Source organism: Schistocerca piceifrons, chromosome 5 (genome assembly GCF_021461385.2).
Source record: "Schistocerca piceifrons isolate TAMUIC-IGC-003096 chromosome 5, iqSchPice1.1, whole genome shotgun sequence".
NCBI classification, from domain to species: domain Eukaryota; kingdom Metazoa; phylum Arthropoda; class Insecta; order Orthoptera; family Acrididae; genus Schistocerca; species Schistocerca piceifrons.
Window position 1 is genome coordinate 521,331,692 of NC_060142.1, and position 72,089 is coordinate 521,403,780.

Genomic DNA, 72,089 nt, shown 5'->3' on the forward strand with positions numbered 1-72,089 from the left:
TATAATTACGCGCTAGCAATAAACAATAGCTACACTAATTACACAAACTGCAAGAAAAAGATCAGAAGATTCCAGTGAGATATCCTCGGCTAAGGGTCGACATATGAAACGTCCCCTTAGAAAAATTAATGAAAGACTGTGCTTAAACTGACACACAATATTTTTAGCGCAACGCAATCTGACTTTTAATAATCCCTACAAAAGAATGGCCCTGACTAACAATAACCTATACCTCTCATGAATCACTTACCTCACAAAAATCTTCGTTACTCAAACTACTGCAATACAGCGAGCGCCAATACCGCCAGCTAAATAAAAGATTCTAACTACTGAAGGCACTAACTACTGATAGGCATAGTTAGCAAATGAAAGATTTTGATAGAGAACAAACAATGTATTTACCTTAATAGTGTTCAAAAGTCATAGTATATATCAGTTCATGACATCCAGTCTTACAAATTTACCATCTCTGAGGGACACACGTCCAGATCATCCACTCTCAAAACTCCGCTATCTCTCTCCCCACATCCATCACTGCTGGTGGCTTACCTCCAACCATGGTTGTGATATGCAGACAGCGCGATTCTCGTACCAACCTCATAAAATTCTCGTTTTTTAGTAAAAATTCTCGTACGTTTTGAAAATATATATATATATATATATATATATATATATATATATATATATATATATATATATATATATATAGCTTTACAAAACCTTATTTACAAATGAACAAAACTATGAACAAGAATTTGTAATTATGAAACAAATTCGATGTCTACATCTTCTTCTTCTTGTTCCATTTTATAAAGAGTGTCCGACATCATTTTCTCGTACATTTCGTGTGTTGGCTCAAAAGTTACACATGTTCCGTTGTTTTCTGGTCGTTCTTTAATGCATTCAGAGGCAAGAAGTGCTCCATTCAGTGTACTGGTTTGGAGTCTGTTCCTAATTTTGGTTTTCCTGAAGTTGAACATGAAACTTCAATAACCTGACAAGTATGAAATAATATTATTAACTAGTTATTAGCTTCATTGCTTTACATACCTTAGAAAAAACTCTTTCGCAGTCTGCATTTGAATGAGGTAAACTCAGAATTGAGAGAGCGAAAACGCTCAATTCCTTAAATTCTTCAGATTCGTTGTTTAATGTATTCCACATTTTATCTGGTCATTGTTCCTTTTGTAGTGAGTCTGGGAGACAAGCCAAAACCAGAGGGAGACGCCTCCACTGGTCATCTTAAGTTTGTGCTAAATCGAGATCTGAGGGAGGAATTATACGTGGCAACAGTTCCATTAAAGGCATGAGTGAAGGTGTTGTATCTTGGAAACTTTGTGACAGGGCATTTGCAGGTTTGAGTGCCGCTAGTTTGGACATCACTTTATCTTCCATATCATACCGTAATTTGGCCTGGCAGGAAGCTGTCTGTAATATTTGAGAATTAATAGCTCTCATTAGATATGCCACACATAAACACACAAATGTATAGAAAACAATAAAACACAAATTATATATGATTTCAGGCAAACGAGGTGTACTCACCACAAGAAAGTTCCTGCATCGATGATAAAAATCCTTGATAAGATGTGGGTGATTCTTTATCTCTGGTGTGCCAACGTTCTTCAGAATTTTCACACCCAAATACAGTTGTGAATCTTCCAGATGATGAGCTGCATTTTTTGGGTCAACATCACTGAGATTTTTTCCCAAGACATATGTGCGTTTCATGAAATACAGAAATATTTCTGTATAGAGAGCTCTAATCTTGTCATGTAGGTCAACAATTACTACTGCTCTAGACTGGAAATACTCGTTGAAAGTAGTAAATTTTGGTAGAATACACTCTAAGAACATATAATACATTTTTGCAAAGGAGTCATGTAAACAGTTAAAAACTAGTTCAGCACTTAGAACTCGCTCAGAAAGCCATTTTTGGTTAAAAAACAGTATTAGAGCATCCTAGTTTTCCAGCACTGTCCTAACAACCGCGATCATTGATAGCCAACGTGTCTGTGAAGGATGTAGTAATTTGTGTGGTTCCAAGTTTAAAAATACCTGGAATAAAACATAATGTTTAGCCTATTTCCACACGATCGGACGTAAAATAAAGTCTATGAGATACAAAATGTTACAATACCTGAAATTCCTTGAACTCTGCCTGCCTCTTCGCACTGAGTTTGAAAAAACCATAAATATTCCACGCGAGGTCCTCACAAGCTCTTGGAAGGTTCTTGCACGCCTCGCTTGCGCATATATGCACCGAATGACAATCACACTTCATTACAAAAATTCCCGGGGAGCTATCTCGGAATCTGCTTGCTGCAGAATTACGAACTCCCATCATAGTATTCCAACCATCTGCTCCAAAGCCAATAATATTGGCAAATGGAATGTTATGCTGTTGAAACGTTTTTACTACACCATTGTAGAGATTTTCTGCAGTAGAAGCATTCTCAACATTTAACTCTCCATCTTCATAAACTTTATATAGCTCCCAAAACTTACTTTCAATACAACCTGTAAAAGGAGAAGTGATACAAAGTGGTAACTTAACAGGAAAATTTATTTTAGAATTAATTTGGTTATTATTTCAAAACTAGCTCTTGTTATTACTCACTTGAATCTTTGTCATAAAAGCGGATCGCCACGCAGGAATTTTTCACAGTTCCGATATCGGTGAACTCGTCCGTCATTATGCTAAACTTGGTGTGTTGTAGTTTTTTCGCCAACACTTCTTTATGTGACGTCCCAATAACATTTGAAACAATGGCACGTGCTTTGTGCCGTTTAAGAGTCATTGCCCTTGCAATATCCGAGTCTGGAAAAATGGTCAGCAACTAAAAATGCCACATTATGTTCTGCTAAGAATGCTGATAATTTGATTACAGCTTTAGCAACCTTCCTCTTAAGTGGTTGTGCGTTTGTGACAAATTGAGCAAGTGAAGGCTGTCGCACGGTAGCAGACTGCACCATGTTTAGGTGCTTCTTACTTCTGGAATGGTTTTTAATATTCTGGATTTCGGAAACCATGCTGGTATTGCAATATCTGCATCGCGCCCTGAGCGGATCACTATCGCGCATCAGCCAATTACGTAAACCTGGCATATGTAACTAGTCATCACGAAATTTTTGTTGTCGATGGACAGGCCGTTCTGTCTTCGAGATTTCGCCTTTTTAGACGTTTTTTCTCCGGCGTGCACAAAAGTTTCGTGCTTGTGTTTTCATATTCACTGTCACTTCCCATTTCTCCACTCACAGTAACACACAGTAACCCGAAACACTTACAAAAAGAAACTACACAGTAAATGAATTCAGCTAAACGTACTCGTAATGACTATACGCGAAATACGCATTGTTAAGAGTACCGTTTGTTGAAGATGAAACAATACCGTCTGATGAAATGTCTTTCGTTTGTACTTAACAATTCCACAGTATTGTAGGGTAATTAGGTCTACTGTTAATTGCTTTCCAATAATATTCGATTACAGTTCCATTTAGTGCTTTGAGATTCGTTGGCCGCTCTATTTCTGAAACTTAACAATTCGAACTGAGTGAAATATGTCATGCAAAGCAAAGTGATTCGTTATTGTTAGTTTATTTAATTTATTTTCCAGGGCCAGGCTTTGAACTAAGCCTCATTCTCGACTTTAATCGTTTTGTCATGTCGGTAGTTTGGCGCTCTCTCTCCTGCCTGAAATTCGTTGATTGACAGAGACTGCATGGATTCGTAACAGTTTCTAATCATTTTAAAAATATAACAGATGAATTGATTATTTTCCAAATAAATGTATATAATGTATATTTGGTAAAAAATTTGGACCCGCCTCCATAGCCACACGACTTGGTGTGGTGTCACGAGCCACGAGCCCGCAGCTACTAAGGTTAGAGTTCCCCCGTGGGCATGTATGTTTCTGTGATGTCTGTAGACTAAGTTAGGGTAGGATAGGGTAGAGTAAGTCGTCTGTAACGACTCCAGTTATCGATCGGATTAAACGCTAAAAAAAAGTTTTAGGCAAAATTCTCGTATGTTAGTGTACGATATTCACTTTTACCTCGTACATCGTACAAATGACGAAATTCTCGTATGCGTACGAGAATTCTCGTACATATCACAAACCTGCCTCCAACTGCGCAACGCTACGCGCTGTTAACAGCCAACTGCCCAACACTACAATGGCAAATTCCAATACAAACCAGCCACAGACTGCACACAGCACAGTCAGTGATTTTCATATAGAGCGCTACGTGGCGTTACCAGCATAAAAACCTATACAGCCTACTTACAATGGTAGACGTGCTCAAGAATATGCCAAGAAGGACAAGGATGTGAGTGGAAATATGTTTACAGCATGATGGGGAACATACTGTTTTATTGGACACTTCATACGTACGGAAGTATAAAACAAATCAGATCAGTTAGAGACTAGGGCGTACGGGGACTTCTGCCTACAATGTACATGATTAGGAGCTGATTCTTGTATCGTTCAAGGAGAGAGGCAGCTGGGGCCCCATTTCATCCCACCAAGAATCTCAATTACTATCCTGAACGGTGTCTGCTTGACACGTCAATGGTCGACGACATACACTATTAGGTCAAAAGAATCCAGACACCCCTGTGTAATGCGGAATTAACCACTAGACATCACGACAGGCAGATCGACTAATGTAAAAGATGGCGGGCAGGGTTGTGTTGTCAATAGAGACGCAGTAACAGCACAATGGGTCGGTCAGTAGAACTCATTCTCTTCAAACGTGGAATAGTCATTGGATGTCACCTGAGTAACAAATCTATCACTGACGTTTCAGGCCTTCTAAAGATGCCCAAGTTGACTACTAGTGATGCTTTTGAAATACATCATATTCGCCTTTGACTGTAGAAATTACTTATTTTCACTACTGCAATTTCGATCTCAAGACCATTATTAAGTGGCATACTGCAGAAGCGGGAGTCCCAAAGTGGTACCAGCAGTGCAGAAAGTACAATGACTGAGCGTAGAGGGTTGAAAATAATGGGTTATAGTGATCGAGCAGCTTCTCGTAAGCCACGCATTTCTTTAGGCAATCGTGAGCTACGCAAAAAGAGAGACAGCACTGGACAGCGGATGACTGGAAATGTATAATTTCTAGTGATGAATCACGCTATACTCTGTGGCAATCCGATGAAAGCGTTTGGCTTAGCGGATGTCTTCAGAACGCTACTTTCCATCATGTGTAGTGCCAACAGTGAAATATAAAGGAGGTGGTGTTACGGTATGGCGGTGGTTTTCGTGGTAAGTGTCTAGTCCCCTTATTGCGCTTACGAAATGCTAAGAGCGGAAGGATACTGCAGTGGTAGTGAGGTGGTTGGTAAATGGTAAGGTACTGGGACAACAAAATAAAGTATACTTGAACAGCAATTTATTATTAAAATAGTTTATCTCTTTACAATTAGAAAATACCCATTTTACGAGTGGCAGCATTGATGATGACTCGTGAATAAAGTAGTTAAAATTATGGCTCCACATATCAATAAAAAACAATGCTTTAAATGCATGGGAGCAAGATGATAATTTAGAAAAGAACAACAAAGATCGCCCGACGGTGGCGGGTCAAAATAAAATTAGGAAATTAAGTAGTAATCAGTTGCAACAAAATTATTAATTGCCGTATGGCGTCGCGCTCTAAAAGACAATTACAGGTTAAGAACATCAACTGATCAAGTAAATAAATATACCTAACAAGTGGACAAACGGTTTAAGGTCCAATGATAAATGCCTACCACGACGAAGACAAAATACTTTAAGGTTTTTAAGTTCGTAATAAAAATTTCATTAAGGAATACGATACCTCTACCAAAAAGACCAGTTTACTGCAACACTGGCCAAGAATGAAATTTTCACTCTGCAGCGGAGTGTACGGAGGTAGGAGACGAACTACTGGCGGAAGTGAAGCTGTGAGGAAACATCGTGAGTCGAACTTCGGTAGCTCAGTCGGTAGTGTACTTGCCCGCGAAAGGCAAAGGTCCCGAGTTCGAGTTTCGGTCGGCACACACCTTTAATCTGCAAGAAAGTTTCATACCCGCGCACACTCTGCTGCAGAGTGAAACTTTCATTCTTGGCAAGTCTCGCCGTGAAGTCATCTCTATGGTAGAGGTATTGTATTCCTTACTAAAATTTGAATTGCGAACTTAAGAACTTTAAAGTATTTTGGCTTCGTCGTGGTGGGCATTTATCATTGGACCTTAAACCGTTTGTGGGCCTTAAACCGTTTGTGCATTTGCTAAGTATATTTATTTACTTGATCAGTTGACGTTCTTGACCTGTAATTGTCTTTTAAATAGCATCGCCATATAGGAATTAAGAATTTTATTGCAGTTGATTACTACTTAACTTATTTTCATAATTTCATTTTGACTCACCACCGTGGGCGATCTTTACTGTTCTTTTTTAAGTTATCATCTTGCTTCCGTGTATTTCAAGTATTGCTTTTATTGATGTGTCGAGCCATGACTTTAACTGCTTTATTCACTAGCCATCAGTGCTGCCGCTCATAAATTGAGTATTTTCTCATTGTTAAACAGTTTTTAATAAAAAAGTGCTGTTGAAGTATACATTTATTGTGGCCCCAGTACATTACCATTTACCAACCAGTTCCGTGCCACTTCAGTACAGCGCAATAAGGGGAACACACACGAACCACGGAAACACCACAGCACCGTAAAACTACGTCCTTTGTATTTCACTGTGGGCTCTACATATGATCGAAAATATCATTCTGAAGGCATCCACCAAGCCAAACAATTACACCGGATTCCCACAGAGTACAGCGTGATTCATCACTACAAATCACTTGTTTCCGGTCACCCGTTGTCTTATGGCGTCGCCCTTGTTGCTACCTAGTACGTTGCTTAGTACCAATTATAGAAATGTGTCGCTCATGAGAACCTGTTCGACCACTGTACGCCATTATTTGTAGCTCCGTAAGCGCGGTTATTATGTCAGTTGGATTGCCGGTAGCACGTTCCGTTTATTACACGAGACTTTTTACAAGCACCCCCCCACAGTGCCAACTGTACCTGCCCGTCAGTATACGGTGCATGCCTGGTCTTACTTTATCTGTGGTTGTTCCTTAGCGTTTCCACTTCATAATCACAACTTTTTTTAACATTAAACTTGACTAACTTGAAACTTAACCAATCTGACTGTATATTAATGTATTTTCCTTGTGTACTATTTAGAATTCGACTTTTAGGCCATTATCAAGTAAAATGCTAAAAGTTCTTAGACCATTAACACCTGATAATTGCCGACGTATTAATGGCCTAAAAACTTTTAGCAATTTACTAGATAAAGACACAAAAGCCGAAATCTTAAAAAAGATTCTGCATATCAGTGGCTCAGCATGATTGAAAACTTCTTGCAATCACATCATTTCACATGTAAACGGTGACAAGAACAGTCTTTTATTGGAAATTGTGTTAAGATTGTTAACACTGTTAAAGGGCTCAGATGCGACGACGACGCATGTGCAAGTTGGAGGATTTTGAAAGTCTGGTATGCGCTGAAACACAGGCTTCTGTAGTATGCCATTTGATAGTGGCCTTGAGGTCGAGATTGTAGTAGTGAAAATAAATAATTTCTACAGTCAATGGCGAATATGATGTGTTTTAAAAACATCACTACTAGTGAACTTGGACATCTTTAGAAGGGCTGAAACGGCCCTGATGGATTTCTTAGTCAGGTGACATCCAGTGACTGATGCACATTCGAAGAGACTGAGTTCTGCTGACCAACCCATTGTGCTCTTATTGCGTCTCTACTGACAACACAATACCTCCCGCCACCTTTTACATTAGTCAGTGGTCAGTTCTGCATTACCTAGTGGTGTCCGTATACATTAAGGAAGGTAACTGACATAATTTGTGGGCTGAAATGGGTTCCGAGCTTCAATTCTCCTCATTGAATGACACAAGAATCAGCTGCCCAATCATGTACAGGGTGGGCAGAAGTCCATGTACCCCCTAGCATCGAATGGTGACTAGTCTGATTTGTTTTGTACTTAATTATGCATTAAGCGTCCAATATATCAGCATAATCCCCATCATGCTGTAAACATATTTCCACACACATCCATATTCTCCTTGGGATATTTTGGAGCATGAGTGAAGTTGCTGGGCAACGAATCCAAAATTGGTAATGGGTAATCTATTAGCATATCAGCATCTGCTAGAAAAATGGTCTACGCATTTTTTGGGGAGGGTGGGGTGGGGGGGGGGGGGAAGGGGGGGGGGTGAGTGGGACTGATTGCTTCGAGACCACCTGATCACGACAAAATGTGGAAAATTCAATTGTGATTTATAAACAATAAAGATTTTTAGTACAGCCTATGCGTAATAACAGCTTTCAGTAACATTACCAAGGCTGTGGACTCAGCCCCTTTAAAAAAAAGTTTAAATGAACGTGCGCCATTCACAGTCCCTTGAAAATAATATGGACCAAGCAAATGTTGTGATGTCATCGCTACCCATATCATTACGTGAAGCTGGGTCCTTTCTACCTCGACGTCGTAATGAGGACTTTCTTTGGTCGAAACGACTGTCTTTAAAGAACGGGAATTGCGATAAATGGCACATTCGTCTGCGAACATAACCTTGACACGGTGCACTGCATTTGGAAATTGAGTTAACAAGGCACGGCGTGCTAAAACGCGCTCGTTCGGGTTTGTATCTGATAACTCGTTTACGAATGTTGGTCGAAAAGATCTGACGTTAAGGTACATCTGGCATTGTTGTCCTCGGTATACCGAGTTCCGAAGCAAGTTTACGTCTCGATTCATAGGAGATCGTTCAGCTGAGGCAGAGACTCGCACACATGTTTCTTCACGTGTCTTCCTCCTTCCACTCCTCGATCTGTCTCTAATACAGCCAAAAAGCAAAAGGCACGTCTTCTTCAAACTAGAAGCGTTGCCTTTCGCGGTGGAGCCTTATTGGATGTTCCCTGGATCGCTCCAATAATCTGTCTCATTGTCTGCCATGCGTGTTGTCATTCGTGCACCCAAACAATTGTCACTAAGAGCTTCTCAACAGTGTAACTATGACCGCTCAGATCTGCCATGGCTACAAATTAAAACTCGGCTCCGACTGTGACTGCGAAAATATGTAGACATGAATTCTAACCATTGATTTCAACAGCTGATAAGAAGTAACACAAATACCAACCTGCATAATAACATTTGTTACTAAATAGAGGTTACAGGGGACTTCACCCTGTACATCCCTTTGTTTACCTATAGCATGTCACAGGCTGCCAGAACTTTCAGTAAGACAATGCACCATCCTATGTCTCCCATATTGTGTAAAAATGGTTTGTGAAAATACTCCGCTGACTGACGGGTTTTCGTATGCTGCCTCCCTCTCATATCAACTGACCTCAATAGTGTTGAGCACGTCTGAAACGTCATAGAGTCAGAGGTCGGCGTCTTGGGCCCAAATCCAAACAATTATTGTGAATTGTGGATGGTAGTTAAGTTATCATTAATCAGGATGACTCTTCAACGTTTCCAATCTCTCCTTGTGTGCAAGCAGCGAGGAGTTGCTGCCATCACCTCGCCGAAAGGAGATGCTACGTGCAGCTACTAGGTAGGCGTCTTTTATTAAATTGCACACGACTATAAAATATAAAGAACAGCTATACAGTTCTTGTTACGAGAAAAAATTATAGACTGGTGTCGTAAAAGTAACTGCAAACTGATCAAAGTTCATTTCCAGTCTCCAACCAAAACTTAGAGGACTTTTTATTTTTTTAGCAGATATCGCCCATATATGTTCATTCTGAAAGGAAATAACAGTGACTGTCAATGAAAAATTGGTCTGATACATGAAAGGCACTTTCTATGATCACGTTCGTGAAATTTGTCTGTGAGAATTTCCCTCTCTGCTCTGTCTGTGAAGGAGCTGTCAAGATGCAGTAATTACGCTGATAACTTGTTTCCCATTAATTTGCTCGTGGGTGAAGCAAGCGAAGCGCCTTGACGCGGGAGTCGACAAAAGAACAAAGTAACACGTCTTATCTTCCTAAAAGGTTTGCTCCTTTTTGTTCCTTTTCTAATGAAATTTTCTTTAGCTGCATTATGGTAATTGCAGATACTCTTAAAGTAATTAAAAATATTGACGTCTGATGTGGGCTGACACTTGCGGCAGAACTGTTTTTGTTGTTTTAAAATATATTTATTTACTTTGAAGTTGTACCAAAAACAAAGCGGAAAATACTTATGAAGTGTTGTTTCAGATATTCCCTCCTGTTGAATTCATTAATTGCCATCTCTCCGCGCATTGGGAGAACATTTTGCAAAAATGTTGTTAGAGTGTTTCTTTTCTCTGCTTCTGTGCTGAGACAGATTTATCAGACTCTTCCTGATAATGCCGAAGAATATTAATTGATTTACTAAAGAAGTTAATCGTTAATGCCAATTACTGCCAACCTTAGTTGACGTAACTAACATTCGCTAATGCAGCAGCACTTGAACCTTAACTGTCCGCATCCAGTGCTTGATTAAAGTAAGTTTCATCACCACTGTTAACCGACTTGACAGAAAACATGTTTGAGTTCAGTTTCTAATGACCAAACTTGGCACCTATGTTTCGGGTTAAATTCCGAGCAATAGAACATTGTTTTTCACCATACTTCTCTGAAACTTTAAAGAGATTGAAACTGTGTCGGTAGATCACTTGCAAGTGGAACGCGAGATCTCAGGTTAGAGTCCCGATCCGGCACATAGTTTTAACCTACCAGGAAGTTTCAAATCATCGCATATGCCGCTGCAGAGTGAAAGTTCTTTCTGTAAACATTTTCCCTTTGTTTCCTGAATATCAGTGATGCAGAGCACATTTTCCACTTCGCAGACTTCCAAGTACGTACCTCAGTACTATGTAACGGTTTTTTTAAATTATGGATACACCGCAACACATCACAACGAGAATGCCACGCCAGAAGAACAAAGTGAGTGACCGTTACACATTTCGTGCAAACATCAGTCCAGCTTCCAAAGTGACATCGCCTCTTACTAAATTTTCTCTTAATCCACAGGATGACCACAGCATTTACGAAAAGACTATGTAATATCAGTATGACCTCATTGTAAAGTTATTTTTGTAATGCCGTTTAGCTTGAAGATGAGGTTTAACCCTCGAAACATGTCGCTAAATAAATAAGTAATACAATAGTTGACAAAGTTTGTGACTTGTAGCGGTAATTAGAAAAAAACCTTTACATATTTCTTGAGAGAGTCACGGTCGAAAAATAGTGTAAATGGCTTCAAATACCTCAGTACTGCTTCACAAGGTATATGGTTTTGATAGCAAAGTGCTTTAAGCTGCCCTGGAAACCGTGCGTGCTAAAGCGCCGCTTTTCTGATGTGGAAGTGCACCGGCCTCGGATCGAAACCGCCCGGTGGATTAACGACGGGGTCCGTGTGCCGGCCAGCCTGTACATGGGTTACGCACATCCGAAAACACCCACGCCGTCGCCGTCGCCAACATCGTCCTCCCAGGCCTCCAACGCCCCATAACATCAAGACCAGTGCCGTTGATCAAACTGTGCCAAGTGCAAAGTGATAGTGTTTCAGTCTCTAAGCAATTTGAAACTTCTCATAAATGATCCAACGGTGTTTTTGCGTGCAACATATGTACAACAACGAGACCTACCAAAATACGTAGCAAACAGAGTACGCAAAACGCATTTCCCAATAAAAGCTCTAAATGTACCCTACCTCTCTCTCTCGCTCGCTCCTCCTTCCAAAAAGTTAAATTATAAATGTATCACAATTTAGAGGTATATCCACTGAATGTGTTTCCTGTGCCAAATGTAATATGTCTTCAGCTCACGTCTCACGAGTATGTCTTATTGCCTTACATAATGTAACGTTTCCTCCTTAATTATTGATATATATGTCCTTTCATATCTTTTTTTTTAACTGAAGTGTTTTTTTGTCCTTACCACTGCTGTGATACTCTTTCCATCTCTCTCTCTCTTTCTCGCTCCTCCTTCCAAGGAAGAAAGTTACGAACTACTCACAATATAATACATGTCACTGACATAGTGACATCCATCAAAGAGTCTATGTTTGTGGTCCTAAATGTAGCATGGTTCAAATGGCTCCAAGCACTATGGGACTTAACATCTGAGGTCATCAGTCCCCTAGACTTGGAACTACTTATGCCGGCAGCGGTGGCCGAGCGGTTCTAGGCGCTTCAGTCCGGAACCACACGGCTGCTACGGTCGCAGGTTCGAATCTTGCCTCGGACATGGATGTGTGTGATCTCCTTAGGTTAGTTAGGTTTAAGTAGTTGTAAGCCTAGGGGGCTGATGACCTCAGATGTTAAGTCCCATAGTGCTTAGAGCCATTTGAACCATCTGAACTACTTAAACCTAACTAACCTTAGGACATCACATACATCTATGCCCGAGGCAGAATTCGAACCTGCGACCGTAGCAGCAGCGCGGTCCTGGACTGAAGCGCCTAGAACCGCAGGGCCACAGCGGCAGGCAAAATGTAACATGTTTTCAGGTCATGTCTTACGTAATTTAACGTTCTCTCCTTAACAATTCATATAGTGTCCTTTCATTTCCGTTTCTTTTTAAATTGTTTCAATTTTTAATCACTATTGTGATACTCTGTCACAAAATTAGCTAAAATAATACACCAACTAAAGTCACTATAATAAAAAAAATCAGCAAACTTGATGATACTGCAATACACTGAAAGCTTGAAGCCTTTAATGTAACTGATTCAAGATTCCAGTCAACGGCCTTGCCGGAGTGGTAACACCGGTTCCCGTCAGATCACCGAAGCTAAGCCCTGCCGGATGGGTGACCATCCGGTCTGCCGAGCGCTTTTGACAAACAGGGTGCTCTCAGCTCTCGTGAGGCAAACTGAGAAGCTACTTCACTGAGAAGTAGCGGCGCCGGTCTCGGAAACTGACATACGGCCGGGAGAGGTGTGCTGACCACATGCTCCTCCCACATCCTCATCCAGTGACGCCTGTGGGATGAGGATGACACGGCGGCCGGTCGGTCCCGTTGGGCCTTCATGGCCTGTTCGTGTGGAGTTTAGTTTAAATTAAGATTCCACTAGCAATAAACAAAAACAACAGCAAATAACGTAAAAACTCTATGCAAGATAATTGGAAAATTAAGAAGGTAGGTGTGCTTTGTTGATGTCTTGTAACAAAAAAACGCTTACAGCATCACATACAAAAAAAAGGACAGGACTGTCATTTGCAGTTGGAAAAGAAACATCATATATACGAGGGTTGTTTTTTAAGTAAGGGCCGTTCGTGCGTATAGTCCCGTAGTTCGCGCGGACGCCGCAACAAGCCACCGCGCCACTTGCCGGCATCCTTCCCGTTCACACTGACGCAAGTTGCAGCTCTGTAGATTAGATTAGATTAGATTTACTTTCATTCCAATTGATCCGTAGTGAGGAGGTCCTCCTGGATGTGGAACATGTCAGAAAAACAACAATACATGACAAATATTTACAACTAAAACAAATAAGCTAATGTACCATTCCACAGGTCCCAAGTGGAATGATCGTCATTTTTAATGAACACTAAGAGTCATTTTACAAATACTAATGCACTGAATTTAAAATAAAAAACGTTTTTTATTTATTTATAAGGTAATAAACATGTAATACAACTACTGTAATACTTATTTACAATGAACACATTACTGCACTGAAATGGTGCAGAAGTTAGATTATACTTACACACACACACACACACACACACACACACACACACACAAATTTTCAGTGAACACATTACTGCACTGAAATTGTGCAGAAGTTATGTTGTACTTATATACAAATCAGTTGGTTTTACTAAGAAATTCATCAATGGAGTAGAAGGAGTTGGCCACCAATAAATCCTTTAGGCTTCTCTTAAACTGAATTTCATTGGTTGTTAAGCTTTTTATGGCTGCTGGCAAGTTATTGAAAATGTGTGTTCCTGAATAATGCACACCTTTTTGTACAAGACTAAGTGACTTTAAATTCTTGTGAAGATTATTCTTATTTCTAGTATTGATTCCATGAATTGAGCTGTTGGTTTGAAAAAGTGATATATTTTTTATGACAAATTTCATTAAGGAATAAATATACTGGGAAGCTGTAGTTAGTATCCCTAGTTCCCTAAACAGGCTTCTGCAGGATGTTCTTGAGTTCACACCACATATAATTCTTACTGCACGTTTTTGTGCCCGGAAAACTTTAGCTTGGCTTGATGAATTACCCCAAAAAATAATCCCATATGACTGTAGCTGACGTGTACGCATCGCTGTGCTACTTTATAATGTTTACGATTATTGAATCGCCCGCCGCGTGTGAGATACGGTCAGTGATACGTTTTTTGACCGCGAGAAGCCTATCAGCTGCTGAAATTCATCGTCAGTTAACAGAAGTTTATGGTTTGAATGGCTTGAGTGCAATGAGTGAAGGTAAAGTGTGTCAATGGGTTAGAGAGTTTAAAAATGGCCGTCAAAACGTCCATGACGAAGAACGCTCAGGCCGGCCCTCTGTGATCACTGATGATTTGGTGGCTGCAGTCGAAACAAAGATTCGTGACGAGAGAAGATTCACTATTTCCACTCTTTCTTTGGAATTTCCACAAGTCTCAAGATCGGTTTTGTACAAAATTGTGTCTGAAAACCTAAACTTTAAGAAACTGTGTCCTCGGTGGGTACCCAGACTCCTCACAGAGGACCACAAAGGGAAGAGATTTGCCACTTCATTGGACTTTTTGATTCGTTACGAGGAAGAAGGGGATGACATGTTGAGTCAAATTGTCACTGGAAATGAAACATGGGTATCCCATATCACTCCCGAAAGCAAGCGACAATCGATGGAATGACGACACACAACCTCACTCGTCAAGGACAAAGCCAAACAGACGCTGTCAAAGCGCAAGATTATGGCAACTGTGTTCTGGGACCGGCGCGGTGTTTTGCTAGTGGACTTAATGCCACGAGGAACGACAATCAACTCAGATGCCTACTGTGCAACTCTAAAGAAGCTCCGCAGAGCAATGCAAAACAAAAGGCGCGGCATGCTGACAAAAGGAGTTTTGCTCCTGCACGATAACGCTAGGCCCCACACCTCTTAAAAGACTCTGGATTTGATTGATTCTTTTGGCTGGGAAGTTTTGGACCATGCACCATACAGCCCCGACCTTGCTCCTAGCGATTTTCACCTTTTCCGGTACCTGAAACACCATCTTGGCGGGCAGCGCTTCAATGACGACGATGAAGTGAAAGCGGCCGTGAACTCTTGGCTGTCGGAGCAGGCGGCCGAATTCTTTGAAGAGGGAATTGAAAACTTAGTTGTACGGTATGACAAGTGCCTAAATAAACACGGCAACTATGTAGAAAAATAGGTAAAAGTGTGTAGAATCAGAAAATAAAAGTTCTTTTACAAAAGCATTTGTATCTTTTTTTTAAAAATAAAAATAAAGAAAAGATAATATGTGGACATGTGTCCGGAAACACTTAATTTCCATGTTAGAGCTCATTTTAGTGGTTTCATTCCAATGTGATCAAATTGTAAATTTTCTCAATCAATATGTGTGGGCTGACGAGAATCCGCACGCAATTGTGCAATCACGTCATCAACACAGATTTTCTGTGAACGTTTGGGCAGGCATTGTTGGTGATGTCTTGATTGGGCCCCATGTTCTTCCACCTACGCTCAATGGAGCACGTTATCATGATTTCATACGGAATGCTCTACCTGTGCTGCTAGAACATGTGTCTTTACAAGTACGACACAACATGTGGTTCATGCACGATGGAGCTCCTGCACATTTCAGTCGAAGTGCTCGTAGGCTTCTCAACAACAGATTCGGTGACCGATGGATTGGTAGAGGCGGACCAATTCCATGGCCTCCACGCTCTCCTAACCTCAACCCTCTTGACTTTCATTTATGGGGGCATTTGAAAACTCTTGTCTACGCAACCCCGGTACCAAATGTAGAGACTCTTCGTGCTCGTATTGTGGACGGCTGTGATACAATACGCCATTCTCCAGGGCTGCATCAGCGCATCAGGGATTCCATGCGACGGAGGGTGGATGCATGTATCCTCGCTAACGGAGGACATTTTGAACATTTCCTGCAACAAAGTGTTTGAAGTCACGCTGGTACGTTCTGTTGCTGTGTGTTTCCATTCCATGATTAATGTGATTTGAAGAGAAGTAATAAAATGAGCTCTAACATTGAAAGTAAGCGTTTCCGGACGCATGTTCTTTATTTGTGTGTGAGGAATGTTTCCTGAAAGTTTGGCCGTATCTTTTTGTAACACCATATAGAGGGAGAATACTGGGCACTTAGAAAACTTTCGCTCTCTTTCACATGAATAACACTACACGCAGACTGTTGGGGTACACATATTCCGTCCCAAGGGTAACAAGGTCGCGACGGGTAGGGCATTCAGCCAGCCTTTAAAACTAACCATGCACACGAAAAACAATATGTTGAAGTCCACTCATCCCTCTGCGTTTCTAACATTGTGTGACCTGATGAATGCTTGCAATAGACACAAATCCATGTGCGTCCATTACTATTATTATTCTCGTTTACATAGTTAGCAAGCAGTACAGTATATAAAATTTGAGCAAAACTTCTACTTCGTTCTCTGAAGCCTGATGCAAGTCATATTCTGTACAGCAGCTTGGATAGGTCGACGCTGAAGCGTATGTTTAACTGTCTGATGTTTTCTACAGTCGCACCTGAAATTTTCTTCTTTGTCATAGGCCCATCTTGCTATATCAACTCTCGACCTACCCACTCTTGATCTCTGTCTATTCGAGGACTTCCATATGAGTCGTCCCTTGTCATAACTACTTGGTAGACTTTAAGATACTTTTTTCCAACTAAGGGGAGGAGGTCTTTAGCTTTCCATAGTTGTAATCTGGCTACCTCATCTGTAGTTGTGAGTTGTCTGATGTTTTGTTAAAGATCTTCCTGGATTTCAGTCCTGCTCCATCTGCGTAATTTCCTTGTTCATTTCTCTTCGGATATACTGTGGAGCTATTTCTGCCAGGTGGTAAAGCCATACTGTTCGACCGGATTTTAAACAGCCTGTTGTAAGTCTGCATGCGTCGTTGGAGAAACATCCATCTGTTTGGTATATGACTTTAACTATACCAAACGGGACAGGTGTACTCTGCAGCGAAGTCACGCAGTCCTATGGCAGTAGTTTGTTCGAACTGCTTCGGCTTTATTACTCAGCTGTGAACTAGCCATTTTTCTAAGGAGATTGTTCTTGGTAGAAACTTTCAACTTGGTGTTTATGCAACGCTTCCTATATGTAAGAGGTCTGTCATCTTAAGGTGTTTTGGTGTAGCACATTGTTCCACTTCAACCAAAAAAACCTGGCCACCTTTAATTTACCAGTGGATTCTCGGTTTGTCAAATGAAAATCTCATATGTGTGTCTTACACGGATCTGGTTTAGGTTTATGTTCACTGTAGTATCTTGACAGTATTTCAACAGTCTTAATGAGAGTGTTTTGCGTTCTTTCAAAGGATGTGCTCTATGTGGCAAGAGCGACATTATCAACATACAAGAAACTCCTGGTACTGAGGGCCATAGTTATGCGTGGGGTAGTCGCCTTTTCGGTATGTCTGAGGAAAGAACGTAGCGAATGGGGTTTCCAATTAGAAGTTACGAAATACTGGCCTGTCCTACCCTCGCAGCATGCAGGTGGGGTCCCACGTGCCATTAAATATTCAAGTATCATTGAGTAGCATGTCGTAAATTACGACTGTGTACCCATTTCTATTCCTTCGATTACAACGCCAGCTGTGGCGAAACGAAGAAAATGCTTCAGACAGATTTTGGAGTAGAATCGTAATCTGCAATAAAAAACTGGGTTCCCATTGAAGATTTAGAAGTTTGCCCAGCCACCAACGCACGGGGTAGAGTGGGGGGGGGGGGGGGGCGAGTGTGGTATCATTGGATGTCCCCCCTCCGAGACAAACCATTTGGAATTATAACATTTTTTTCCAGCCGATGTGTAGTTTTAGAGATACTTCAATGGCTTCGGTTAAAATGAACACGCTTTCTTGAGGAAGCCTGCTCTTGTGTAACCTCCACTAAGTAAGTTGCACTATATAATCATTTGGAAGTCACTTCTAAGTCTCTACTTTGCAATAAAAGTAAAATAATCCCTCCAACAGTCACTTCCAATTCGATACTTTGCAATAAAAGTAAAATAATCCGATCGACAGCGGCCAATGTGACAGAATGTTATCATTCATACAATCTGCGAAACTATGAACCGTATTGCAAATAAAATATTGGTTGTGATTGATGTTTCATTTTGGTGTGAAGTGGTTGTAAGTTGACGAGGAGGGTCATTGATTTCATGATTTCATGAAGTAGCTGAGAAATGAATTTGTTTTGTTTCACAGGTTGGCTGTGTGATCCAAAGAATGTTGCTTGTGAGTTGCGCGCGTGGTGAATCGGTAGGCCAAAGGCGCTCAGAAGTGCCGTTGAAGATCACAGAGCAAGATGTGACCTGTAAGTCGCAAACCAACCAAAATGTTGTGCGAAACAGGATCAGTGAACCAGAAAGAAACACTCAAAACACGTTGTAAAGTAGATATTGGAAAAATTGTACTTAATACTCGGAAAAATAAGAAAAGTTTAGTAAAAATCCTGATATACTTCAGACTATATAATATTCACAATTGCGTTAATAAAGTAAAATCATGGGGTTGGTGACGGAAGAGACGTTATTCGATTGATAGAGAATGAAGTTGGTGGAGTGGCAGCGAGGGCGCCTAACCTGCTGGCGTATTCTACGCACTTGTCACAATGCGGTCACAGTGGCATCAATATCAGTGCATTTCGCCGCTGACGGACTTCGGCCGAAGACGGCGGACCATTTCAAATCAGTACGCCACCACGTGCTCGGTCACAGTGTAGCTGATCTCATCGTCCGAACGCACAGACTTCGGACGACAATCGGTGAAATTCAAATCAGTTTAATATCTTCCGTCATATCGGCCAGTTTGTTGTCCTCTGTCATATCGGTCACCACAACACGAAATGTGGTCTGTAAGAAACGTATAAGTTTGGCCAGAGAAGGAGTTTGTGGCACCCTGAGGATGAAAAATTTCATAATCGGCGTATAGTTCGTAAACTGTGGACTAAAATCGCAGGTTTATTGTAAACCACAAGCAGGGAACATCCTACTCCGAACTTTTAGGCGTAAATTATAACCTGAAAACGCAATTTGTTCGGCTGAGAAGGGTGGCGCATCTTATGCTTAAAGTTACTGCAGTGGATCATTTTTTTGTTGTGGTACGTGGAGATTAGCTGTCTACAAATTCTTATTACATTACTGCCTACTGGCGTTTCTATGCCAGTAATGTGGTGATTTTGTAATATGAAGTGATTTGCAGATGCCATGTATTTGTTTCTACTTTCCAGTGGCTTAGGTGTTCAGAGTACCTCACTCTAAACTTTATGTTTGTCTTTTACACTAATGCAGAATGACAATCATTGAAGATTAAGTTTGTCTACAGAATTTCAAATAAATTCAGCAAAACAGAGTGTTTGTAATCTTGCTTTCCAAGGCCAGCACGAATCATCTCGAGTATGTAACAGAACGTTTCTCCCTTGATGTCATATTTTCGTAAAACGTGTCTGATAATTCCAGTAACTGAGGACACAGTGTAAAGTAATCGCCACGTTCTTTTCGAGAAATATGTAGCTCGTTTACATGCATTCGCCATCTTTTCAATAGCAAAGACTCATTGCATGACTCGTCCGCCAGCACAGAGGCGTCGTGGTATTCATCCCACTCTAGGGGGTTAAAATCCAACCTGCTTCATCCAGTAAATAGATTCTAACCTAACGTAACCTCCTTGACTCTGACAAATACTGCCGAAGGGGATCGGACGCACTATGACTAAGCTGTCGGCCGATGTTATCGGACAATCTCTGGTGTTGGCGTTGACGACAGTTTCCGGTGCCATTATGAACGCAGCCATAGCTGAAGATGCCGCGCGGGATTAGCCGAGCGGTCTCAGGCGCTGCAGTCATGGACTGGCGGTTGGTCCCAGCGTTCAAGTCCTCCCTCGGGCATGGGTGTGTGTTTGTCCTTAGTGTAATTTAGGTTAAGTAGTGTGTAAGCTTAGGGACTGATGACCTTAACAGTTAAGTCCCATAAGATTTCACACACATTTGAACATAGCTGAAGATGGTCGGGCGAAGAGGTACTGAGATAACCTCCGCTTAAGTATTCGTTAATGGACGACGGATGGGACAAGTGGTGGGTAATCTGTTATAAATAAGCATACTGGAAGAAAATACCGTCATCAGCAGGATACAACACGCTGATACCATGTAACCGCCTCTGTCTACCTTGACAGTAGTCTCAGTTTGGCTAGAACTAGAGTCCGCAGGTCTCTTCAGTTACGCCATATCTAGTTGCACCCGCTCACCGATGATCAGATTCCGTAGATTTACTAGCCTATGGGAACACTAACTGTTACGTTTCGTCTGCTTCTCCAAATAGTATCAAACATTTTCCCACACTGTCTAACAAATGGTCACCACTTGCTAATGGCCGACGAGTACTCGGCCGAAAGCTAGTGGACATTTAAGCACTTTACGTGGCTGAAAGCTTGGGAAAATTGTATGATGTTCATTTCTTTAAAATATTAGTGACTCATGTACACTGATCATTCAGAATATTATGACCACCTACCTAATAGCCGGTATGTCCATCTTTGTCACGGATAACAGTGGCGATGCATTGTGGCGTGGACGCAATGAAGCCTTGGTAGGTTGCTGGAGGGAATTGGCATCACGTCTACACACACACATCACCTAGTTCCAGTAAATCAGGGGGAGGGGGACATTAAGTCACATCCCAGACGTGTTCGATCGGTTTCAGATCTGACGGGTTGGAAGGCCAGCAAATCAATAGGAATTCGCCACCGTCTTCCTCAAACCACTCCATCACACTGCTGAGCTTGTGACGGGGTGCATTATTTCGCTGAAAAATGCCCCTGATGTCGGCAAACATGATCGTCACGAAGGGGTGTATGTGGTCTGCAACCACAGAACGATACTCCTTGGCCGTCATGGCGCCTTGCACGAGCTTGACTGAACCCATGGATTCCCACTTGAATGTTCCCCCGAGCATAATGGTGGTCAGCTTGTCTCCATCCGGCAGTACTGGTGTCACTTCCATTGTGCCAAAGTCCGGTGCCGATGGTCACGTGCCCATTTCAGCCGTAGTTGCCGATGTCGGGGTGTTGATATTGGCACATGCATGGGTCGTCCTCTGAGGAGACCGTGATCGGTGCACTGTGTGTTCAGATACATTTGTACTCCCCCGGCATTAAAGTTTGATGTTCATGGCGCCACCGTTCACCGCTTGTCCTGTTTTAGCAGTCTACCCAGCTTACAAAGTCCATTGTCTGTCATGAGGGGTGGCCACCCAACTCCACGACGTCTGTATTCACCTTGGTTTGGCCACATCCTGAAAATACTCATCACAACATTCCTCGAACACCCGAAAAGTCGTGCAGTTTCGGAAATGCTCGTACCGAACCTCTGGGCCATCACAATCTACCCTCGGCCAAACTCGGATAGATCGCGCGCCTTCCCCATTCTACACACGGACAGCACCCTCTTTGACACTATAGGCACAGGGCAAGTGTCTGACTAGCAGTCATTCCGCACCAGGTGACGCTGCTATCGTCTGGACGCGATTATATCGATAGTAGGTCAGTGGTCATAATGTTCTGGCTGATCACCGTATATGACCTGACAGGTTTTCATATGAAGGCATCATTACACTGCCCGGGAAAAGTGATGTGAGATGTAGTTCATCATTGTAGGAATATATGATAACAAATTTAGATCAAATTAAATATACAGGTCACAGTGAAGGCTACCCAAAGAGTGACATTAATACTTCGTGTACCCCCTTTGGCGGCAACGCAGGCGTGTATTTTCGCTTGAAAACGATGATAAAGGTGACGAATTACAGCCTGCGATAGACGTTCCCAAGCATCTTGCGCATTTTGTTACATTTCGCGAATGGTTCTGCATGGGGGCTTAATTAACTAAATTTGGTATTGCTTTTAATTTTAGTAACTGTCTGTCCGATTACGCAAGTCTCGTAATCGGTTGGCCCTGACCAGTATTATTACGCTATCTGACTGCAAGGAACAATGTAAGAAAATTTTCGTAAACACAATTAATTAATTAAGACCCCAGCAACTATAAAAATCTACGAAACCAATGAGCACAAGAGTAACTGTTCTGTATGTGGGAGTGTGACTCAACGTCCACATCTGGCACGGTTCTTTTCCCACAAGACAAGAATTTTGATACCAATTATACTGACGTGACAAAGGAAATTTAGAAAAACTATAATTATGCAAAAAAATCACAATTACACTCTAATCCAAGAACACAAGCCAGATGCTTTGTTGACTGAACCTGTAGTGACACATTATTTCAGATACACAACTAATAAAGGAACATTATAAATTTTACCTTCATATATTGACGAAATGCACTCATTACAATAACATCTGCTATCTCTCCCATCAAATCACTGCATAAGACAAGGAACAACACTCTTTACTACAACATCTTACTCCAACTTCACGACAACCACGAGCTCTTAACACACACTGTCTTCAACGAACTCTCAACAGGCACTGACTGCTATGAACTCTTAACACGCACTGTCTTCTACAATCTCATAACAAGCACTGACTGCTACGAACTCTCTACTAGCACTGTCCTCTCCGATCTCTTAACAAGCACTGCCTGCTATGAGTTCTTAACACACACTCCTCTCCGATCTCCTAACACGCACTGACTGCGACGAGCTCTAACACGCACTGTGGAGGCGGCTTAATAGTACTCTTTGGCGCACTCTCTGGCGCAGTGGCACAGTGTAGCCACCTTTCATATGCCCCTCCTCCACAGGCCAGAATTTGATGGTATTTTTGCCAGCATTGGTGGTGAAAATACCACCAAATTCGTCCAGAAAAATACAAACAAAAATAAAAGATAATATTAATACCTAAACATCACATAACTAATTAAAAATTTTGGCTTTGCACTGACCTTTTACTAACCTAACATATGAAATACAGAAGGCAATACAAATTATTTTCATACATGTGACTTTACATAATAGTTTACACAATATACAAAAAATCAGTTTATACAAATGTTCACATAAAATGCTTTCAATGATTAGTTTATACAAAAAAGAACACCAACAGGTAACATCTTTTCAGTAGAAGCAGTCCATCAGTTGCACCCAGTAAAGTTTAGCAGGTACACCCAGCAACAAGTCACATTAGTTCAGTAGAAGCAGTTCATCAGTTGCACCCAGCAATGTTGAGTAGGTGCAGACAGCAACAAGTGACTTCATTTCAGTAGAAACAGTTCATCAGTTGCACCCAGCAATGTTGAGAGCAGGTGCAGACACCAACAAGTGATACCATTTCAGTAAAAACAGTCCATCTGTGGCACCCAGCAATGTTGAGCAGGTGCAGACAGCAACAAGTGACATTATTTCAGTAGAAGCAGTCCATCAATGGCACCCAGCAATGTTGAGTAGGTGCAGACAGCAACAAGTGACATTATTTCAGTAGAAGCAGTTCCATCTGTGGCACCCAGTAAAGTTCAAGAGGCACACACAGCAACAAGTCACATTAGTTCAGTAGAAGCAGTTCATCAGTGGCACCCAGCAATGTTGAGTTGATGCAGACAGCAACAAGTGACATTATTTCAGCAGAAGCAGTCCATCAGTTGCACTCAGCAAAGTTAAGCAGGTGCTGACACCAACAAGTGACTTCATTTCAGTAGAAGCAGTCCATCAGTTGCACCCAGCAAGGTTGAGCAGGTGCAGACAGCAACAAGTGACTTCATTTCAGTAAAAACAGTTCATCAGTTGCACCCAGCAATGTTGAGTAGGTGCAGACAGCAACAAGTGACTTCATTTCAGTAAAAACAGTTCATCAGTTGCACCCAGCAATGTTGAGTAGGTGCAGACAGCAACAAGTGACTTCATTTCAGTAAAAACAGTTCATCAGTTGCACCCAGCAATGTTGAGAGCAGGTGCAGACACCAACAAGTGACACCATTTCAGTAGAAGCAGTCCATCAGTTGCACCCAGCAATGTTGAGCAGGTGCAGACACCAAAAAAGTGACACCATTTCAGTAGAAACAGTTCGATAAAATTCACTAGCACTGATCACACTGTTCATCAGCAGAAATTAAACACGACCAAATGTCACACATCATGTTGAAAAGTACAGGTAACAGTTCAGAATATTTATCTTCACTAATCAGACAGTTCAGGCATGAACAATAGTTTGAATGCACATACAAATGCTTTTACAGTAACATACAAATCATAACAAACACACAAATGATGTCAGATAATTGTCCTATTAACTATTACAATACACAAATACCAGTAAACCTATAATATTTATGGGTGTCAGTGCAAGCCACTACAAACAAATAAAATAATATTTAGGAGATAGGTGGGTAGGATTAGGAAAGGAAAACACACAAAACACACAAAACACACTCACTCATCTTTCATCCACATTAAGTACTACTGTGTAATTGAATAGTGTTAACTGTGTAAATGTAATTCTGTCAAAATCTGATGTTCATCATGTGTATCAACTAGTACTGGCAGCAATGTATAACAGTCAATAATAGTTAGTCAACGTCATAGTCATCATGTCAAGACCAATGTTTGCCAAGCCAGATCAAAATGTACTGTTGTTGAACAACTGTCAGTGAGCCAAGATATGCAATTACTTCCTCTCTCCAAAAAAAAGTATATACTGCTTAGTTATTTAACAAAGTGTGTGTATAGACTATCTTCCTTCTATTTTAGTGTTCTAGTCTGCTCTCTTCATCCTCCTTGTTCCATAAGACCAACAAAAAAAAATATGCTCCTCACTTACTTTACCTCTTATACACCAAAACTCCAATAATCATACCTCAATAATACCTCTTCAATACGTCTTATCATTAATATCATTTACCTTACCTCTTGTCCACAAAAACTCCAATAATCATACCTCAATAATACGTCGATAAATATAAACCTCAGCACCAATATCATCTCACTTCCATCACAACTCTTTCCTCTAGTCAGTCTCCTCGAACAAGTACAGATAAAATCCTAATGCAACTTCAAGTCAGCATCCCATACAATCCGAAGACACATTGTCAACACACAACCTCTGTGTAATCCATCTGACCCAAATTTTCTACTCATTATAAATTATAAGATACATTTTGGTTCCTTGTCCATCATTAAATAAAAGAAATGCATACCTGACCTCTGACAGACTTAGTTCGAATAACTCTCAGTAATTAAGTACGATTACGGAGTGTGAATGATCATAATATTTCACAGTGTGTACACCACTTCAAGAATCATAGCAGAAGCAAACATGTGGAGTATTTTTTGTGTCAAGTGTCACTTCCTATTTCAATTGCTTACGAAAAATGCAGTCTAATAATTGTTAATGGTCTAAACCTAGTTTCGGTCTGTCATGTCGTTAGCCTCCTTCCTATTTGCATAAATTTATACAGCTTCCATAAAACCTCAGCTCATGTGACTTCAATGACTTTCTTGTACTAATGTCGTTCGTCGAATTATAGCAGTGAATTTTCTTATCTTAAAATATAAGGCACTGAGCGTAAGCAAAACAAGCAATAGCGAGTAAATATACCAGTGGAGAACAGAATGTCAACAAGTGGATGCAGCACAATTTCTACAACGAGGCTCTGCCAAGTGAATAATCTATAATTAATACTACAGTGTAACCTAAACTCTATGTTCGTACACTGTACATCAGCATTGCTATACACCAAATTAAAGAGTAGTTATGGCAACAAAACAGAAACGTGTAAATATGCAATCCACGCGCATAGCAGCAAACATATGTCTTACGTAATAAACAGGTCATTAGTATCATATCAGCATAAGCAATTAAATGTTCATATGTAATCTTAATAAGTAAACATGAAGGCGCAAGCAGATAAATCACAAAGTATAACTTACATACATAATCACAGTCAGCACAATTAATCAGATAACAATTATAATTTAAATAAATAAGCACAGCAGGAACATAATAGAAAAATATGACATCAGTGAAAAAGCATAGCAGCCAAGCGATGCATAATATATACAAGTCACAACCCAGTTCATTAATCAATAATTGTCAAAATCAGTAAATGTATACAAGCACGTCGCTTCACAAGTAAATCCATAGACCATGAAATTAGCACAAAGTATGAATCACGTAATCGCGAGCAGCAAATTACGTCTAAAGTACGTACCTAAGTGGAAATTTGTTACCTGAAAATAAATTCAATTAGTAGTTACCTTTTTTTTTTTAGTTAATCACTTTCTTCTTCGAAATTACATTCTTCCTGAAATTTTCTCGATAGCAGGTCGTCTTAACGTCCGACACGCACAAAATTTACCTGAAGTTCTTAAATATTTTATAGAACCGTATCCTGAAAAATACTGAATGTTAATAACAGAATTCATCAAGTCACTATAGCTTTACACAGAATTTAGTCGGAGAAATTAGACTGTGTGTTTGTTTACGGCTGTCAGTGCATTCGCACTGAGCGCTCGATCAGCTGTAGGCGCGTGACGTAGGAAGTCATTGTTCGCGGTCAACGACTGCCTTGTGCGGCGCGCAGACTTGACTGTTGCTTTGAGTATGTGCCGCCGCCAAAACACAGCGCGGTATCCTTGTACTCTCTGCGTGTTTACATGTAGCTGTTGGTTCCTCAAAAGTATGTCATTCCACAAAAATTTTTACGTTAGATATGTGATGTATTCCCTTAGAGCGTCGAGATTTAAGAGTTTCTACTTCGATAGTGTTATCATGAATAATTTTGCGAACCCTATATGGACCGTTATAAAGCAGAAAAAATTTGCGACACAAGCCTTTTCCTTTATGAGACAAACGGTGGGACTTAATTAATACCTTTTGACCAACTGAAAAAGTTTTTAAACGACCAGGACGTTTCGCTGATTTCTCTCTTCTCGCAGCCGCAGATGCAATATTTTGTAGAGCCAGGTTAACAACTTCAGAATGCCGCAGTTTCCGTGAAGGCGGAAAAGGAACGATTTCAGAAATGCGATTTGTCGGTGCTTTATTTTTTAATATCAATAGAGGCGGTAAAGAAGTTGAATCATTAGGGAGTTCATTCAGAATATTTTGAAAAATATGAAGATACTGATCCCAAGTTCTGTGATTCTGATGACAATAAAGACGACACAATTTATTGATTTCCTTCATCCATCTCTCTGAAGCGTTAGATTGAGGGTGAAAAAGTGAAATGAAGATTGGTTTAATTTTACGACGGTGTAGAGTACGAAGCCAAATTTTAGAACGAAACTGTGATCCATTATCTGATATAACCTTATCAACGTGACCGACTTCTTTAAGAAAATGTGATAAAAGCGTTAGATACTGAACGAGCTGTTGCTTTGCGTAAAGGTGTAAAACACACATATTTTGACGTCAACTCCACTGCTATGAAAATGTACGCAAAACCATTAGTAGAACGAACTACTGGACCGAACAAATCAACTGCAGCCATCTCCTTTAATTTCGCTGGAATGACAGGAAACAACGGTGCTCTGTGAGAAATCGTTGGAGGCTTAGCCATTTGACATAATTTACATTTGGCAAGAACAGATCGAATACGTTTTTCCATATTACTGAAATAACAATTTTCTCGTAATTTATGAAAGCATTTTCTGGGACCAAAGTGTGCATAACTGAGATGCGTATACCAAATCAATTTATTGACCCACTCATCAGGAATACAAACTAACCAAACGGAGTTGTCGACCGCTTTCCGTTTAAAAAGAACTTTCCAGATAGATCGCAAAAACGAGGTGTGGCCAAATCGTCCAAACTAACAAAGCGTCTAAGAAAATTACAGACACCAAGGAACTACGAACATCACGTTTTGCGGTAGGTACAGCATAATTACGAATAGCGTCTAATTTCTCTGGATCAGGCAGAATACCTTCTGTAGCAATAATGTGACCGAGAAATTTCACCTGAGAACGACCAAATTCAGATTTTTCCAAGTTTACTGTAATGCCAACTCTTGCAAAGATACGTAACAATGAATCCAAAATTTTGTCATGCTCACTCCAAGAACGTTTAGCAATAAGAATGTCGTCAACACATGAAGTAATATTGTCACGAAGATAAACAGGTAACATTTCGTTTAAACTACAATGAATGCTGCAATAGGTACAGTAAGTCCAATCGGTAATTTCCAAAGTCACTTTTGGGTAAAACAGTCATATCCGGTTATTGTTTAATTACTCACTAGATAGATTGATAGTCGAAGAGTTGGTTTGACAGATGCAAAGAATAGTAAAAGAGTAGGCAGCGGTACAGAAAACTAAAAGAGAAATAGCACCACTACAGCTCGGGGCCCTATGCTCGCTACGGCACATATTCACTTAGAATAGCGAATCCCCTGAGGACATTAATAGCTGCACATTATTTCTAGTTTGTGACCTTGTGGCACATCTGGCGGAAGTGCGTACGTAAATTGATCTAGCCATGAACATGGATGTATGTCATCCTTAGAATTACGAAAGATCTTAAATTTCCGGACAGTCAAAAAGTGTTTATAGTTAAAACTCTCGCCTCGTGGCGACAAAGACCTACCGTGTCTGTCCCAGTCACAATGACGACTATTGTTAAATTCGCGCGCCTGGCGCTCTCCTGCTACATCCCGCAAATGAAACAAATTACTTTCTTCACACCCTTCTGCTAAACTAACACTTGTCAATTTATCTGAGATCTCCTCAACTCTTTCCGATGAGTCACTTAATTGTTCTTTCACTTTATTTACGTCTTCTGTAAATGTCGCGACTCGGGTTTCGGTATTGTCACATTTAGTAGTTAAGTGTTCACACTGTTGCGTTAAGTTATTTATTCTGTCATTTGGTACGGATTCCTCGGTTCCTTCAATTACTTCTGCCTTATCGTTTGCACGTTGTAAATTTAACTCTGAAAATTTCTGTACTATCACGCGATCTTTTTCTTCCCGTTCTCTGTCCTGTTCCTCTTGTCTGATTTCTGTTGAAATTAAGCTATTATTGTGAGCATTCAAAATTGGTTGCACTTCTTCTCTAATTTCTTTGTTTGATTCATCTTTCATGTTGAAACATGTCCCTATTCGTGAGCCTAACTGAGTTTCAATTGTTCCCCTATCAGTTTCTAATTCAGATCGTAACTGTGATCCCACTGCTTTCATCTCGGTTTTAGTTGTTCCTATTTCTGTTTCAACTGTTCCTATTTTTGAGCATAACCGTGTTGTCATTGCTCTTAATTCAGATCCCAAAGTTTCCATTCGTGTTTCCATTCTTAATATAGCACTCATCAACTGCCCCATGGTAACTGTTTCAAAATTATTTTCGCCCCTAACATTTCCCGCAAAACCAGTTTCCTTCGTCATAGCTGTAAAGCTATCTGTGTTCGATACTATTTCAGAATCTTCTATCGTTAATCTCGGATTCTGTGAATTTTCTGATTGAGAAAAATTTTGAAATGGTTCCGGACTATTTTCCCGACTTATTACATTGTTTTCAACTCCATTATTCATCGCACAGTTTTCCTGTGTTGGCGAGTTCGCCATGTCAACAATTTCGTTATTCTGACTATTCATCATTTTCGCCTTTTTCATAGATCGCGTAATCATTTGCAAAACATACAAAGAATTCGTCACTGTACGAAAATTACACACGGTGACTCTTTATCTCAACAATACCATTCAAATGCAATGACTCCCTCAAACACGATCAATCGAACAATTGAAATAATTGCACTAAATTGTCAAACCCGTTGACAAGACAACAAATTTAATTCTGAGCAAAAATACCATTAGAAGAATGACAATTACCAAATCTACACATGCAAAATAGACTACAATTACTAACTACAAATTACTACAACAATACTACAGTCTACAATTTTCACAATCAGAAGAATCCAAGGGACGATCCGAAGCAGCGGTCGCCACGTGCATGGGGGCTTAATTAAATAAATAAGATTGAAAATACTTTTAATTTTGTTTTTAGTAGCTGTCCGATTACGCAAGTCTCGTAATCGGTTGGCCCTGACCAGTATTATTACGCTATCTGACTGCAAGGAACAATGTAAGAAAATTTTCGTAAACACAATTAATTAATTAAGACCCCAGCAACTATAAAAATCTACGAAACCAATGAGCACAAGAGTAACTGTTCTGTATGTGGGAGTGTGACTCAACGTCCACATCTGGCACGGTTCTTTTCCCACAAGACAAGAATTTTGATACCAATTATACTGACGTGACAAAGGAAATTTAGAAAAACTATAATTATGCAAAAAAATCACAATTACACTCTAATCCAAGAACACAAGCCAGATGCTTTGTTGACTGAACCTGTAGTGACACATTATTTCAGATACACAACTAATAAAGGAACATTATAAATTTTACCTTCATATATTGACGAAATGCACTCATTACAATAACATCTGCTATCTCTCCCATCAAATCACTGCATAAGACAAGGAACAACACTCTTTACTACAACATCTTACTCCAACTTCACGACAACCACGAGCTCTTAACACACACTGTCTTCAACGAACTCTCAACAGGCACTGACTGCTATGAACTCTTAACACGCACTGTCTTCTACAATCTCATAACAAGCACTGACTGCTACGAACTCTCTACTAGCACTGTCCTCTCCGATCTCTTAACAAGCACTGCCTGCTATGAGTTCTTAACACACACTCCTCTCCGATCTCCTAACACGCACTGACTGCGACGAGCTCTAACACGCACTGTGGAGGCGGCTTAATAGTACTCTTTGGCGCACTCTCTGGCGCAGTGGCACAGTGTAGCCACCTTTCAGTTCTTTCAGACCATGATGAACAAGCAAGTTCACGCTTCTCATGTCCAATAAGTGTTCTATTCGCGAGAGGACTGGTGATTTGCAGGCTAGGGCAGTTGTTGCACACCATGAAGACCACGCTGCATTGCAGCACCCATATGTGGACGCGTATTATTCATCTGAAAAAGCACATTACCTTTCGGTCGAAGAAACGATAGTAGTACAGGGATAACAGCATCTGCATTGTAGTGGGCACTACGCACTTTACCTTGCAGAAACCACCCCCCCCCCTTCCCCACACACGCATACGCACACACACATACACACACACACCCATACATACACATGTCCATACACACACATACACACACACACATACACATGTGCATACACACACACACACATACACACGCACATACACACACATATACACATGTGCATACACACACACACACATGCACCTACACACACATGACACATGCATACACACACATGGACATGCGCGTACACACACACACACACACACACACACACACACACACACACACACACACACATACACGCGCTCACACACACGTGCGCGCACATACACGCGCGCACACACACATGTGCGCATACATACACGTATGCACACATACGAGCGCGCGCACACACATATGTGCACGCACGCACACACACACGCACTCGCGCACACATACACGTACGCGCTCGCACACATACACGCACGCGCGCGCACGCATGCACGCACGCGTGCGCACGCACATACGCACGCACACACGCGCACACACACATACACACACACCATACAGTCTGGGATGGGCAGCCCACTAGGTCCACGCCAAGTACATGTTGTCCGTCACTCACAGACAATCGGTATCTACTCCCAACACTGGAGACAATAAAGCCCCGTTCCACTCTCCAGTCAACTCTTCCACTTCACGACGGTATCCATGCTTGGGGGGTGTCAAGGTTACCCTGGCCAGAGGCGCTTATGATCCTAATCCTGCTGCAAGCAAATGGTTCCCGGTGGTCCCTGATGACACAGCAGGTGCAACACGTGACCAGATTACGTAGCTGGATGATGTTTGGTCGGCCGCCGCTGCTCACACAATGCGTCGGTCTTGACGTGTGTGTCTTATGTGGACCTCCAGAACCTGGTCTAGAGGTGTGGAAATGTTCCACAGACCACTGTTGAAAGCAATGACACATCACCGATAGACCACACCCAACACGTGCGGCAATCCGTCGATATGTCCAATTCCGCCGTAACACATGCCTCCCATGCGACTGCGTTTCAATGGCTAAAGCGACGGCGTTTCAATGGCTAAAGTTGTTAGACAGGAGTACACACTCGTCGGTGCGACATGGTTGTACACTAGAATGAAAGCTGCATACACTGTTCACCGCTAAACTCGGCACAGCTACTGCATACAGAGTCAAAGGAGAGGGTGTACAGACAGACCTCACGAGCGGCATCTGATCGCCGATAACCGTGACAAATGAATTACTAACGCTGCAACCCCACAGTATGCACGCATTAAACCCTAGTGCCACTGCAAACAGGCCTTGAGGGTGTTGCACTTTCTTTCGGCAGTGTACGAAGTCTGTTCAAAAAATTGCGAAACTTGGTCCGCAAAATTTTTCTACGCTTATCTTTTACTTACTGTGCATGATCTCCTTCGAAATACTCCCCTCTGCAGTTGATAGACCATTCCAAAATCCGCTTCCACTTCCGGAAGCAATCTTGCTACGTCTCTTGCTAGAGTGCGCGAAGCGCCGTCTGAATTTTCCTTCATCTCTTCTATTGTTACAAATCTTCGTCCTTTAAACTGGGTTTTCGACTTAGGAAATAAAAATAGTCCACAGGAGCCAGGTCTGGAGAGTACGGAGGGCAGCACAGTGATTTTTGTGCAGTACTCATGCAATTTCAGGGATGAATATGGGGGTGTGATATCGTGATGCAAGAGCCATGAATTGTCTCGCCACATTTCAGACCGTTTCCTCTCACATTTTCTCGTATGCGTCGCAACACGTCCCGATAGTACCACTGTCGCATGAATTCATGATGAATTAATCCTTCGAAGTGAAAGAAAACTATCAGCATGGCTTTGACATTTGACCTGCTTGTTGGCCTTTTTTTGGTCCTGGAGAAACGTTCCCGACCCATTCTGTAGATTGAAACTTGGTCTCAGTATCATAACCGTAGATCCACGTGTCATCACCAGTTAGGATTCTCTTAAGGAACACCTCTTTCTCATTTGCGCGATCCAAAAACCCTTTAAAGATTGCGATGCGAAGGTCTTTCTGATCTTGACTCATGAGCCGTGGGACGAGCTTGGTGGCAACGCGATGCATTCCGATACGGTGTGTCAGGATTTCATGACTTGATCCAACTGAAATGTTGCATTCTTCTGCAATCTCTTGGACAATCAGTCTTCTACTGGCGCGCACAATTTCGTTGACGTTCCTGACATGGGCATCATCGGTAGACGTCGAAAGGGGTTGGGGAACGAGGATCATCTTTAACTTCCCTCCTGCCATTTTTAAACCGCGTGAACCATTCGTAACACCGAGTACGGCTAAGCACTCATCACCGTAGGCTTCCTGCATCACGCAGTGACCATGAGTTTCAGGCAAAATTTAATGAAGTCGCGTTGGTCCTCTAATTCTGCCATCTCGAAATGCTCAGACGGTGCGAAACTACGTTCTACTCAATACGGCACTGCACAATAATTAATAGACTTACAATAATGAAACTTTTGGCAATTTCACATTAAACACAGGCGTATGCAGGAATCACAACAGCAGACATGTGTATGGATGCCAACGGCATTTCTCTCCAACTCAGCTTTGGCGCTAAATTACGAAAGTTCCGGAATTTTTTGAACAGATCTCATATTTGTGTAATCAATAAAACGAGGTGAAATGAAATGAATGGATTGATGGGGATCAAATCAATGAAAATGCAATGTTTTGAAATTATATCAGTGCAAGCCATTCACATACAATGAACCTGCAACGACAGTGATGAAGCTGCAACGACAGTGACAGTGAAGGATTGAAAGTCTGAGTTACGCCTGACGCGTGTTCAGATAGGCTAGCGATTAAGGCGAGTACTCATGATATCCATTAAGCCTGGGTTTCGATGATGCGCTGTCAGAAATTTTCATCGGTCACTACAATTTCTATTACACTTCATGTTCAGCAGATGTGAACGGTTTGCACTGATATCATTTCATGTCATTGGATTTTCACTAATTTCATCTCTATACATCAGTTCATGTCATATCACAAAAAATGGTTCAAATGGCTCTGAGCACTATGGGACTTAACATCTTAGGTCATCAGTCCCCTAGAACTTAGAACTACTTAAACCTAACTAACCTAAGGACATCACACACATCCATGCGCGAGGCAGGATTCGAACCTGCGACCGTAGCAGTCACGCGGTTCCGGACTGAAGCGCCTAGAACCGCACGACCACCGCGGCCGGCATCATATCACAAATGAGCTGTAGATACAGAGGGAGTCAGATCATCTGTAGCCTGGTTGCATAAACACCCGCTAAAAGGTATGTCTTTTATGCAGAATGGCGCTCTAGCCCATGTTGCTACATGTGTGAAAAATCTGCTGCCCACATCGTGGGTGAGGATCGCGTGCTGAAGCGCTACGTCGCTCATGTTTGGCTTCCCAGGCGCACAGACATAAATCTGTGTGGTTTTTGGCTGTGGGACTACCTGAAGTCGAAAATCTACCGCGGTCGTCCTACCTCTTTAGGGATGCTAAAAGACAACATCCGACGGTAGCTACTGATATGCTGTACAGTGCTGTTCACAATATCGTCCCTCAGCTAGACGTATTATTGATGAACGGCGGCCGACATGATGAGCACTCGTTATGAAGAACATCGTCTTTGCTAAAAATCAATGGTTATGCTATATGAAGAGCTACCTCTTGGTCATTTTGGTTTCAATAAAATTCTACGTCATTTCAAGCATGTATATCGTTTTTACCTAACTACCTATATCCACCCGTGAAGTATTGACTTTGTAAACGTTAACGAACGTTTGGGTCACCCTGTTTGTCCCTTGTGGTAGGATAAGTGATGGTTCTTCCAGTGTCGCTATTCCCAAAGAGCGGTGGGAAAACGCCTGGTAGTGACGTTCGGAAATCAGTGGTGAAAACATAAGTGGCAATGAAAGTTTGAGTCAGTCCCAAACATGTGCTTACATAGTCCATTTGTACGTAGTTCGTTCAATAAGTAAGGCTACACAGTTTTTTCCGGGCAAATTTCGGTTGAAAAATCGCAAAACGTGTTTTGTGACATCATGGAATATTGTTGCTTCAGCCCCTGTAGTATCATGAACTTCCGATAGGTGGCGGCGATATTCTACACTTCAAAATGGCATCTGTAACGGACATGCGTTCCAAGCAGACAGCTGTCATACAATTTCTTTTGGCGAAAAACCAGAGCATCGCAGATATTCATAGGCGCTTGCAGAACATCTAGGGAGGCCTAGCTGCGAACAAAAGCAAGATGAGTCGTTGGGAGAGGCGTCTGTCATCATCGCAACAAGGTCGCGCAAATCTGTCCGATCTGCCGCATGCCGACCGGCTGCACACAGCTTATGACTCCTGCAGTGTTGGAGCGTACGAACACTTTCTTTCGGGGCGTTCGACGGATCACAATCAAAGAATATTGTCCACGAGTTGGCGTACTCAAATGTATATGCCCGCTGGGTTCCTCGCCGCCTAACGGAAGAGCAACGAAGGGCCATCTGCGCGGAATTGCTTGAGCGTTACGGCGCTGATCGTGACAATTGCGAGCTAATATGCCAAAGATGTTTGGGCTCACATGCAGTTCCCGTTCATCGAAATGTCTTGGCCCAAACTCGTCTAGGGGTTGAACTGCACGTGTCGCATTGCACGCCCTAAATTAGACGCTTGTGGCCCTTTGGTTAAATAGTCTGGCTGATGGCAAGTTTGCGAAATACAAAGTTAATATAACATATAATAACAGTAATAATAATATCGGGAACTAAATTAACGACCCATAAATGATGTTGGCCACACAGTTGCGATTTGGTTAGAATAATGTATATTCAGAAAGCAAACTAATACCGAAAGTGGTCGTATTTAGAGTTACTGTTACTCTCGAGCGCTTACCCGTTTCACACAGATCATTCACAATCTCACCGCGAAACACAAGTTCGATACTCCACCCCGTCATTTACACGAAACGTTAGAGTTCACACCAGGCCTGCGGCTGCTCACCTCTCAGAGACTAAGTCCCGCGATACTACACATTGTGAAATTTTCTAAGTCGTTTCACGTCCTAGCTGCCTGCCTAAAGACCGACAGTCCGCTTTCGCGTCTGCACCAGCACTGTCCCCTTGCCCGTCCCTGGCAGCGGTTCCCGCACACTGAACATACTCGCTCAACTACACTCCTGGAAATTGAAATAAGAACACCGTGAATTCATTGTCCCAGGAAGGGGAAACTTTATTGACACATTCCTGGGGTCAGATACATCACATGATCACACTGACAGAACCACAGGCACAAAGACACAGGCAACAGAGCATGCACAATGTCGGCACTAGTACAGTGTATATCCACCTTTCGCAGCAATGCAGGCTGCTATTCTCCCATGGAGACGATCGTAGAGATGCTGGATGTAGTCCTGTGGAACGGCTTGCCATGCCATTTCCACCTGGCGCCTCAGTTGGACCAGCGTTCGTGCTGGACGTGCAGACTGCGTGAGACGACGCTTCATCCAGTCCCAAACATGCTCAATAGGGGACAGATCCGGAGATCTTGCTGGCCAGGGTAGTTGACTTACACCTTCTAGATCACGTTGGGTGGCACGGGATACATGCGGACGTGCATTGCCCTGTTGGAACAGCAAGTTCCCTTGCCGGTCTAGGAGTGGTAGAACGATGGGTTCGATGACGGTTTGGATGTACCGTGCACTATTCAGTGTCCCCTCGACGATCACCAGTGGTGTACGGCCAGTGTAGGAGATCGCTCCCCACACCATGATGCCGGGTGTTGGCCCTGTGTGCCTCGGTCGTATGCAGTCCTGATTGTGGCAGTCATCTGCACGGCGCCAAACACGCATACGACCATCACTGGCACCAAGGCAGAAGCGACTCTCATCGCTGAAGACGACACGTCTCCATTCGTCCCTCCATTCACGCCTGTCGCGACACCACTGGAGGCGGGCTGCACGATGTTGGGGCTTGAGCGGAAGACGGCCTAACGGTGTGCGGGACCGTAGCCCAGCTTCATGGAGACGGTTGCGAATGGTCCTCGCCGATACCCCAGGAGCAACAGTGTCCCTAATTTGCTGGGAAGAGGCGGTGCGGTCCCCTACGGCACTGCGTAGGATCCTACGGTCTTGGCGTGCATCCGTGCGTCGCTGCGGTCCGGTCCCAGGTCGACGGGCACGTGCACCTTCCGCCGACCACTGGCGACAACATCGATGTACTGTGGAGACCTCACGCCCCACGTGTTGAGCAATTCGGCGGTACGTCCACCCGGCCTCCCGCATGCCCACTATACGCCCTCGCTCAAAGTCCGTCAACTGCACATACGGTTCACGTCCACGCTGCCGCGGCATGCTACCAGTCTTAAAGACTGCGATGGAGCTCCATATGCCACGGCAAACTGGCTGACACTGACGGCGGCGGTGCACAAATGCTGCGCAGCTAGCGCCATTCGACGGCCAACACCACGGTTCCTGGTGTGTCCGCTGTGCCGTGCGTGTGATCATTGCTTGTACAGCCCTCTCGCAGTGTCCGGAGCAAGTATGGTGGGTCTGACACACCGGTGTCAATGTGTTCTTTTTTCCATTTCCAGGAGTGTAACTAGTGCAGTTCCGTTTCCTGAAGCCGTCCATCTGATTGGCTACAGCTTATTCTCCGTTATTTTACATTTTAACATATTTAAATAAGCAAAGCTTGACCACTTTCACGTTCTGTATAAAGTAACGATAATATCCATTCTTAAATTCTTTTACATAAAACCAATACAATTTCCTTCTTAACTTTGAATGTCACGGGCAGTAACCTTGCACCAATGTGTATTCTGATAAATAAATGAAGAACAAAAGTAAGTATTATGCACTAAACTTTACAACAAATATTCTATTGCCTAATGATTCAATAAGGTGTCATGCTGTCATTGTTCCATGTGTTTTGTATGGAGGATATGATGATCTGATGCTTAACTGAAAATACTGACAATTTAAATTTTCTATATGTTTTAGACAAATGAAGTTACAGATTTAATATTTATAGCATTTGTCATTTTAATGATGCGTTTCTATATCAAATGCCGGTCGTTAAGGTCGACCAAAGCGTTCACATTTTAGCATTCAGGTCTTTGTTACAAAACTTGTTAATTTCACTTTAACAATAAATCCTAAACTATTACAGATATGATCAATATTCAATGTTATTGGGATCACAATGAAAATTTACGGAGGATTGCAGATTAAAATTACTGTGGCTTCATTGCCTGAATTACTACAGGATTAAATAGTTTCCATAAATGTTTCCCTTTATGGCCGATCTTAGGTCTGCGATATTTAACACTGCTACTTCCCCCTGGCCACAATCGCCTTCTACTGGGTTTCCCTGTAACGTCGGTCCTCTCTGTCTCACTCGCACACTACAGCGCTTAGGCCTCAATAGACAATAGACGCCTGTGAGTTTCACCATCTCGTGGTGAATCTGCGCCCTTTGTGGCACACTGTCTTGGACGACGGGGTTCATTTCACAATTTCTGCAGGCTGACTCTTTCGGCCAAATGTTTAAAATAGAGCGCAATGCTCGTTAACTCACACAATTTTTTGTTGAAAATCATCACAGGCGGCGAAACATGGGTTCATCACTTCGAACCGGAGAATAAAACGGCAAGCCAAGGAGTGGCGCTACATCACCTCCCCTACGAAGAAAAAAATTCAAAACCGTACCTTCAACCAGTAATGTCATGACGATATTCTTCTTGGACTCAGAAGGGGTTATTCTGTTTGATGTCCTCTCTCATGGTGCAACGAGTAACTCTGAAGCGTACTGTGCTACCCTCAGGAAATCAAAGAAGCGACTTCAGCGTGTTCGTCGCCACAAAAATACAAACGAACTTCTCCATTTTCATGACAATGCAAGGCCTCAGACAAATCTGCACATCCGAAAGGAGCTCAAAAAACTTCATTGGACTGTTCTTCTTCTCCAACCAACAGTCCGGATGCCGCACATTTCGACTTCTGTTTGTCCCAATGGGGGATGCGCTCTGCTGGAAACAGTATTAGGTTGATGATGGGGAGGTTATTGATGCAGCAAGACTATGGCTCCTACGTTGACCAGTAGAGTGGTACCATGCAGGCATACACTATGTGATTAAAAGTACCCAGACACCTGGCTGAAAATGACTTACAGGTTCGTGGCCCCCTCCGTTGGTAATACTGGAATTCAGTATGGTGTTGATGACAGCTTCCATTCTCGAAGGTGTACGTTCAATCAGGTGCTGGAACGTTCCTTGGGGAATGGCAGAACATTCTTCACGGAGTGCTGCATTGAAGAGAGATATCGATGTCGGTCGTGGAGGCCTGGAACGAAGTCGGCGTCCCAAAACATCCCAAAGGTGTTCTATAGATTCGGGTCAGGACTCTGTGCAGGCCAGTCCATTACAGGGATGTTATTATCGTCTAACCACTCCGCCACAGGCCTTGCATTATTCATAGGTGCTCGACCGTGTTGAAAGATGCAATCGCCATCCCCGAATTGCTCTTCAACAGTGGGAAGCAGGAAGGTGCTTAGAACATCAATGTAGGCCTGTGCTGTGATAGTGCTATGCAAAACAAAAAGGAGTGCTCGCCCCCTCCCCCGCCCCCCCCCCCCCTCATGAAAAACACGACCACCCATAACACCACCGCCTCCGAATTTTACTGTTGGCACTGCACACGCTGGCAGATGAGGTTAATTGGGCATTCGCCGTATCCACATCCTGCTATCGGATCGCCACATTGTGTACCGTGATTCGTCACTCCACACAACGTTTTTCCACTGTTCAATCGTCCAATGTTTATGCTCCTTACACAAGCGAGGCGTCGTTTGGCATTTACCGACATGATGTGTGGCTTATGAGCAACCGCTCGACCATGAAATCCAAGTTATATCACCTCTCGCCTAACTGTCATAGTACTTGCAGTGGATCCTGATGCAGTCTGGAATTTCCGTGTGATGGTCTGGATAGATGTCTGCCTATTACACATTACGACCCTCTTCGAACTGTCGGCGGTCCTTGTCAGTCAGCAGATGAGGTCGGCCTGTACGCTTTTGCGCTGTACGTGTCCCTTCACGTTTCCACTTCACTATCACATTGGAAACAGTGGACGCAGGGATGTTTAGGAGTGTGGAAATCTGGCATACGGACGTATGATACAAGCGACTCCCATCATCTGACCACGTTCGAACTCCGTGAGTTCTGCGGATCGCCCGATTCTGCTCTCCCACTATGTCTAATGACTACTGAGGTTGCTGATATGGAGTACCTGGAAGTAGGTGGCAGCACAATGCATCTAATATGAAAAACGTATGTTTTAGGGGTGTCCGGATACTTCTGATCATATAGTGTACATGACCTCCCAGCAATGGGTCGTAAGTCCATCGCATTGAACGGAGGTTATATAGAAAAATTAGGGTTTTGTAGCCAAAAGAGTGAGGAATAATATGGTATATTGGAATGTTGAATAAAACCAACTTCCTTTCAGAAAAAAATGTGTTTCATGTACGTTTTAAAGCGCTGCATACAAAGCAGTCACTAAATTGCTTACTTAATGAAAGGTCCTAACGGCTGTACTGAAGATTAAAGTGGAAGTGCTTCACAGTACAGAAGATGTATAAAATAGGTTTATTCCAGTTACTGTGATGTGATTGTGTAAATTTGTGATTTGTTGAATAAATTGTAATGTAATAAATGGTTGAAGTGAGTGCTTGCGACTATAAGGATAACCTGGTTTGACAATTTTCAGTTTTCGTGATAGGTTTATAAAAGTTATTCGTTTTGCAACCTGCTTTTTCAGTTCAATTCCGTGCACATTTAGTTTTTTATTTGGTTTCTTATTTGAATTAATTTGTGGATGACTGAAAATTGGACACCTACATTGTGTTCTGTGTATACCTCGATATAGCTAGGTAGAACGAACCTGTTAGAAGTAACATACCAAAACTCTAAAGTTCGACACAGTCGGAAATTTTATTGCTTGTACGTAGCGCTCGGTACATGCCTCACTTTTACCAACCACACACAAATGTCGAACTGGTCAAAGATATTAGTGCGCACTTAAATTTTTAATTAGTTGTGGAAAATGTATAATAACCAAAGATAATTAGTTAACAATAGCTATGAATAGATTTATGTTTTCGTGAGCAAGCCGGCCGAAGTGGCCGTGCGGTTAAAGGCGCTGCAGTCTGGAACCGCAAGACCGCTACGGTCGCAGGTTCGAATCCTGCCTCGGGCATGGATGTTTGTGATGTCTTTAGGTTAGTTAGGTTTAACTAGTTCTAAGTTCTAGGGGACTAATGACCTCAGCAGTTGAGTCCCATAGTGCTCAGAGCCATTTGAACCATTTTCGTGAGCAAAATATGATAAAATGAGCAAAGTACTGAAAAATCAGGCATATCCTCCGCAAGAAAACCAGGGAAAATGATAAAAACGTATCTAGAGTGAAATACCATGAGTGTTGGGAACGCTACAGGGACACTGTATTTCGTCTTGGGTAAGGTTTTGGTGGTCACGGTTGTAACGCTGCTATTTCCTTATTAACGTAAAAATTGCTCTTGCATTTATGAATCTGAATTATGTACTCTCTATAATACAATAAAAAATAAAATTTAGATATATGGAAATAATGAAATTAATTAATGGCAGGCAAGAAAATAATAAAGAGGTGATCTGAAATTGTAATTTTGATTACTGTCTCTTATGAAATTTTCCGGCGTGTCGGACAAGCACAATAAGCTGAGCTATGCCTGTAAATGGGTATAAAAGCTTTTCGTATTAGTTCCACATAAACGAAATAGTCTTTCTCTTGTTGTAGATTTATGCTTGCCAATTAATAATACTACGTCCGATCGCCGTATTCACGTACAAAATCTTGACCATGTCCTTAATATTGTTGTAATCGGATCTTCGTGATAACTCCGAAGTACACAGGTTTTCTATGTATTACAGTACAACTTTGAATAATGACGCATACAACTTTTCACTGGTAAAATAATACTATATTGTTCGTTAGATGCACATAAAATATATAGACCTTTTACTGATTATCATAACCAAAATAGATACCGCCGATTACGCTCTAAAATAACGTGCGTCTACCTTAGTAAATTAACAGAGAGCGAGTCCCTCCTCTTAGCGAGGAACAGGAAAAACATGTTGTCTTTTTAACATTTGAAAATCAAAAATACATGACGGTAGGCGCAGGCTCTACGCTGTGCTACAGCTTCACGTTTTCCCTTTGCCTTTGAAGAAAACGAAATTATATAAGCAAGAAATGCAAAAGGTACATCATAAATGTCCCCTACTGTGTACTGTCGGAAATAAGCATCTTTATTTAGGGAAACAGCCTACAGTAACCTTATTTACATTGGGGCTCATAGTTTGGTTATTTGGTGCAAGTCCATGGAGTTTTAATACCCTTACGCTACAAGAAGTATATTTACAAAGCTTCATTTATTTGTCTATTGCAAATTCGCACACATAAATACATTCACATACATTTATATTATATAATTGCACGTCCATGTTGTGCTACCGTCTTAGTTTTATGTATCCTTATATTTGTTAATTTGTATGGTGTGAACAGGGGAAAAATTTAAATTTCTTAAATAGTCCTTTCACCCTATTTTAAAAATTGTTTTTCTCATTTGCTTTCGGTTCATTGGCAATTCTAAGAAGGTGTCCTTTCGTCACACGCTATCTCATTGTTCGCTGTTCTTATCGGCAGCAGCAGCTCATTGTTTAACGCACCCGTCACTGTGACTCAAGCGCCACGTGAGCAGCAAGGAACACTGCCCGTGAATCCTCTGTAATGTCGCTGCAGGCGTATGATATCGGTGTTGTGCATGCCCTCCAGTCCGAAGATGATACTACGGATTCAGCTCCAACGCTCAACCCGAAGAACACCAATACCTCATCTAGCACCTGGACGAAGTTTTCTGCTATTGAAACTGAAGGCAGGGGCCGCATTGCAGGATTCGGCATCATCTTCACATCTACATCTACACCTACATTGATACTCCGCAAGCCACCCAACGGTGTGTGGCGGAGGGCACCTTACGTGCCACTGTCATTACCTCCCTTTCCTGTTCCAGTCGCGTATGGTTCGCGGGAAGAACGACTGTCTGAAAGCCTCCGTGCGCGCTCTAATCTCTCTAATTTTACATTCGTGATCTCCTCGGGAAGTATAAGTAGGGGGAAGCAATATATTCGATACCTCATCCAGAAACGCATCCTCTCGAAACCTGGCGAGCAAGCTACACCGCGATGCAGAGCGCCTCTCTTGCAGAGTCTGCCACTTGAGTTTATTAAACATCTCCGTAACGCTATCACGGTTACCAAATAACCCAGTGACGAAACGCGCCGCTCTTCTTTGGATCTTCTCTATCTCCTCCGTCAACCCGACCTGGTACGGATCCCACACTGATGAGCAATACTCAAGTATAGGTCGAACGAGTGTTTTGTAAGCCACCTCCTTTGTTGATGGACTACATTTTCTAAGCACTCTCCCAATGAATCTCAACCTGGTACCCGCCTTACCAACAATTAGTTTTATATGATCATTCCACTTCAAATCGTTCCGTACGCATACTCCCAGATATTTTACAGAAGTAACTGCTACCAGTGTTTGTTCCGCTATCATATAATCATACAATAAAGGATCCTTCTTTCTATGTATTCGCAATACATTACATTTGTCTATGTTAAGGGTCAGTTGCCACTCCCTGCACCAAGTGCCTATCCGCTGCAGATCTTCCTGTATTTCGCTACAATTTTCTAATGCAGCAACTTCTCTGTATACTACAGCATCATCCGCGAAAAGCCGCATGGAACTTCCGACACTATCTACTAAGTCATTTATATATATTGTGAACAGCAATGGTCCCATAACACTCCCCTGTGGCACGCCAGAGGTTACTTTAACGTCTGTAGACGTCTCTCCATTGATAACAACATGCTGTGTTCTGTTTGCCAAAAACTCCTCAATCCAGCCACACAGCTGGTCTGATATTCCGTAGGCTCTTACTTTGCTTATCAGGCGACAGTGCGGAACTGTATCGAACGCCTTCCGGAAGTCAAGAAAAATAGCATCTACCTGGGAGCCTGTATCTAATATTTTCTGAGTCTCATGAACAAATAAGGCGAGTTGGGTCTCACACGATCGCTGTTTCCGGAATCCATGTTGATTCCTACATAGTAGATTCTGGGTTTCCAGGAATGACATGATACGCGAGCAAAAAACATGTTCTAAAATTCTACAAGAGATCGACGTAAGAGATATAGGTCTATAGTTTTGCGCATCTGCTCGACGACCCTTCTTGAAGACTGGGACTATCTGTGCTCTTTTCCAATCATTTGGAACCCTCCGTTCCTCTAGAGACTTGCGGTACACGGCTGTTAGAAGGGGGGCAAGTTCTTTCGCGTACTCTGTGTAGAATCGAATTGGTATCCCGTCAGGTCCAGTGGACTTTCCTCTATTGAGTGATTCCAGTTGCTTTTCTATTCCTTGGACACTTATTTCGATGTCAGCCATTTTTTCGTTTGTGCGAGGATTTAGAGAAGGAACTGCAGTGCGGTCTTCCTCTGTGAAACAGCTTTGGAAAAAGGTGTTTAGTATTTCAGCTTTACGCGTGTCATCCTCTGTTTCAATGCCATCATCATCCCGTAGTGTCTGGATATGCTGTTTCGAGCCACTTACTGATTTAACGTAAGACCAGAACTTCCTAGGATTTTCTGTCAAGTCGGTACATAGAATTTTACTTTCGAATTCAATGAACGCTTCACGCATAGCCCTCCTTACGCTAACTTTGACATCGTTTAGCTTCTGTTTGTCTGAGAGGTTTTGGCTGCGTTTAAACTTGGAGTGGAGCTCTCTTTGCTTTCGCAGTAGTTTCCTAACTTTGTTGTTGTACCACGGTGGGTTTTTCCCGTCCCTCACAGTTTTACCGGGCACGTACCTGTCTAAAACGCGTTTTACGATTGCCTTGAACTTTTTCCATAAACACTCAACATTGTCAGTGTCGGAACAGAAATTTTCGTTTTGATCTGTTAGGTAGTCTGAAATCTGCCTTCTATTACTCTTGCTAAACAGATAAACCTTCCTCCCTTTTTTTATATTCCTATTAACTTCCATATTCAGGGATGCTGCAACGGCCTTATGATCACTGATTCCCTGTTCTGTTGTGCATTGTAGTTCGGCGGTCCTCACACATCAGTTAGTGGTTATACGGATTTCCTCTGATTTCTCCGTCGCTCACGCATCACACTCACTGTATCTACTTCGCTAGGCAGTAGCGTTTACTCTTATAACGGCCCAGCCGCTATTTTCGCATCTATCAGGCTTTACTGCTTTTGTATCACTTCACATGTGCGAGTATTTTACTCGTCCGTCGCTGATAGGTACTCCATTTCGTATTGCTTCTGTTTTGTCCAATTGGCTGCGCGCCGTGGATGCCAATTCGCTTAAATTCCAAAATGATTTCCGTCGCGGTGCGCGGTGTGTCTTTGCGCATCTCAGCTGTAGCCGGCTGTCCTTAAAAGTGACACTGACTCTGACTTTGCATTTTGCCTACTCTACTCCTATGATCAGCTGTTGGTCACTTCGCATGTAGTTGTTACTGTACGCTCAGCTTTAAGCGTACGTGCGCGCCTCAATACATTTCACCGCTCGTTGCTCTCTCTTAAATATCGCGCGCTCTGAATTCCTTCCTTTTCCATCACTCTTATTCAAGTTTTTCCGCATGATGTAGTACAGCTACGTCATCTAATGGTTTTCACTCGTTCGGTGTTATGTATAGTTCTTTTGGTTCTTGTTGTATATTCCATGTTTCCTTAAGAAATATCAAAACGATTCCTTTGCTTCTATAGATATATAAGACTTAAGAAAGCACAACCAAAATAAAAGGAACATTTCTATTCACTAGGTTTCATGTCATTCTTTGCATGTTAGATAATAGAAGAAAACTGAACATTCCTTATTGGCTAAACAGATTAGTAGAAGAGGGAGGGGATACCGGAAATATAAGTATTGTACCCTCTAGCCGGAGAGGAACCGAGCGCCATTCGGTTTATTCGTCAAAGGGTGACAAATCTCCTACCTTGTGAACACCTTCATACCAAGTATACAGTTCGCTGTAACTTTGTCTACTACCAACAAGAAAGTTCACTGCAAAATTACACTACATATACTAATGGGTAATTTTATAACTTTATATTTACTTCCTATTGCCGTTACGATCTTACAGTTCTTTACGGGTAGCGTAGGAACATTTACTTCTTGCACTATCTCTTTAAACAAGCTGGTTGACATCAGGCTTGTTGACGCGCCAGTATCCAAGAAAACTGGTATATCTGTGTTTCCCACCATTACTTTTATTGTTGCTTGAATAATTTCGCTTACCTTGCGCGTTGTTTCTTTCTCTTCAGTGAACAAAGCTTCTTTCATTTCCTCTTCCTTACCATACCTTAAAAATAAATTACGGAAATGCTGTACATGTAAAATTGTTTCAGTGCTTACTTCCTCTTACCTGTTTCTGTTCATGTTAGTGTTTATGTCGCTAATATTATTACTGTGGCACACTGTCAGTTCATTACCTTGTTCCTCTTGAAAATCTGTTTTTAAATTATGACTTAGTCACGCCCAATTATTGTTTTTCCTAGGGGCGGTACAGGTATTGTTTCATTTTTTGCCGTCGTTTCTACTATGTTCACCTATGTTCACGTGCTCGCCAGTTCGTGTCCCGGTTGTTTCGGTTTGACTGTGTGGGCTGCCGGTTCTGTCTTTGATCCCTGTGTTCTACATTCCGATCCTAGTAATCTGCATTTCCTTGACGCCGAGTATCAAAGTTTTCTCTCGAATTTATCCGACCTCGGCCTTTGCAGTACCGATTGGGCTGATAATTATTTTCGTACCTTAGGTCGCCCTGGAACTGATAGGTAAACCGATTGTACTGGCGCGGCGGTGCATAAGGATACCATTCATTCATACGCACACGACCATTCTAGTTTCCAAAGCCATAGCCGTTACCGTAGGTGTTCCTCCCATTTGGGTTGTGTTCATTACCGTTACGATAACTAGACATGGCTGGCCCATCCTCATGAAATAGATCTACTGAGTCGAGCACTAAGAGAAAATACTCGAGATTATATTGGGGAATGGTTACTAACTTTTCCCTAACATTTGCAGGCAATTTGTTCTTTAAGATTTTCAACGCATCGACATGAGATATCGGATTATTCTAGTAGCGGGTCTTGTTTAGATATGCTTCAAAACAGTTTCTTAGCCCCCGAATTTAGGATGGTATTATAATGGGTCGAATACCTACCGTCTTAATCTCTCCTGGATAGCTGTTGACCAGTATTTACCTAAAAATGCATTCTCAGATTGATCATATGTCTCGCAGAGTTCCGACATCTCTGTAACCCACAAAAGGGCGTCGTCTTTTGTGTGACCTACCACATATTTGATCTTTTGAACTTCTGTCCATGTCCTAGGCAGTACATTTCTAGAGGTTAGGACAAAGACTACCGGGTGCGTTCGCTTTGTTTCATTTGAAAATACAGGAAACTGCCGATGTTTTATTAATATTGCGTCCATTAACAACGCTGACCAGCAGGACGGAACGGCATTTACATGCGGTGATAACATATCTGTCTCATAAAAGTTTTGTCCGTTGCTGGCGTCGCGCGTCGGCTTGCGCTCTGTTGGGCGTTGTTGTCTGCGCCACTGACTTCTGTCACCGGCGGACGGCTGTTTATAGCTCCGCTTACCGCCCCCGACGATGATATTACCTTACTTTGTTTGCTAGCTATTTCGTCCATTAATCTTTGTTCTGTCTGTTTGATATCATGTTCTAAGCATTTTAAAATTTCTTTTTCCTTGTCCCCCCTTATTTCCTTTATCGCTTCCACATAAATACGCTGTTCGCGTAATTTTTCCGCTGACGTTGAGTTTTCATCTTTTGTATTATACTCTACTGTTTCGTTAAGTTCCACAATATCTGAGTTAGTAGTTTAATGTTCTAACTTCAGTAATCCTATCGCCACAGTGATTTTCTCTACATTTTCTGGTAAGTCGTCAAAGAACGAATGCAGCTTCGCTACTTCTGATTGTACATTATCTACATTAACCTGTGTATTCTTTTACGTTACCTGTAAATTATCCTGAGTTTCTCTGATTCCGGATAGCTCCTGCCCAAACGTGCATGTGAGTATTTCAAATTTTTCTTCCACTGTGCCTTTTGATTTCTCACTCATATCGTGAACTGAAGTTTGAACTTATTCGTTAATTCTCTTATCCGCCTCAGTGGAGATTTGCGAAATCTGCTGTGTGAACTCCGTATCCAGATTATTGAGTTCTGTGCACAAACTTTTTACTTCGCCTGATATGTGTGTCATATTTGCATTTACCCTCCCGATCTCGGACTTTACTGTGGTCCTTTCTGCTTTCATATTAGTCTTGTCTGATTGTATTGTTTCTAAACTCGACATTTTTTGTTCAAATGGCTCTGAGCACCGTAATGGTCACCTGCTTCCAGATTGAAGCGACTAGAACCGCTCGGCCACACCAGCTGGCTCGACATTTTTGAATTTACTGTGTTCATATTGGTCTCTGAACTCGACATTTTTGAATTCATGTCTGTTTTCATTGCGTTCATGCCTGTACTGTTTCTATTAAGGCTCGAAATAAGGCTTGCATATCTTCCCTAGTCACTTCTGGCATACGCCTGTCTGCATCTGCATCTGTACCACGTGAACTACTCCCATTTAAAATATTCCTCTGCCTTGAGGTGTCACTAATTTCGTCTACTGTAATCAGTGTATTGCTTGTAATGAAATGTTCCGTATTCATGGACGTCGAATGCAACAATGGCATGTCGCGCCCAGCATCCAGTAATCACCCCTTGACGGATCCAAACAACTCTTGTTACTTTTTACAAACGCAAGTCTACTACACTGGTATTTTGATTTTGAAATGACATTTCATTATCGGTTTGTCCATCCGTTATGAAAATCTTTACATCTCTGCAGTTACCAAAATTAACATCTTCTCCGTTTGGATTTTTCTTCCGTGCTATTTCTCACGAAACATGTTTTCAGTAGAGGTTACGCAACTCCCGGAACCGAGGTGATGCAAAACTTTTTTTGATATGTGGCTATACAGCCTGAAAGGCTTGTAAGGATGTTGCAGTGGAGGTTGTGCTGAGAAGTAATTTATAAGAAAAAAAATTCGATGCATTGTGCCTTTTCCGAGTTATTCAGCACTGAAGTTGGCCAACCACGTCGTTAGGCGCGCACATTTGAGCACTTGTAAGCGCTAAAATGCAATAATGCACAGACATCTTTGGGTTCGTGAGTTACCACTTGTTCAAATGCTAGTAACCAGTTAAAATGTGTCTTTTTAGGAAGCGATAAATTTAAGCTAGGCGAGCAAAACGTATGCTTGTTCTGTTTAAGGAAACCACACGGAGAACAGGTTTAGCGACACTGTCTCTGGCAGGCTGCTTTAATTTGCGCTCGCAGCTACCTGAGTTGCTAACTTCAATGCTTAATAACTCCGAACTATTTCTCAGTAGAACTGTGAAACCCCCCTTGTGAGAGCTGGTATGGTTCATTGAATCGGACCTAGTCCGAATCCAGACACAATCTTAAGATGCAGTGCTGATGAAATGTGCACGACGGATTTAACACGCAAAGATGGACAGAATTGGAACTTAAGTTGTGGAATCGTAATTTTGCTTTTAAATTTATTGCAAATTATGAAGGAATTACTCACAAACTGAATAAGAGTCAAATGTAAATTTTAATTAGCTGTGACGGTATTGCAGCGCCTGTATCGTTCAGAAGTACGCCGGGCAAGGGACTTTCAATTACAACGTTTCCCGTGCACGGCAATATGCAGGTTATAGACACGTGGTTGACGGCGTATGGGAGTTTGGGTCTTGTCTTGAGTAACGCTCGGATGCTTAGTGATAAGGCGACCTCTAGCGCAAAGCGGGAAATCCGGTTTCGAGTTCCAGTCTGGCACAAATTTTCGTTGTTGTCATTTCCATCATACAGCTATTGGTTATCCATATTCGCAACTGTGAACACATTTCATCTTTAACTAGTTGGTTTATTAACATAAAACGAAAGTTATACAATATTAATCAGTCACTTATACATAGGTTTGAAATATTACTTTACAATACCGAAAATAAAGTTTCTGCAGAAGGTACTCGGTGGCAGAATCGCAGGAGGGGAATAGGATTAGCTGCTTGTTTGTTCTAATACAATACCAACTGGTTGCCTTGCAACTGTTTACAGTTCCCGATCGTCTGTTAGATGAAGCTATAAAATAATGCTAGTGATCTGAGTGTCTGCTGATGAAATGCCATTGCGTTTCCTAGACACTAACGAGAGTCTAATATCCGAACTTCCCTAACACCTGATGCTGCATTTCGGCTCATCATAATACACTGAAGAGCCACTGGTACACCTGCCTAATATAGTGTAGGGTCCCGCGAGCGCCCAGAAGTGCCGTACACAACATGGCATAGACTCGACTACAGTCTGAAGTAGTGTTGGAGGGAACTGACACCATGAATCCTGCAGGGAGGTCCATAAATCCGTAAGAGTACGAGGACGAGGAGATCTCTTCTGAACAGCACATTGCAAGGTATCCCAGATATGCTCAATAATGTTCGTGCCTGGGGAGTTTGGTGACCCGTGAAAGTGTTTACACTCAGAAGAGTGTTCCTGGAGCCACTCTCTAGCAGTTCTGGACGTGTGGGGTGTCGCATTGTCCTGCTGGAATTGCCCAAGTTTGTCGGAATGCACAATGGACATGAATGGATGAAGGTAATCAGACAGGACGCTTACGTAGATGTCACCTGTCAGAGACGTATCTAGACGTATCAAGGGTCCCATATCACTCTAACTGCGCACGCCCCACCCCATTACAGAGCCTCCACCAGCTTGAGCAGTCCTCTGCTGACATGCAGGGTCGATGGATTCATAAGGTTGTCTCCATACCCCTACACGTCCACCCGCTCGATACAGTTTGAAACGAGACTCGTCCGACTAGTCAACATGTTTCCAGTCATCAACAGCCCAATGTCGGTGGTGATGATCCCAGACGAGGCGTAAAGCTTTGTCTCGTGCAGTCATCAAGGGTACACAAGTGAGCCTTCGGCTCTGCAGCCCCACATCGATGCTGAATAGTTCGCATGCTGACGCTTGTTGATGGCCCAGCTTTGAAATCTGCGGCAATTTGCGAAAGGGTTGCTCTTCCGTCACGATGAACGATTCTCTCCAGTCGTCGTTAGTCCCATTCTTGCAGGATCTTTTTCCGGCCGCGGCGATGTCGGAGATTTGATGCTTTACCGGACTCCTGATATTCACGGTACACCCTGAAAAGGTCATACGGGAAAATCCCCACTTCATCTCTGACTCTGAGATTCTTGATAACCTGCCACTTTAGTAGTAGTAACCGATGTAACCACTGCGCCAGACACTTGTTGTCTTTTATAGGCGTTGCCGACTGCAGCGCCGTATTCTGCCTGTTTACCTACTGTATCTCTGTATTTGAATACGCATATCTATACCAGTTTCTTTGGTGCTTCAGTGTATTTGTCGCCATGTGAACTGAGCGGTGTCGAGGTGACGGGCTGTGAACCAGCACAGCAATTGCTACGATCAGTTAATGAGGTCTCCCATGGCAAATGGACCCAGCGCTACATATGCCGAAATGATGTAGGATGTGCCTTATTGTGCTCCTCGTGAAGATCTTTCCTCTCCGGCACCTTGTAATCGAATGTTCTTTCTCCCTCGCTATAATAGTACCTTGGTCTTAGTTCCCCCCCCCCCCCCCCCCCCCAAGAGTTGCGAGAGCCAATCATCTACTAAACAAATCTCCTACGTTCATTTGAAGTGATATAGTAGTTGACTAATCGCTGCTTCCTGTTAAACAGCTGGCCTCACTACACAGTCTGCAAGAAAGCAGAAGACTGGGCGAGGGGCTAGTTCCTCACACACCCAGCACTTACCGCGTTCTTACTATGTTTTAGCATTTTGTGGAAGAATACCCACAGACGGCAAATCTTATAACAAGGGCGAATTCTACACACTACGGGCGCCTAACTTCAGACGAACCGCCGTTTCATAGCCCCGCGTTACGATGCATAGCATCTGGTCGGCCGTGGTTACTGCCCTGCTTTCTGGACCGGTTCCCACAGGGACCCTGTAGTGGGTCACTTCCGCCTGAGCAATACTGTTAGCCTGTCCTAAGCTCCCACGAAAGTCATGGCTCGCTTCCAGGTTCAGAACGAAAACTTACCAGCACCAAGTTATTTGGAGTGTTCATTAGAAAATAAAAATCGATTTGATCAACGATTTTAATGCAAATAAATCTATGTAATAGTTTATCTCATATCCGTGCCTATGTATCTACAATTTTCTAACCTCATTATGCACTGAATAACTATAAAAGGTCAATAATTATGAATAGAGACAGGCCAGATGGCTTACTGCTTTCCACAACCTGACTTACAAGCTTCTCAAATTGTTTCTGACCACTTAGAACAGGATTTGACATTACGATGGAATTAAAATCTGCGCATCGCAACGAAACATGTGATTTAGATGAGCCAGTTTCGATAGGCAAAATGCATGACTCTCTATGGATCATATAAGGCAGAGACTGCACCACAAGAGAAAAATTATATGTAATTTCAAAGATGGGATAAACACAAGGGTTTGCATTCAAAATTTCTAGATATAATATTGATTACATGTTCTATAATACACAAAATAATAGTTTCTTTTGTTTCTTTTGGAATTCGTACATTAATTATTCAAAAGTATTACATCTGGTGATAATCAAAGACTCGATCATGGGCAATGCTAGGTCAATTTTCTGATATCCAACAACTTTCACCAGTGTCAGAGCTCTGCATTTGAGATAATCAGTAAGATCTCTTTTTTAAATTGTATACTCAAGTGCAGCTCTTCCTTACAACTAGTGCATAGTCTGGAAGAAGATCGTGCCATGTCCAACATTTCGATCATAATATACAACTTTTGTGTTGAAAGCAACATCAGATCGACGAGTGACTTTACACGGAGGTGACAAAGTCACGGGATATCTCCTAATGTCTTATCGGAACTTCTTTTGCCAGGCGTAGCGCAGTAACTCGAAGTGGCACTCACTCACGTCCTTGGAAGCCCCTGCATAAATACTGAGCCATGCTTCTTCTATAGCAGACCATAACTGCGAAAGTGTTGCCGCAACAGATCTCGTGCACGAACTGACCACTCGATTACGTCCCGTAAATGCCCGATAGGGATCATGTCGGGCGATCTGAGTGGTCAAATAATTCGCTCGAACTGTCCAGAATGTTCATCAAACTAATTACGAACAATTGTGGTCCAGTGTCGCAGCTAATTGCAATCCATAAAAATTCCGTTGCTGTTTGGGAATATGAAGTCCATAAATGACTGCAAATGGTCTCGATGTAGCCGAACATAATCAGGACCCATGTAAAAAAAGCCTGCACTATTATGGACTCACCACCAACTTGCACAGTGCCTTGTTGATATTTAGAGTCCATGGCTTCCTGGGCTCTGCACCACACTTGAACCCTCTACATGTACATGGATACTCTGCAAATCACATTAAAGTGCCTGGCAGAGGGTTCATCGAGCCACCTTCACAATTCCCTGTTGTTGGGTTGTTTTTGGGGAAGAAGACCAGTCAGCGAGGTCATTGGCATTTGCCTGGAACGATTTAGGGAAATCACGGAAAACCTAAATCAGGATGGCCGGACACGGGATTGAACCGTCGTCCTCCCGAATGCGAGTCCAGTGTCTAACCACTGCGCCACCTCGCTCGGTGCACAATTCCCTATTATTCCAATCTCGTATAGCGCGCGGAAAGAATAAACACCTATATCTTTCCGTACGAGATCTGATTTCCCTTTTTTTTGTCGTGGTGATCGTTGCTCCCTATGTAGGTCGGTGTCAACAAAATATTTTCACAAAAAAAAAAATGGTTCAAATGGCTCTGAGCACTATGGGACTCAACTGCTGAGGTCATTAGTCCCCTAGAACTTAGAACTAGTTAAACCTAACTAACCTAAAGACATCACAAACATCCATGCCCGAGGCAGGATTCGAACCTGCGACCGTAGCGGTCTTGCGGTTCCAGACTGCAGCGCCTTTAACCGCACGGCCACTTCGGCCGGCATATTTTCACATTCGGAGAAGAAAGTTGGTGATTGGAATTTCGTGAGAAGATTCCGTCGCAACGAAAGACGTCTTTCTTTTAATGATTTCCAGCCCAAATCCTGTATCATTTCTGTGACATACTCTCCCATATTCCACGATAATACAAAACGTGCTGCCTTTCTCTGAACTTTTTCGATGAACTCCGTCAGTCCTATCTGGTAAGGATCCCACACCGCGCATCAGTATTCTAAAAGAGGACGGACAAGCGTAGTTTAGGCAGTCTCCTTAGTAGGTCTGTTACATTTTCTAAGTGTTCTACCAATAAAACGCAGTCTTTGGTTAACCTTCCCCACAACCTTTTCTATGTGTTCCTTCCAATTTAAGTTGTTCGTAATTGCAATACCTAGGTATTTAGTTGAATTTACGGCTTTTAGATTAGACTGATTTATCGCGTAACCGAAGTTTAACGAGTTCTTTTTAGCAGTCATGTGGATGTCCTCACACTTTTCGTTATTTAGGGTCAACTGCCACTTTTCGCACCACTCAGATATCTTTTCTAAATCGTTTTGAAGTTTGTTTTGATCTTCTGATGACTTTATTAGTCGATAAACATCATCTGCAAACAACCGAAGACGACTGCTCAGATTGTCTTCAAAATCGTTTATACAGATAAGGAACAGCAAAGGGCCTATAACACTACCTTGGGACACGCCATAAATCACTTCTGTTTTACTCGAAGACTTTCCGTCAATTACTACGAACTGTGACCTCTCTCACAGGAAATCACAAATCTAGTCACATAACTGAGACGATATTCCATAAGCACGCAATTTCACTACGAGTCGCTTTTGTGGTACAGTGTCAAAAGCCTTCCTGAAATCCAGAAATACGGAATCGATCTGAAATCCCCTGAAAATAGCACTCAGCACTTCATGTGAATAAAGAGCTAGTTGTGTTTCACAGGAACGATATTTTCTAAACCGATGTTGACTGTGTGTCAATAGACCGTTTTCTTCGAGGTAATTCATAATGTTCGAACACAATATATGTTCTAAAATACTGCTTCATATCGACGTTAACGATGGCTGGATTACTCCTACCATCAGCTCTTACCATCTAGAATTCATCTGACCATGCCACAGTTTTCCAGTCATTTAGGATCCAACCGATATGCTCACGAGCACAGACGAGGCACTGCAAGCAATGTCGCGCTGTTAACAAAGGCACTCGCGTCGGTCGTCTGCTGCTATAGCCCAACAATGCCGAAGTTAGCCGCCCTGTCCTAGTGGATACGTTCGTCGTCATCCCACATTTATTTCTGTGGTTATTGCACGCCTTGTTGTTTGTCCGACAACTCTACGCAAACTCCCCTGCTTTCGGTCGTTAACTGAAGGCCGTCGCCCACTGCGTCGTTCGTAGTGAGAGGTAATGCTTGAAATCTGGTATTCTCGGCACTTTCTTGACACTATCGATCACGGAATATTGCATTTCCTAACGATTTCCGAAATGGAATGCCCCATGCGTCTAGCTCCACCTATCATTTTGCGTTAAAAGTCTGTTAATTCCTGTCTGGTGGCCATAATCATGTCCGGAACCTTTTCACATGAATCACCCGAGTACAAATGACATTTCCACGAATGGACTTCCTCCTATACCTTACGTCTATCATACAACCACCATCTGTATATGTGCATATCGCTATCCCACAGCTTTTGTCACCTCAATGTATGTCCCAGCGACGTTCACCTCCACGTGAAACAGTGGTTAATAAACCTAAACTTCCATACCACTTCTTGTTGCGTGTAAATTCATTATGGTGAGTGTTATGCCGGAGCCAAGGTAGCCCCTGAGGGCTGGCAACCCATATTACACCAAAGAGGACGAGGTTGTCTATGTCCAAGGCGTACCAAAAGCACCATGGTAAACACCGGCTATTTACATACAAGATAATGGAAACAGACATTCCGAGCACTACGTCCTGCAGGGGGAGCTCGAGCCACGGCCTGCAGGAAGTATCACTACGCCAAAACCTGATTTGCTGGAGACAGTTATTTAGGGGCTAGAACCAGCCCCGAAGTTCAGTTCATTCCGGATGCAGATCTCGTGAACTTCGAACGTTGACGATTACGTCTTCGTCTCTGAAATGGACTCTTACTTTTGTGTGTGTGTTACCACGAACCTATGTGGAAAATTAGAAGTGAATTTTTGTTTGCCCCAATCAGAAGACTTTTACTGGCATCGTTATTGTTACCTATCGTTTGTTGTTCAATCATCAACCTTGTGAACTTACACCAATAAAAGTTGTGTTTGTGAAAAATTGCGAATTGTCAGTCACAACAGTGAGTAAAGCTGTTTCTCAGACATCGCGCGGTACTGACTGACGATGAACAGTTGTCTACAAGGAATACACATGTCAACTGTAAACAACTGTCTAAACTGCAGACTTACCGTTTTCAAGCGCAACGGGAAACGTTACAACTTCGGTTCTTTTGACTGTAAAGTTGTTGACTATAAGTTACTCAATTTCCTTTGCGCGGCAAAGGTTTAGGCGTTATTCTGCAGTCGTGGCAGTCGTCAACATCCCGTAACAGTCCATTATTTCCTTTGTCACTTTCTTGTACAGCCATTACCGAGCAACAGTTCGAGCAGCCAACACAAAGTAAATATGGCGGCTGGGTACTCGTCCGACACCTGTACTCAAATGCCACAATTACAGCTCCTCCCCAGTTTCGTAACTTCACCAAAACAATAGTTTAGCTACAAAGAACTGCCAAGGCTTCCTCAGACCACATCAAGTTTACACGGCAGAACTACTGCAGAACACAGCCGTGCTCTACTTTAGATGTGTTCATCTATACTTCATGCATGGACTCAAATGCATCAGACAAAAGATTACCTTCTGTTTCTTCACTTTGGGGAGTGTGAGCCAGCGCATGTTCTGTTGGTTATTTTTGTCGAAATCCAACAGATTTTCCTCACTTGACCTATTTCAGACTTTGAACTGTTGATGACAACATAACATTATTGGTATACGAATAAAATATTTCTTGTGAATATTTTCTATTTTATGCCTAACTGATTGGGTCGAAGGAAGATCAGAGTTTAATGTCCCATCATCGACTGAATCATTAGCAACAGGACATGAGATATCAGTGGGGGAAGGATAACGGCACTCTCCTAAGAGATTTAACAAAACTACGGAAAACCTAAATCTGGATCGTTGGACGCGGATTTAAATCGCCGTTAGACTCGCTGGATTTAATAATACGACGATGTTATTTCAGATCGTTAAATCAAAAGGCGGTATCGTTATTCATGCAATAAATAAGAAAAGATGTACACTGTGTACGCTAATGATAGATACTTTACGTATCAGTGTAATCTACCTCCAAAAAAGGAGTATTTGGTTGGTGCATAAGTTTGTAGCGTTTTCCATAAGTTTAATACAAAAAACACACAGGCGGAGACTCTAATCTTCAATTATATATTTTTCTTCACTATTTACGACAATCTGCCAAAGCTGGGGTAACTTTCTGATTCTGCGACTGTATAAATCACGTTGTTTTGAGGCGAAGAACTCGACGAGCCAAGTACAGAGCTTATTTTCATCCGGACAGAAAGTTTCTTGAAGGTTGTTCGACAGGGTGCGGAAAAGGTGAAAATGTGGGGCGCAAGATTGGGTGAATAAGGTGGATGCGGAATTTCTTTCCAACCCAGCTCCTGTATAGGTAGTGTTTTATGCCAGTCAAGCAGAATGCCAGAGGGCGTTATCGTGGTGTAGCATCACTTCACACAGGCTTCCTGATCGTTGGTCTTGAATTGTCTGTGCAAGGAGTCCCAGTTGTTGCCAATAAATGTCAGCAGTGGTGGTTACACCTCGGGGAAGCAAGTCGTAGTACACCGCAGATACATGACATTGTCTTCTGTGGACTTTGTTCGCTGAATTGTTGCTTTGTTTGGGCTCTGTCATTCCCTTCTTTTCCTTACGGTAGCATAAAGACGCCATTTATCGTCACCAATAACGCTAATGCATAGGAAGCAGCAAGCAGACTGCTGAATTGTGTGATTTTGGCTTACAGCGTGCGGTACCTGTACACTCAATTTTTCATCCTTCCCCATTGCATGCAAATGTCGCACGATCGTGGGATGGTCACAGTTCATCACATTTGCCAGTTCTCGAGTACACTGACATGAATAATTGTGGATTCATGCATTTAAACGGTCTTTATCAAACCCCGAAGGTCTTTCTGAACGTGGAGAGTCACTGATGTCAAAACGATTCTCCTCAAAGCGAGAAAACCATTTTCTTGCCATGCTCTGTCCAATGGCCTTAGCCCCACACGCGGTTTAAATGTCCCAGGTGCCTCCACTGCTGTCACCCCTCTATTTGAACTCAAACAGAGGAATATCTCGGAAATGTTCCAGTTCTTCCTCTTGGCACTCCATTTTCTAGCGTCCCACTCACTATCCCCAAATGACAAAGTGACAGTATGCTCGAATAGCAACAGTGACTACAAATAAAAAATGACAATCGATAAATAACCCCACAGCAACCGGAATATCGATATACAAAACTAATATGCTAGGAACTTACTCATCAACCTAACACATTAATACTTGTTTTTTAAATAAAACTGCCTTTTCCTGATACTAGTTTATTTATCCCCTACTCGTTTCGTCTTTTCCTTTTCTAAGGCATCATCAGTGGGTTCTAAAACGATACAGTTTTGTTAGTTTTAGATTATTAAACAGTTCGCGTCACGTTTTTTTTGTAAAAAAGTAATTACTAACGATTTGCTGATCTGCGTTTCCTCACATCTGCTCTGGAGGTCGCACTATCACTTTTATTACTGCCATATAATTACAAGTTTGTGTTCTGGCCTTCCTCATACAGTTCACCATGTTTCTCACTCTTTTTTGTGGAGTAGTATTGTTCTTTGTCACTCAATACAACAATTTCGCCGGACACTGCTTTTCACAAGGTAAATATTGCGACTCCATTACGTGTTTCTCCCTCTTTGGTATGTACCTATTTTTTGCCAACCTAACGAATTATATGTTTGAGACTAACTTCTATTCATTATGTTTATGCCGCGTGTGTGTGTATGAGCGAGAGAGAGAGAGACAGGGATGGAGCCGACGAGATTTTTTTTTTTTTAAAAAAAAAAGCTTTCGTGATAGCTGATTTGACTTTTCGTTTCAATATTCTGTGGAGAGGTTTATGGATGAGTGAGTGTAAAGATGTTGGGTGCTATTATCATTGTATAGGACAGTATTGTCATAATAATTCTTTTTGGGAGCGTTATTCTATTATTTTATCTAGTAGTGTAAATAATGAATTGCTTGTCATGTGTACTTGGTCATTCAACAGGATTTTCCCTTCTGCTTTGGTTTTCTGTATGTGGTAATTTTCTTGCGTGGTTAGGAGGTGTTTTTTATTGTTGATTCTAATTATTTTCATGTCATCTTCTCTAGTGGTTGGTTTGTGGTCATTTTCTTGCTAATACATTAAATTTTATGTATTTCCTCTGAAATTCATTTCTTCTGGAACGACAAGTTCTCAGACTTACTGAATTTTAGAATCTTGGTGCGTCTCTATTCCCCCCCCCCCCCCCCCCCCACCACCACCACCCATGCGTTCTCGTTGTCGTCGTCCTCCTCCTCCTCCCTTGGATAAAGTTTTTCGTAGTGTGAAAGCCGGTGGTTGCGTGCTTCGGGTAAATCAGCACGGTAAGAGGCGACGGCACTGCGTCGGCATTTGAAGCGAGCACTCACTCAAATCTGTCGGCGCAGCGGGGGAATCGTGCCTGCGCGCACCGCTGCCGGCGCGCTCGATTCGGCGGTTGCCATGGTAACCGGCTCAGCTGCGGCTGAGTGGCTGCAGTCGTCGCTGGAATAAAAGCCGCGCAGAGTGGCCGGCCGCGGAGGAAATTTCTTTCAAGTGCGGAGGAAGGCCGGCGGCGGCTGTGGAGCGGGTGGAGTGGCATTACTCGGCACCGGGACACGCCTGCGCTAAGGCGCAGGGGAAGCCTCCACTGGCTGCAGAATGGCACTGGAGCAGACTCGAACAAAGCTCCGGGAGAAAGCAGTGCGGAATTACTTCTACGAATGCAGTTTGCTTTTCTAGGTGAAAGATAACTGGATCATCCGAGACAGATGAAAAGCTGTTGTTGGACACCGATAAGGAACAAAATTGGTTGTGTCCCAGAAACCTTAGATCTACGAGGGTGAATGAAACATAAACAGGATTCTTTTTTATAAGTTTATTTAAGCTCCATAAAAAAATTTTACACACGAACTTACGTTTCTATACAGTGCCCTGAATGAAAAACACATTTTTCCAACAGATAGGCATTTCTTGATCCCGTTTATGTAAAATGAACGTGGCTGTGGCAGCAGCCAGTTTCACATAAACGCTTCAGCAACGCCATCGTCGTCAAATCTGTGTTTTCCAACTGCTTCCTTTAGTGGTTCAAACAGCCTCCTTTGCGGGGTGATCAACGAGTCTCATTAACATGCAGCGGGTCCAGGTTCGATTCCCGGCTGCGGCGGAGTTTTCTTCCGCTTAAGGGGGGGGGGGGGACTGGGTATTGTTTTCTCCTCGTCTTCATTTAATTACCATCGACACGTAAGTCGCCCAATGCAGCTACTGAAAACACTGGCAACACGGCAGCCGAACTTCCCCACGCAGGGACTGCCGGCCATCAATGCCATACGATCATTTCATTTCAGTCCTTCAGACAAATGAAAATCGCGGGGAGGTAAGAAAAGACTAGCGTATTTTCAGTCACACTGGCCTCGGGCAAGGTGAGCTGCAAGCTCAACTCTTTCTCGGCCTCGAAATAACTGGCTATGCCATGCGTATACTTGAGTGAATTCTGCCGCAAGTCTTTTCAAACATTTGGGCGATTTTACGTCTTCTGACGTGAGAAACTTGATTATAATCATTGCACAATAGATAAAGGCACCTCTTGCTTTGACATTGCGATTCTGACTAAAGAAATAGTACGGGACCCTTTTATCTCAGGAAGAAGATCACTGGAAACGAAATCAACAATGACCAGAGATCACAGAGCTCACCGTTAGCAAAAAAGGGCGTAAAACAAAAAATCCGGTTTATATTTGAATCATCTTTCGAGATCTACGGACGGGGATTTGACTCTTTGCCTTCCAGATTGGAGTCCAGCACGTTATCTCTGTATCACCTCACTCGGTATGTTGTTGTTCTGGAAGAGTGCATATTACACACACGGAAAGCTGGGAAATATTTCACCATATATTATCTAGTCTGAAAGCGGCATTGCAAACATGTCTTTATAGAGATACAGATTCTTAGTGATATGACGAAGCGTCAGTGTGCATTACAATTGCGAAGTCAACATGGGTCTGGACAACCTTGATGCTGTTTTATTACAACAACAGCAACAGTTCTGGTGCTCTTCGCGAGTATCTACGCATTAAAGCAACGCGGAGAGGTCCTCCTCCCATACAGGGGTTGAAGAACAAGATTCGGAAGTTCGAATTATCTGGCGATTTGAGAATTTTTCGCGGGAGAGGCCGACGGCCAGTTGCGCCACAGATTATTGAAAAACTTTTTCTGTGGCTGAGAAAGCTGGACTCAATGTGCGGTCTTCAAGTAGTGCACGGACTTTGTTACGACAACTGAACATTCTGTGGTACGCCGTTGTTTCGGGTAGCAGTAGAACAATATCTAGTTCGGTCCCAGGCTGTCCTTGATGCACTGAGCAACGTTTAAATCTGTAACATAAGCATTTTAAGCAATTAACAAATATCCTGTCATGTGGAAATTAAAATATGTTTCCTTCCACCGTTTATCCGTTATCTCTCTTCCACGTGTCCTTACAAATGTTTCCACAAAGTTTCGTTGTCCTAAAATCACTAGTTTGCCATGAGAGCCCTCTCAAGTAGTCAATTGCTCGTTCATCGTCACTGAGTCAAGCGAATTTGACGAATCTTTTTACAATGTAAGGACACAGTATGGGGTCGAAACTCAGTCGCGATCTAATACGCGTGATAGGCAGTGTCTTAGTATAGTTATCCGAGTATGTGAATCATAATTATTTCCAGTTCCAAAATTACTTTGTAGTTACGGTTACTGTTGTCATTCAGTTAAAACCATACATTTTCACAGACACGTTTCAACAACTGTTGCAAAATTTAACACTGGACCAAGTACGACGATGTTAAATATTTTCTCGTAACCTTCGGTTCGTTATGGAATCAGTGAGACATTAGGAGTCGAGCAGCGCAGCTGCGCGGGATTAGCCGAGCGGTCTTAGGCGCTGCAGTCATGGACTGTGCGGCTGGTCCCGGCGGGGGTTCGAGTCCTCCGTCGGGCATGGGTGTGTGTGTGTTTGTCCTTAGAATAATTTAGGTTACGTAGTGTGTAAGCTTAGGGACTGATGACCTTAGCAGTTAAGTCCCATAAGATTTCACACATATTTTTTTAAGAAGCGCAGGAAGGACAATTCGCTTAACAGATCATGCATCCGAGTTGCTGACAGGAATAATACACAGAAGAACGGAAAAGAAAACTGATGTATTTTGATGACTATCACTTAGGCTTTAGAAAAGTTAAAGGTAGCAGAGAAGCAGTTTGGACGTTAGGTTGATAATGGAGGTAAGACGTAAGAAAAATCGACAAGTATTCATTGGCTTTTTTCTCTTAAAGCGTTCGTCAACGTAAAATGATGCCAAATGTTTGAAATTCTCAGAGAAGTAGATCTGCGCTATGGGGAAAGACAGATTATAGGATTAAGCTACAGGGAAAGGTGGGTAATACACAATACGTACAAGAACGAAGAAGAAGCAAAGAGAATGGAAGATTTGGGTTAAAAAGGGTGTAAAGTAGGGGATGGATTCTGTCGCACCACTGTTTAATGTATACATCAAAGAAGCAAAGAAGGTTTGAGAGTGGAATTAAAATTCAAGGTGAAAGGATATCAGTTCAGAAAATCGTGTAATTTCTTCTCAGCAACAAAGAGTGATATTAAAATTTAAGGTGAACGGAGGTCAGTTGAAGTACATATATTCAAAAAATCGTTAATTTCTTATCAGCGACAAGCAGTGATATTGGCTTGTGAGCGCCTTCAGCGCTCTGAGATATTCACAATTATTCTTTGTTTTTACCTATGCTAATCTTAAGCTGGTAATCAGCATTCACTTGTAATCGAACCAAAATACGAGATAGTCGTGGTACATTGTTAAAGGCCGCCATTATATACTTTCTCGTCTTGTGAACTTTCAAGTTCTGATATTGACTAGAGAACTAATTACTTGTAAACGTCTGTAGAAGGAAAACGTTGTCTAGAAAAATTAGCAGAAAACTGCGAAACAGAAGGTACCTTTATTTATCGATTTTCAACTGTTCTTGGTTTCACATGATCAACTTACGGTGTCGCTTAGGCCCTCAGGAATTACACTACTGTCCATTAAAATTGCTACACCAAGAAGAAATGCAGATGATAAACGGGTATTCATTGGACAAATATATTATACTAGAACTGACATGTGATTACATTATCACGCAATTTGAGTGAATACATCCTGAGAAATCAGTACCCAGAACAACCACCTCTGGCCGTAATGACGGCCTTGATACGCCTGGGCATTGAGTCAAACAGAGCTTGGATGGCGTGTACAGGTACAGCTGCCCATGCAGCTTCAACACGATTCCACCGTTCATCAAGAGTAGAGACTGGCGTATTGTGACGAGCCAGTTGCTCGGCCACCATTGACCAGACGTTTTCAATTGGTGAGAGATCTGGAGAAAGTGCTGGCCAGGGGCGCAGTCGAACATTTTCTGTTTCCAGAAAGATCCGTACAGGACCTGCAACATGTGGTCGTGCATTATCCTGCTGAAATGTTGGGTTTCGCAGGGATCGAATGAAGGGTACAGCCACGGGTCGTAGCTCATCTGAAATATAACGTCCACTGTTCAAACTGCCGTCAATGCGAACAAGAGGTGAACGAGACGTGTAACCAATGGACCCCATACCATCACGCCGGATGATATGCCAGTATGGGGATGACGAATACACGCTTCCAATGAGCGTTGACCGCGATGTCGCCAAACACGGATGCGACCATCATGATGCTGTAAACAGAACCTGGATTCATCCGAAAAAATGAGGTTTTGCCATTCGTGCACTCAGGTTCGTCGTTGAGTACACCATCGCAGGCGCTCCTGTCTGTGATGCAGCGTCAAGGGTAACCGCAGCATGGTCTCCGAGCAGATAGTCCATGCTGTTGCAAACGTCGTCGAACTGTTCGTGCAGATGGTTGTTGTCTTGCAAACGTCCCCATCTGTTGACTCAGGGATCGAGACGTGGCTGCACGATCCGTTACAGTCTTGCGGATAAGATGCCTGTCATCTCGACTGCTAGTGATACGAGGCCGTTGGGATTCCGCACGGCGTTCCGTATTACCCTCCTGAACCCACCGATTCCATATTCTGTTAACAGTCATTGGATCTCGACCAACGCGAGAGCAATGTCGCGATACGATAAACCGCAATCGCTATAGGCTACAATCCGACCTTTATCAAAGTCGGAAACTTGATGGTACGCATTTCTCCTCGTTACACGAGGCATCACAACAACGTTTCACCAGGCAACGCCGGTCAACTGCTGTTTGTGTATGAGAAATCGGTTGGAAATTTTCCTCATGTCAGCACGTTGTAGGTGTCGTCACCGGCGCCAACCTTGTGTGAATGCTCTGAAAAGCTAATCATTTGCGTATCACAGCATCTTCTTCCTGTCGGTTAAATTTCGCGTCTGTAGCACGTCATCTTCGTGGTGTAGCAATTTTAATGGTCAGCAGTGTAATTTGAAATGATTTAGTGGACGAGTGTTCTCGCGGTCACGACTATTAAAAGAGTCCAGTTACTATCTTGTCTTGAATTTTGGAAATTTATAGGACAACATCATTTCTCATTAACATACTGTGATTGCACAAGGACAGACTCCGGTGAATCTAATGGGGAATAACAAAACTTTTTAAGGATTCAATGTCGTAGAGATATGCCGCTGTAACGGAAAACTTCCACCAGATTCTCCAGCATGCAGAGCATCGACTATACAAAATTTTCTTCTCTACTGGAGCTACAGTCACGCCGTTATTCGTACTATCATTTCCACTGAAATAAATCTTGACTGGACATTAGTCAAGTTATCAGCTCCCTTACACTTGTCCAAAAAATTTTGTACAGCTTTATTTAATCAGAGGCACAATAGTTAATTGACAGTTAACTCAAACTAATAACTTGTGAAGAGACTTTAACTTAATTCAAAACGATAAAGGGTTGCCTCTGTGATAGTATAAAACTGACGACATAATTGACGGGACCCTTTAATGTACTAATCAGTTTTTAAAAATTTGTTTCATGAGCTGATGGAGTCTGAGCGTCTGCAGCTGTGAAGTACGAGTACTTCGTACACGAATTTAACGATCCAGACCTTCGTACAGGTAAGCACATCTCGCAACTACAGTCTTTGTGCACCTTTGCCACTTGATAGTTAGCTTCTGAAATACAAGTAATTGTTATAGTATTTCATTTGTTTCATATTCGGCAGTATCTTCAATTGTAGATTACATTCACTATTGTTATTATGTTTTTCCAGGAATTGTAGAGAGTGAAGGGTCTATATTAAGTGTATATGTATCAAAAATTTGTCACAGCTGAGGACATTCTTAATTAGCTCTGGTATTTTTCTATGTTACGCTCAAGACCAGAGCCGAATACAGGAAGTCAGTAGAAAAATAGTGAAACGGTCAACCAGTTAGTGAGCTAGCTGAATTAGAAGAGGCAATACTTCCAATCCAGGGCGTAGCTGGGCCCATGTCGGAAATTCTGAAACAATTAAGGTTTTATCACCTTAGCAGTCTAATGTGTCTTCTATAGCAGAGACTACCTCTGTTTAAGATAGAGAATATTGATTTCAGCAACGGAATGATACATCTCAGAAAAGTGAAATGTCAGAAGCTCACTCTGAATTATCTATTAAAATCTCTGCAATAGCTACAAAACGAAGATTTCTGATGAGATTCCACAACTCTGGGGAGCACAGGAGTTATTTACCACTCGACTACACCAGATAGAGCAATATATTCAAGATATTAGTAAAAATACAGGAAAATACAGAGACTACCGTTTACCATCTTAGCGAAGAAGTTTCTAACTTGTCGTCAGGTTGTGACGACTGCATAGCAAAGAAATTCGGTGAACATGAAGCACAGTTTTCTGGGAAGATAGATTAGGCAATAAAAAAGGAACAGATGCCAGTCACCATGTAGATAAAAGAATAGAGAGTTTATGTTTAGATCAGTTATTCTCCGCAGAACAAGACCAACGAGAAGTTACCTACGTAAAGGTGCTGATTTCCCTCAGTGGAGAACGTAGATAGCTCAACCCGTTGAGAATTTTTCGCGTGACACGGAGGAAATCTGGTGGTACGGGGAGGGGGGGGGGGGCGGCGATAAAGGACTGTCAGACTGTACTGTGTGCGGCAGATGTACTACAGATCTCGAGCAACGGACCAGGCTATGACAATACACAAGCATCCGATGCATTTTCTGAAAGCACTCTGGAGTTGACTCACTGTGTCTTGTTACTTAACAAATTAAACACCACAATGTTAACGGAGGAGAAACTCCTTAAACATACGCAGTTCCAGCTGCTTTTGCCTGATAAAAGTTCAATTAATCCAGTGGTCTTTATAACAAGCTTTCGCAGATTTTTGCGGAGGGACGGGAAAGACATACAAAAGAAAAGTCTTACGATTCACTCAAGGAACTGGATCAATTTGGGCCACTGAGAAGATGGAGTCCTGTTCGACGTATGAGGAATTTGAAAAAAGATTACAGAAACAAGTTTTTAACCCAGAGCCCTTTTCATCTTAATAAGGTACTTTGAAAAGTATATTATTAAAGCGAAATATTGAGATCACCCCATAACTTACATGGACACCTTAAGAATTTTGAAAGCAATATTTCTCATTGAAATCAGAGATAAACTGATACATGCCTCTGAGGAAAATATCGATGGCTTTATACAAACGAATCTCAAATAGTGGTGAGGACAAATCACTTTAATGTGCATGGATCTAATTCGTACAATAGTAGCGCACGTGATAACTACTTGCATGAGGTAACTGCTAATAATTCTGTGCAGCAAGGACATAATCCATGACCTAATAACAATTATCGACGAAGCGGTAATGGAAATGGTTTCTGTCCAAATCATAATAAGGAAACAAGATGAAAAAGACGATATATTCCAGTGTATGATTCTAATCACAACAACCAGCAATGGCAACAGGGGAATAAAAATTGTAATCAACAAGAGCCGCAAGTATCTTGCAGTAACTGGCGGTACCAACCACCGATTATTATAGACGTCAGACGATGTAATTTACCATTATGAACCATGTTCGGCAAATTACGATCGACTGTATCATCTTCCGAAGAGACAGTCGAGGAACTGAATTGGGGGCTGTGGCCAGGGAGTAAATTTTTTCGGATTAAATGACAGTGTGAATATTATAGAGGGTCTTTACGCGGATCCTTGCAGTAAAGATAATGCCTCGATGCCTATCTCCGAAATCAGAGTTACGATTAGGGCATCGCTGTCGTTATATTTTTGGACACAGAAGAGTCTGTAAACACAATCTCATAATCTCTTTCAACGGGTACTGCAAAGAACTAACTTTCTGACCCTTCCAGTACAGAACTGTGAAATAATTTGATTGTTTGGCACTCGATCTCAAGACGTGCAGACTCAATTAGAAGTGAAACTAGGAAATGTGTCTATGAAATGCACTTCTTTGGTGATTAATAAATTAGTCACAGATTGTATTCTGAGCCTGGATAGTATCCTAAATAAGGATGTAACTATCCACTTCTCAAACGGGAAGGTCTGTTTCAACATCGATGCAGGTGTAGCGCAATGAAAAAGAAAGGAAATGATTTTGGAAGCATGCAGGACATGGATGTGAACAGAGGCCCAGAATTATTAAGGGGTTTATAATATTGAAGCCTTTACACCATATTGAATGACTGTTATTCAATCCGTCAGAGACTGAAACAGACAGTGGAAGAGGAGATCAAATGAATGGAGGAACACATAACCATCTTTTCATGAGTTCTCGAACGGTTTAAGGATGCTGGAGTAATAGCTAACGTACAAAAACCGCACTTTGCGAAAGAAAAGATAAAGTTCCTTGGTTCCTGCCAGATGCAGATAAGATCACCGTCATTATAAATTTTCGTGTACCCAGGAATAAAAAGCAACTCAAAGGATTCTTGGGGTTAGCACAATTTTCCCGACAACTTATTGAAGATCAGTCAGTGAATTCGGAAGCGCTATTAACTTTTTTGCGGAAAAACGTTTCTGTAACGTTGGACAGACGATTGGCAAATCGCATTCAAAGATATAAAACGTGCATTTGTTCAAGCAAAGATGTTGTATCATCCATATATGTCGATTGAGTTTGAATTAATGACTGATTCATCGTCTGTTGGTTTGAAAGCATGTCTTTTTCAGGAAAGCACCAGCGATGGTAAAGCAACGGTTTGTCCAACTGATTTCACTAGCAAGGCTGTATGCAGCTGCAAAAAGTCATACCACAATACAGCCAGAAGCGTTAGCGCTGATTTGGGCTTTTACAAAATTTAATTATTATTTGTATGGTGCAAGAACAAATATTTATTTTGACCATGAAACCCTCAGCTTCTAGCAGACATGTAAATTACTACATGCAAGATTATGCTGTTGTTCTCCGACTCAGCAAGAATATTACTTCAGAATGATATACGTAAGTGATACGCAGAATATCATTGCAGATGCTTTCTCCCACTTGCGGGAGGCTTTACATCAAAAGGAGATTTCTGAAGAACAATCTGGAGGGTTTTCAGTTCTGTTGATGAAAGACCAGGTTCATCAAGGATATTAATTAGAGGTGTTCAGATCTATGTCTCAGCTACAACAAATGCTGAATTAATGTTGATCTTTGATACGGTAAACGGTATTGTATCAAAATGATTTAAGGCTGCGAACCTATCATAAACTTGTGAATGATGTGTAATTTCACGGAAGAAACGCACAAACTTAAAGCTGGTGAGTTTGCATGCCTTCTGAATTTGAAGAAAAATTAATTCGGTACATGCATTGGGCCTGATGCCGTTCTCAAACGTGCCAATAAAATAGGAGGATTCCCGTATTTCGCAAATCTTTGGCAGAAGGCGCAGCAGAAGACATGTGGAGTTTGCCAGAATACTAAGCCAAATAACAGAGATAACAAGGAATCTCTTTACTCAATAATATGTAGAAGCCTCTAGCCATCACACCCGTTGATGTCTGTGGCCTGTCGCTGAAATCAAGGTGAGGTTGCAAGACGTTGTGGCGTTTATAGATCTCTCTCTTCTCTTAAGTGTTGCTTGGGCCTTGGAGACCATACGCGTTCTCTACCTTCCTCTTCCAGTGCTCTCAGTTCCTGGCTTTTGTAGTCCATTCTCCCTCACTCAGGCCCATTGCCACCGCGTCTTCGTCGATGTCATCCTTCCATCTGGTTCATGGCCTTCCTCGCTCCAGTCTGCCCCCTATGGATCCAGAGAATACTACTTTAGGTAGTCGTTCCTCCTCCATCCTAATTAGATGTCCGGCCCACATCAGTCTCCTCCTCTTCATCCTTTGACTAATATCAGCCTGTTGATATAGCTTCTTCAGTTATTGGTTTTTAAGTATTCTCCATTCCTGTGTTTCTGGGTCTGTCTTGGGTCCAAAAATTCTCCTTAATATTTTCCTTTCAAAAACTAATAATTTTTATTCATCTGCTTTTCTAAATGCGAAGTTTTCTGACCCATATAGAGCTACTGGCAGAATTACAATCAGATATAGCCTAAGTTTGAAGCCTCTGGAAACAGCGCTACTGGATAACACATCTCGTAGGCCAAAGTAAGCTTTATTCGCTGCTGCTATCCTCGATATAATTTCAATTCCGATTTTATTCTGTTCATTGATGATGCTTCCCAAATATTTGAAGGTGTCTACTCTTTTAAAAGTGAGATCATCAACTTTCAGTGGACTACCATCACTGGGTGCCTTGCTCACGACCATGTACTCTGTTTACAGATATTTTTGCAAATTGTGTTAAACTTTATTCCATCAAAACAGCAACTAGACTGTTGATTATTATGCCATATCTAGAGTGGATAAACCTTGAGCTATTCCTTCCAACAATGCGTTGAATTTTACTTGTTTTAATTGGAGAATGCTTGAACAAGAACCAAAATCGCGCAGATCCTAAGTTCCCAGTATCGTCCTGAAGGAAATCGTGTGGAGTACGTTTTCTGGGAATTAAACAGGATTATGAGGATATGTTGCCACAATAAACAAATCAAGTGGATAGAATATCAAGAGAATTTTGAAGAAATTATGAATCACTTACCTCACACATCAACTCACCTCACGCTAATCTAACTAATGTATCAGCAGACAGAAAGAAATGAGTGGATTCCGAAAGTACCCACAGAAGATAATTTGTGAGAGAAACGAGTGAGAATCGCGCTGGTCAACCTCATGGAAAGATCTAGGAGAAAGATAAACTATGAAAAGGAAAGAGTGAGAATGCAGTAGTTCCGAGTAGGAGAAAAATGCGTTATTAACAGCGCACCCTCATTCGTCACTACTAGTGAGGAAAAATAGAAAATGGCAATTACAGTATGTAGGACCTTTGAGATTCTGAGTATGCTCCACCCAGGACCATACATTTTAGGATATCATGACACACATTGCATAAAAGGCCTTCACCCACGTCAGGACCTGAAGAAATATTACTCATAAGAAAAAAAAAACAAAAAAACATGAAGACTGAGATGAGAGATGACCTTTATACCAAAGGTTGAGTTCTTATATATGTACAAATATTTATTTGTGAAAAGCAGTGACCAAATTCAATAGATATTTCGAAGTTTTAAGTGGGTTAACGTGATTATTTTTTGCTTTGTTTGTGTTTGTATTTCTATGTCCGAAGGTTATTCTTTTCTGTGTGTTTATACACACATAAAAAAGGTTTTGCATCACCTCGGTTCTGAGAGCTGCGGAATCTGTACAGAAAATTGGAATATAGACCAACATAAACATCATTTTTGAAAACCACACATTGCATGTTGTACCACCATACAGCGAGACCTTCAGAGGTGGTGGTCCAGATTGCTGTACATTCAGGTACCTCTAATACGCAGTAGCAGGTCCTCTTGCATTGATGCATCCCTGTATTCGTCGTGGCATATTATCCAAAAGTTCATCAAGGCACTTTTGGTCCAATTGTCCCATTCCTCAACGGCGATTCGGCGTAGATCCCTCACAGTGGTTGGTGGGCCACGTCGTCCATAAACAGCCCTTTTCAATCTATCCCAGGCATGTTCGATAGGGTTCATGTCTGGAGCACATGCTGGCCACGCTAGTCGAGCGATGTCGTCACTCTGAAGGAAGTCATTCACCCACAATGGGGGTGCGAATTATCGTCCATGAAGACGAATGCCTCAACAATATGCTGATGATGTGGTTGCACTATCGATCGA